At 48.1% G+C, this 69,729-nt stretch overlaps 5 protein-coding genes across 7 annotated transcripts; 3 read left to right on the top strand and 2 right to left on the bottom strand.

Moving 5' to 3' along the window:
* Positions 1 to 9,040: 9,040 nt before the first annotated feature.
* Positions 9,041 to 12,192, bottom strand: LOC103304064 (zinc finger protein 345-like). Its single transcript, XM_054710220.1, has one exon. It carries the CDS (start codon positions 11,986 to 11,988, stop codon positions 9,955 to 9,957), a length of 2,034 nt encoding a protein of 677 aa, XP_054566195.1. The 5' UTR covers positions 11,989 to 12,192; the 3' UTR covers positions 9,041 to 9,954.
* A 7,223-nt stretch (positions 12,193 to 19,415) lies between these two features.
* On the top strand, positions 19,416 to 31,555 carry LOC103304063 (zinc finger protein 345). 3 transcript variants are annotated; one of them, XM_054710209.1, is made up of 4 exons: positions 20,976 to 20,998; positions 21,325 to 21,388; positions 21,537 to 21,663; positions 27,283 to 31,555. In XM_054710209.1, exons 3-4 carry the CDS (start codon positions 21,630 to 21,632, stop codon positions 29,724 to 29,726), a joined length of 2,478 nt encoding a protein of 825 aa, XP_054566184.1. In that variant the 5' UTR covers positions 20,976 to 20,998; positions 21,325 to 21,388; positions 21,537 to 21,629; the 3' UTR covers positions 29,727 to 31,555. The 3 variants fall into 3 exon arrangements, with proteins under 3 accessions (XP_054566182.1, XP_054566183.1, XP_054566184.1); XM_054710207.1 differs by lacking the exons at positions 20,976 to 20,998; positions 21,325 to 21,388 and adding an exon at positions 19,416 to 19,834; XM_054710208.1 differs by lacking the exon at positions 21,325 to 21,388 and having other exon boundaries at positions 20,928 to 20,998.
* Positions 31,556 to 35,768: 4,213 nt separating this feature from the next.
* Positions 35,769 to 36,434, bottom strand: LOC103304051 (60S ribosomal protein L14-like). Its single transcript, XM_054710281.1, has one exon. It carries the CDS (start codon positions 36,409 to 36,411, stop codon positions 35,818 to 35,820), a length of 594 nt encoding a protein of 197 aa, XP_054566256.1. The 5' UTR covers positions 36,412 to 36,434; the 3' UTR covers positions 35,769 to 35,817.
* Positions 36,435 to 38,729: 2,295 nt separating this feature from the next.
* On the top strand, positions 38,730 to 55,695 carry LOC103304061 (zinc finger protein 586-like). The gene is made up of 5 exons (XM_054710121.1): positions 38,730 to 38,876; positions 41,659 to 41,785; positions 45,967 to 46,069; positions 47,089 to 48,157; positions 55,654 to 55,695. Exons 1-5 carry the CDS (start codon positions 38,730 to 38,732, stop codon positions 55,693 to 55,695), a joined length of 1,488 nt encoding a protein of 495 aa, XP_054566096.1.
* On the top strand, positions 55,528 to 69,445 carry LOC103304060 (zinc finger protein 211-like). The gene is made up of 4 exons (XM_054710120.1): positions 55,528 to 55,988; positions 57,056 to 57,182; positions 66,736 to 67,176; positions 67,609 to 69,445. The coding sequence occupies exons 1-4, from the start codon at positions 55,713 to 55,715 to the stop codon at positions 68,889 to 68,891; spliced, it is 2,127 nt and encodes a 708-aa protein (XP_054566095.1). The 5' UTR covers positions 55,528 to 55,712; the 3' UTR covers positions 68,892 to 69,445.
* The last annotated feature ends 284 nt before the right edge of the window (positions 69,446 to 69,729 follow it).

Genomic DNA, 69,729 nt, shown 5'->3' with positions numbered 1-69,729 from the left:
TGGCCGAAACCGGTTTGGCCCAGTGGATAGAGCATCGGCCTGCGGACTGAGGGGTCCCGGGTTCGATTCTGGTCAAGGGCATGTACCTTGGTTGTGGGCACATCCCCGGTAGTGGGTGTGCAGGAGGCAGCTGATTGATGTTTCTCTCTCATTGATGTTTCTAGCTCTCTATCTCTCTCCCTTCCTCTCTGTAAAAAGTCAATAAAATATATATATTTTTTAAAAAAGCCTAAAATTCCCATGGAACCTCAAATGACCACAATGTCAAAGCAATCTTGAGTATGATAAAGGCTATGAAGCTACACTGATAAAAAAAAAAAAGTGTGATACTGACATAAAAGCAGACATACAAAGAAATGGAATAAAGAGCTCAGCCACTGCCCTAGCCGGTTTGGCTCAGTGACTAAAGCATTGGCCTGTGGAATGAAGAGTCCCATGTTCCATTCCTGACAAGGGCACATACCTGGGCTGTGGGTTCAATCCCCAGTAGGGGGCGTACAGGAGGCAGCCGATCAATGATTCTCTCTCATCATTGATGTTTCTATCTTTCTCTCATTTCTTCTCTGAAATCCATAAAATAATTTTTTTAAAAAAAAAAAAGCTCAGTAACTAATTCCATACATATATGGTCAACAAATCTTTAACAAAGGCACTAAGAACACACAATGGGGAGAAAATAGTATTTTTTTGTTTTTGTTGTTAATCCTCATCTGAAGATATTTTTCCATTGGTTTTTATTTTATTTATTTATTTATTAAATATATTTCTTTATTTCAGAGAGGAAGGGAGAAGGAGAGAGAGAAACATCAATGATGAGAATCATTGATCGGCTGCCTCCTGCACGCCCCCTACTGGGGATCGAGTCTACAACCCGGGCATGTGCCCTTGACTGGAATCGAACCTGGGACCCTTCAGGGACAGGCTGACGCTCTATCCGTTGAGCTAAGCCGGCTAGGGCTTCTATTGGTTTTTAGAGAGAGCAGAAGGAAGGGAAGTATGGGGAGAGAGAAAGGGAGAGAAACATCACTGTGGAAAAGACAGATCAACTGGATGCCTCCTGCACATATCCCAACCGGGGGCAGGAGATCAAACCCCAACCCAGGTAACTGCCCTCGAACAGGAAGTGAACCCTCCAGCACTTAGGCTGACACTCTAACCCATGAGCAACACCAGTCAGGGAAAAATAGCATCTACACTAATAAAAAAGATGCATATTGACCGTACATTTGGGATGCCCACCAGCCAATCAGGAGTGAGTATGCAAATTAATCCAACAAAGATGGTGGGTTAATTTGCATATGCAGGCGATGAGAAGCCCCAGCCGCTCAGGGCCTCTGGGCAGCATGGGAAGGCAGGGCCTGAGCAGAAAGAGGCGGCTCCGGGGCTGGAGCGGGAAGGCGGTGCCAGTAGCCAGGGTAAGGAAGGCCCATTCTTTTTTTTTTTTTTTTTTTTTTTTAATATATTTTATTGATTTTTACAGGGAGGAAGGGAGAGGGATAGAGAGCTAGAAACGTCGATGAGAGAGAAACATCAACCAGCTGCCTCCTGCACATCCCCTACTGGGGATGTGCCCGCAACCAAGGTACATGCCCTTGACCGGAATCGAACCTGGGACCCTTCAGTTCACAAGCCGACACTCTATCCACTGATCCAAAACGGTTTCGGCATGGAAGGCCCATTCTTGCACGAAACTTTGTGCATTGGGCTTCTAGTTTTCAATAATATTGGGAATACTTGATACCTAATTGCAAAAATGTGAAACCACACGCCTTTCACCATTAACAATGAACTTAAAATGGATGAAAAAGTTCAATGTAACACATGAAAATGTAAAAACCCTTGGAAAAAAATAGGGATTTTTAAAAAATTGTTGTAGGCTTGGCAATGATTTTTTTGGATATGCACCAAAAGTACAGGATGAAAAGAAACCTAAAGTAACCAAGTAGAATTAGATCCAACTAAAATGCTTGTGCTCAGGCCAAAAAAAAAAAAAAACCACAAAAAAAACAACAACGGGAGAAAACATTTGCAAGCCATGTATCCGATAAGGGGATAATATTGTCAATATAAGATACTCATACATCAAAGCAAAAGAACAATCTGATTAAAGTAAGTGCAAAGGAACTCATTAAGTAGCTAACAGATCATATTTATGAAAAACTGCTCTTCCTCACTAATCATCAAGAAAGTGTAAATTCAAACAATGACATATTACCTCATACGTGTTAAGAGGGCTATCACCAAAAAGACAAGCAGTGTTAGCGAACATGCAGAGAGAAGGGTGGGAATATAGATTCTTAAAGGCATTATGAAAGAGTATAGAAACACCACAAAAAAAAATGTAAAATAGAAAGAACTACCTTATAAGCCAGCAAGTCTACTTCTTGGCATATATAGAAACAAAAGGAAATCAGAATGTGGAACGAATATCTGCATTCTCATGTTCACTGTACCATTCTTACACACAATACCCAAGATATGGAAACAACTTAAGTGTCCATCCATGAATAACTGGGTAAAAAAGAAACAAAAACGAATGGCAAACACACACACACCCCCACACACATGCACGCACACGCATACTCACCCTTAACATATTATTCACCCATGAAAAAGTAGAAGACCCCCCTAACCCCACCAAAATAAATACAATAAAACAAAGGAAGAAAAAATAAAGAAAATGAATCTGGAGGGCATTATGCTAAATAAAATAAGCCAGTCACAGAAAAATAAATAAGGTATGATTACACTTAGGTGTGGAATCTAAACTAAAAAGTAGTTAAACTCCTAGAAACAGAATAGAATGTCAGGGCCAGGCAACCAAGAAAATTGGGAGTTAGTGGTCAAAAGATACAAACCTTCAGTTATAAGATGAATAAGTTCCGAGGGTCTAATGTAAAAAGTGGTGACTACTTGCAGTTAATAATGATATACTTTACACTTAAAACTTACTGGGAGAGTATATGTTAAGCATTCTTCTTTTCTTTTCTAAATATATTTTTATTGATTTCAGAGAGGAAGGGAGAGGGAAAGAGAGGAACATCAATGATGTGAGGAAATCATCAGCTGCCACCTGCACGCCCCACACTGGGGACCAAACCCACAACCCAGGCGTGTGCCCTTGGCCGGAATCAAACCTGGGACTCTTCAGTCTACCGGCCAGGGCCATTCTTCTTTTCTTAAAAAGTTATTATATCAGGTGATAGAAGTGTTCATTCACTTGACTACGGCAATTATTTCACAATCTGTACATACTCAGAATCAGCACATGGTATACACTTTGAATATATACCATTCTGCCAGTGTCGCACGGTGGGGTGTGGTCCCATGCACTCAAAGGTTGCTGTTCCATTCCCCTGGTCAAGACACAAGCCTGGGGTTTATGGCTCCATTCCTGGTAGGGATTGTGTAGGAGGAAGCCGATCAATGTTTCTCTGTCATATTGATATTTCTCTCTCTCCCTCTCCCTTGCTCTTTCTCTAAAAATCAATTAAAAACTTTAATAAAATAGAATAAATAAATAACATTTTATAGATCAGCAATACTGGAACAAAAACAAAAGAAAAAAAAACTCTCTCTCTTTTTTCTGAATTCAAAAAAACTTTAGGACCCGTGGATAAAGGTCCTGAAAAACAGCCCAAGGTCCAGGAAAATAGTGACCTTGACCATGCCTGCAATTCCTCCAACAGGCAGGCCCTAGGAAGTGTTGGCTAAAGGAAAGGATCAAAAGGACCATGGACCACTGGGGTGTAGATGGAATGATATAGCACTCCAGGTCTTACCCCTACAGCATCCCTAGTGATTGCTCACACTCTCTGTGTCTGTGTGCACACTAACGGAAACAAAATAGTCCAAGAGGTCAGGCTCATACAAAGGCAGTGACTGAATCCGTAGTCATCACTTAAAGGACACTTACCCAGACCAGCCTCCTGGGTCTCCTCAAACTGTAACATGAGCAAGAAATAAATATGGATGCTAAGGCATTGAGAAATGAGGGCTATTTGTTGTAACAGCCAGCATTAACTATCCTGACTATTAAAGCAAAGCAGTTCACCTCTCGGAGCCACAGTTTCCACAACTATAAGTAGGGATGATGTATGAAGATTTAAGGAAATAACATATATGTAAATATTTGGCACTGACTTGGGGTTCAATAAATGCTGGTTAAAAAGCAAAACAACAACAAAAAAACATGAATCTGGGCACACTGACCTGGCCAGGGAGGGGGCAAGCATGGTGGTATGAATTAGGCTGACATCATTCCGTCCCTATGAGGAGAGTTCAGTGCAGCAGGTATTGGGGCTGCAGCAGAGACAAGAGGGCAGGGCCTGGGGTCCACAGGGGAACATGTGGGGTCCACAGAGCAGCCTCTGGGGAAAGGAGGAGGAGGCAGGGCAGAGCCTAGTCCAAGTCCCCGGTGAGAAGGTGAGTCTTACCCAGAGAGGATGCAAGGGCCAAGTTCTCCAGCATCACATCGCGGTACAGGCGTCTCTGAGCCTCATCCAGGAGCCCCCACTCCTCCCGGGAGAAGTACACAGCCACGTCGTCAAAGGTCACACGGGCCTGTCAAGATGGGGACGGAGGACACCGTACACATTGTCTCTCTGAGACCCTCCCAGCCCATCTCTCACACACCTGTCCACCGCTCCTCCTCCAGGGCCGCCTCCCTTCCAGGAGACACCAGGCCCTGGGGACCCTGATGTCTGCTCACCTATTAGGGTTCCAGAGTAACTGAGTTTATTTTTAATTTTTAAAATATATTTTATTGATTTCAGAGAGAAAGCAAGAGGGAGTCATAACCCGGGCATGTGCCCTGACCAGGAATGGAACCTTCACCTCCTGGTTCATAGGTCAAAGCCCAACCTCTGAGCCTCGCCGGCCAGGCCATAGTGACTGTGTTTAGCCCTCAGCAAGGGCAGCGGGGACACACAGATGTCACCTGAGTGTGTGTCCCCACAGCCCTTGCTGAGGGCCAGGCCTAGGGCCCCTCCCGCCTGCAAAGCAACTCCCTGCCCCACACAGCCAGAGGGGGCCCCCTTCACCTGGTCCCCACCCAGGGCCTGGGCGCCATCAGCTCACACCACCTCCTCGCGGGCAGCCCGTTCTGCACCCGCTGCCTCCCTATCACCCCAGTCCCTGTCCCACTCCCAGCCCTGCTGCCCCCCCCCCCCCCCGCCCCCCGTCACACACACCCCTCCCCCGCCCCCGGGTCCGTCACACACACCCCTCTCCCCTCCCCCGTCCGTCACAGACACCCCTCCGCCCTATCCCGGGTCCGTCACAGACACTCATCCCCCCTCCCCCGGGGAGCACACACCCCTCCCCCCCTCCCCCGGGTCCGTCACAGACACCCCTCCCCCCTCCCCCGGGTCCGTCACACACACCCCTCCCCCCTCCCCCGGGTCCGTCACACACACCCCTCCCCCCTCCCCGGGTCCGTCACACACACCCCTCCCCCCGCCCCCGGGTCCGCGCTCACAGCGCTCAGAGTGACTCACACGTTCCACACCATCAGTCACGACCCCCGACCCTGAGGAGCCCACAGCCCGGAGCTTCCCGAGGGAGCCCCGGAAGTCCTCCCTGCGCCCCCGTCTCCTTCCCCATCAGGCACCGGAGGGGCGCGGGCATTTCAGACGCCCACACCCCCTCTCCGCCGGGCGCGGACCCGCCTCCCGGCCCTCGGCCTCCCTCACGGACGCGGGGCCCGGGCTGCAGGAGGAGGGGCGCCCGCCCCGGGGACACGCTCACCTCAGCCGGGCGCCTCGGCGCGGCCGCCGCCATCGGACGCTGAGGGGGTGCCGAGGGGAGCTGCGGGGTGCGGTCAGCCCAGCGCCCGGTCCACGCCCCGTTTCCCACGCGAGCCACCCGGGCGCCTGGGGGAGCCTCACACCCCCTTCTCTGGGCGGGACGTCCTGGCCAGGCCCACGCGTCGTCTCCCGTTGGCTCCAATCGCGTGCGTGGGATCGCGAGGCCCGCAACTGGCAAGTCCGAAGGAGCCGGGAAGTCCCACCCCCCATGACGCACGCACGGACACGCCCTATCAGGATGCGAATAGACCGGTTCGCATGGCCTTCTGGGTAATGTAGTTCTTAGAACTCGAGATTTTTTTCCCCATTTTTTTATTAAGGTATTGTAAGTGTACATATCTTACCATTGCCCTCACCCCCCAGAGTTTTGCGTCCATTGGTTATGCTTATGTGCATGCTTACAAGTCCTTCGGTTGATCTCGTATCTCCCCCACCTTTCCCTAAACTTCCCGCTGTAATTTGACCTTCTGTTTGATGCTTTACTGTCTCTGTATCTATCTTTTTGTTCAACAGCTTATAATGTTCTTTATTATCCATAGATGAGATCATGTGGTATTTTTCTTTCACGGACTGGCTTATTTCACTTAGCATAATGTTCTCCAGTTCCATCCAGGTTGCTGCAAATGGTAGGATTCTCCATTGGGACCTACCGCAGCTTGGACTGCTGGGCATTGGGAGGGAAGCCCAAATGGTGCTTGGACCTCAACGGATGGAGGGGCTTTGCTGGTTGTTAAAAGTGGAGGATAGATATTATTTTATTTTTTAAATATATTTTATTGATTTTTTACAAAGAGGAAGGGAGAGGGATAGAGAGTTGGAAACATTGGTGAGAAAGAAACATCGATCAGCTGCCTCCTCCACACACCCCACTGGGGATGTGTCCACAACCAAGGTGCATGCCCTTGACCGAAATCGAACCCGGGACCTTTCAGTCTGCAGGCCGATGCTGTATCCACTGAGCCAAACTGGTTAGGTTAAGAAGAGATATTTTAGACTCAGCAAACCTCAGCAGACTCCCAGAAGATAATACTGCATGAGATACTATCCAGCCGGAATGGCTCAGTGGTTGTGTGTCTGCCTATGAACCAGCTGCTAATGGTTTGATTCCCAGTCAGGGCACCTGCCCAGTTACCTGCTTGATCCCCAATATGGGCATGCAGGAGTCAGCTGATCAATGATTCTCTCTGGTCATTGATGTTTCTCTCTCTCTCTGAAATCAATAAAAATATATTTAAAAAACAAACTATATTAAACTAGAGTCAGGATCAACAACCACAACAAAAGCCTGGCTGGCATGGCTCAGTGGTTGAGCATAAATCTATGTACCAGGTCACAGTTTGATTTCACGACCAAGGGCCTCTCTGGGTTGCAGGCTCAATTCCCAGTGTGGGGGGTTCAGGAGGCAGCCAATCAATGATTCTCTCTCATCATTGATATTTCTCTCTCTTCCTTCCTCTCTGAAATCAATATATATATATATATATATATATATATATATATATATATAATTTTATTTATTTATTTTTTAATATATATATATATTTTAAAACTGAGATACTCTCAGATCTATTTATGTAAATGGTTGTATCATTCCATAGTCATTCATACCTAAAAGGAATTCACACATAGCTGGAAAGATGATGTTGCTGATCTTTAAATGAATGTAGCCTGAAGCATTACTCTGTTGTGTCATTATGTGTCGTCAGGAAAAAAGGTTCCATGTAGGGCCATGAGAGGAAGGAAGAAGAGTGTTAGGCTGTTAGTCTGCCCTGAAGCAGGTGGATAAGCTACAACTCTGCCTCTGGTTCCAACGGAAAACTCTCTCGTCTATGTCAGTGAATGTGTACTATCCACTGATGAACGCTGTTTTATTCGTATGGTCATTTTTAGTGCATATCCTAAGACTTATGTAGTTCCTTTTAGCAATCTTATTTTTTATATATATATTTTTTATTGATTTTTTTACAGAGAGGAAGGGAGAGGGACAGGGAGTTAGAAACATCAATGAGATGATCAGCTGCCTCTTGCACACTCCCTACTGGGGATGTGCCCGCAACCAAGGCACATGCCCTTGACCGGAATCGAACCTGGGACCCTTCAGTCCGCAGGCTGACGCTCTATCCACTGAGCCAAACCGGTTTGGCACAATCTTATTTTTTTAAATATATTTTCATTAATTTCAGACAGGAAGCAAGAGAGGAAGAGAGATAGAAACATCAATGATGAGAGAGAATCATGAATAGGCTGCCACCTGCATGCTCCCTACTGGGAATCAAGCCCGTAACCTGGGCATGTGCCCTGACCAGGAATCTAACTGTCACCCCCATGGTTCATAGTTCGATGCGCAACCACTGAGCCACGCTGACTGAGCCAATATATAAATTTCAAAGTAAACCAGAAAAAAAATTAATTAAAAAATTAACGATTCCCATTGTATAAGTTATAGAAAACACAAAGGTATCTTTACTAAGTCAAAGAAGTTACTGGGAAAGTTGGGAAGGGCAGGGAGAGATTATAAAAGGACAAGGCAATGCCCTGACTGGTTTGGCTCAGTAGATGGATTGAACCCGGGACCCTTGATTCCGCAGGCCGACGCTCTATCCACTGAGCCAAACCAGTTAGGGCGCCCCCCTCTCCCCCCCCCCCCCCCCCCGCTTTTTAAATGCCCCTGACTGGAATCAAAACTGGGACATTTCAGTCCACAGTCCGAAGCTCTATCCACTGAGCCAAACCAGCTAGGGCGATCTCAGAGTGATTTCTGAATCTCCTGAAACTCATAGAATCGAGGCTTCAAATGAGGGCCAGAAAGCCCTGCCATCTTCCCTAGAAGGTTGCTGGCAGGAATGGAAACTTGGCAAAACCAGTGAGCTCTATGTTGCCATTATACTGTCCCCAAGAAGAACACCAAGTTGGATATCCCCATATAAAAGTTCACCCTTGCCCTAACCGGTTTGGCTCAGTGGATAAAGCGTCGGTCTGCAGACTGAAGGGTCCCAGGTTCAATTCCGATCAAGGGCATGTGCCTTGGTTGCGGGCACATCCCCAGTGGGAGGTGTGCAGGAGGTGGCTGATCAATGTTTCTCTCTCATTGATATTTCTGACTCTCTGTCCCTCTCTCTTCCTCTCTGTAAAAATCAATAAAATACATTAAAAAAAAGTTCACCCTTCACACTTGTGGATTCAAATTATGTTTATAAAACATACCACATAGTAAATAGAACAACCAACCAAAATAAAATAGAACTTTCAGAGTAGGGATTTATACAGTATTGTAGAAACCAAAGCAATGTGCAGGAAACAGTTCAGGCTGGTGACATGGAAGTTGAAAAAATTCATGGGAGAACATGGCCCTCTAGCCAGACTCATGTCATATTCTCTGAGCCCAGTGTGAACTGTTGAGGTTACTCCTAATTTCCTCCAATAAATGGGAGAAGAGAAGTCAGCTTCCTTGAGCAAATGAGGACGGTAACTGACACAAATGGTGGAAACCAGTTATGTGAGAGAGTGATATGGCTTTGAAAACAGAAAATGGCAGGTTAGAAACTGCAACATACATATACACACGTCTCACATAACTACAACTTACTGGTAAAGGTTGTCTCCCAACTTTGATAACTAGACATAGGAGACTGAATACGGACAGATGGCTTCTCCTGGATTCTTCCAGAGTCATTAAGGTAGAAAATCTCGCATTCCCTTGCAGGTCTGAAATATGTCTCTAGTGCAAACACTACACTGTACGATAACGAAAATTCTTTCGGAAAAGGATTTCCCACATTCCATGCAGTCCTAAGACCATTCTACGGAGTGAACTGACAGGTACTGAAACACTGGCAAACTATGGGTAAAAGACTTTTCACATTTGCTACAACATACAGCCTTCATCCTACGTGAACTCTCAGAAAAAAGCAAACACCATGGATACACCTTAAAACATTTCATACATTCACTACACTCATGAGACCTTTTACCAATATTAAGTCTCAGGTGCTAAGAAAGGGAAGATGTATGGCTAAAGGATTTAGCATATTTTTTGCAATCAAACACCTTTCTCCCGTGTGAATTATAGACTGTTAATTGGAGTAGAAAGTATCCTTAAAAGATTTGGGGGGGGGGGGAGGGAAGGGGAGAAGATCTTCCATATTCACTACAATCCTGAGGCCTTTGTGTGAATACGCTGGTGTTCAACAAGGTGATGTTTCCGGATAAAGGATTTCCCACACTCACTGCACACATAAGGCCTTTCTCCTGTGTGAGTTCTTTGATGTCGAATGAGTGCTGAGCTACAGGGAAAAGATTTCCCGCATTCACTACACTCATAAGGCTTTAATCCGGTGTGGACACTCTGATGATAACGTAGGCCTGTTCCAGTTGAAAAAGATTTATCACATTCTCTGCACTGATAAGGCTTTTCTCCAGTGTGAACCCTCCAATGTTCAATGAGGTAAGAATTTGTTCTAAAGGATTTCCCACATTCAGTACACTCATAAGGCCTTTTGTTTGTATGAACTCTCTGATGTTTACGGAGGGCGTAATTAGTGGTAAAAGATAATCCACATACACTGCACTCATAGGGCCTCTCTCCTGTGTGAATTCTCAGATGTGTAAGAAAGTAACATTTTTGGGTGAAGGATTTGCCACATTCACTGCACTCATAAGGCCTGTCTCCTGTATGAATTCTCTGATGATTTCTGAGGTTGAAACCAGAAGCAAAAAACTCCCCACATTCATTGCACTGATGTGGCCTTGCTCCTGTGTGAACTCTCTGGTGTGTAATAAGGTGATGCCTTTGGATAAAAGATTTCCCACAGTCACTGCACTTATAGGGTCTTTCTCCACTGTGCACTCTCTTGTGATTAATAAGCTTGGAACCAGCTGAAAAAGATTTCCCACATTCAGTACACTGATAAGGCCTTACTCCAGTGTGAACTATTTGGTGTATATGAAGGTGTAGTCTTAGCATAAACGATTTCCCACATTCACTGCACTGATGAGGTCTTTCCTTTCTGTGTACTCTCTGATGCTGATTGAGGATGAAAACGGATGTAAAAGAGTTCCCACATTCACTACACTCATAAGACTGTCTTCCGCTATGAACTATCTGGTGTTGAGTGAGGTAAGATTGTTGGCTGAAGGATTTCCAACATTCACTGCACTCATAAGGCCTTTTTCCTGTGTGCACTCTCTGATGTAGAATAAGTATGGAACTACTGGTAAAGGTTCTCCTACATTTTTTGCACTGAAAAGGCCTTTCTCCTGTGTGCATTCTCCGGTGCAGAGTAAGGACTGACCTCTTGGTGAAAGATTTCCCACACTCACGGCACTCATGAGGCCTATCTCCAGTGTGAACACTCCAATGCAGAATAAGGTAAAACTTCCTTCTAAAGGACTTCCCACATTGCGTGCACTCATAACGCCTTTCTCCAGAGTGAATTGTCCGTTGTTGAATGAGGATGGCTCTCCGGCTAAAAGATGGTGCACATTCACGGCACAAGTCACATGTTTTCCCAGTGTGACTCCTCCAGGGATAAATGAGGACAGATTTTGGGTAAAAAGACTTCCCACAGTTGCCGCACTTGTACTGCCTTGGCCTGCAATGAAATCTTCGATGCTGACTGAGGGCTGAGGTTCGCCTAAAAGACTGGCCACATTGGCCACACACGTGAAGGCTTTTACCTGTATGCACTCTCTGGTGAACGGCGAGTGAAGACTGATGCCTGAATGTTTTCCCACATTCACCACACACAAGAAGCTTTCCACTTTTGGGAACTTTCTGCTGAACAACTAATGAGGACTGATATCTGAATGTTTTCCCACATTCAGGGCGCACAACACACTGTCTTCCAGGCTGGATCTCTGGGACCGGAGAGTGTGTCTTTCTGGGGCGGAAGGTTTTCTTACAGTCTCCCCGGGTAAAGCGACTTTTTCTGATTTGTACAGTTGCCCAGCACTGGGTGGTTTTGTTGGGCTCCTCTCTGGTGTGAGTCGTCGGCTGCTGGAGATGTTCTGAGTTGGCCAGGAAATCCTTCCCAACTTCATCGCAGGGAAAGGGCTTCTCTGAAACATGGAATTCATAGCTCTTCACCAGCAGGGCCCTGTCCGCACTGCTTCTGAAGGGCTTCTTTGCCAGGTGCTGCTTCTGGTGATTTTGGAAGTTTGCACCCAAATAAAATTCTTTCATACACACCCCACACCTGACCACGTTCTGGCTGTGAGGGGTTCCTTGGTGCTCAGCCAACTGGAATATGTCTCTCAAGACTGGACCACAGCTCTCACAGGGCTGGGTCTTCAGGGAAGACAGAGCTGCCTTGGAGGGGCTGGACTGTGACACTCCTGCAGAAACACGCTGTTCACAGAGATCTTCTGAATGCTCTGCTCCACAGCAGGGACCTGGATGTAAATAAATGCTAATGAAGTACAGGTTGACTATAAGAAAAGGGCAATGCAGGGGTGTGGGATTGGCCTGGGAGAGATCAAGGTGGGGTTGGGGGGAAGAGACATACGTAATACTTCTAACAATAAATAATTGAAATTTAAAAAAATAAATAATAAGCCCTGACCAGTTTGGCTCAGTGGATGGAGCGTCGGCCTACGAACTGAAGGGTCCCAGGTTCCATTCCAGTCAAGGGCATGTACCTTGGTTGCGGGCACATCCCCAGTAGGGGGTGTGCAGGAGGCAGCTGATTCATGTTTCTCTCTCATCGATGTTGATGTTTCTAACTCTCAATCCCTCTCACTTCCTCTCTGTAAATAATCAATAAAATATATCTTTAAAAAATAAAAAAGAATTGAAATTAAAAAAAAGATGATGCTATCATAAATGTGTATCTGTCATATTTAGGAATAAGTCTATGGGATGCTTTTCAATGAAGGGAATCAATATATGTTTGGGAATGTGGCCACGGTATGACTACAGCTTTCAGGTAAAGAATGGTGGCGCCCTCACCAGAGGCAGATAATCATAGTTGTAACACCCAGAGGGGAGGCTTATTGTAAAACCTGTTCCTCTGCTGAAACATTCTTTTTTTTATTTTATTATTTTTTATTATTATTTTTTTTCTGAAACATTCTCTACCTCTGGTGACACGAGGCTGTGTACAAGCACACTGTTTTTTTCCTATACCCAGGAAAAAACAATTGCCACCGAGTAAGGGTGTTTCAAGGCGAACAACGTAAGGATGCGTGCTTGTCTTGTGGCACGTGTGGAGCAATACTGCAGAGCAATAGAGGAAGAAATGAGAGAAATGTGTGAGATAGGAAGTCCAGAGAGGTGGAGATTCTCCATGGACAGGGGTCTGAGTAAAAATATAGTGGTATTAACTTAGGAAGGAAAAGTAGAAATGGGGTTTGGTACCAGCAATGACAACAAAATACAGGATAAATATAAAATGTTGCCCTAGTCCAGGGGTTGGCAAACTCATTAGTCCACAGAGCCAAATATCAACAGTACAACGATTGAAATTTCTTTTGAGAGCCAAATTTTTTAAACTTAAACTTCTTCTAATGCCACTTCTTCAAAATAGACTCGCTCAGGCCATGGTATTTTGTGGAAGAGCCACACTCAAGGGGCCAAAGAGCCGCATGTGGGCCAAAGAGCCACACTCAAGGGGCCAAACATGCGAGCCACAGTTTGCCAACCACAGCCCTAGCTGGTTTGGCTCAGTGGGTAGAGCATCGGCCTGTGGACTGAAGGGTCCCAGGTTCGATTCCGGTCAAGGGCATGTACCTTGGTTGCGGGCACATCCCCAGTAGGGGGCGTGCAGGAGGCAGCTGATCCATGTTTCTAACTCTCTATCCCTCTCCCTTCCTCTCTGTAAAAAAATCAATAAAATATATATATATTTTTTTAAAAAGAGAACTAAGAAAACTATAACCCCTGCGAAAGGGTCTTCAAAAACAGCCCCTGGTGTACCTAAGTAGTGAGCAGGACAACGCCTACAATTCAGCTAAAGGAAGGGTTCAAAAGAAGGACTGTGGCCCGGCCAATGTTGCTCAGTGGTTGAGCATCCACCTATGAGCCAGGAGGTCATGGTTCCATTCCCGATCAGGGCACAGGCCAGGGTTATGGGCTCCATCCCCAGTGTGGGGCTTGCAGGAGGTAGCTGATCATTAATTCTCATCATTGCCCTAACTGGTGTGGCTCAGTGGATAGAGCGACAGCCTGCGGACTGAAGGGTCCCACGTTCGATTCCGGTCAAGGGCATGTGCCTTGGTTGCGGGCACATCCCCAGTTGGGGGCGTGCAGGAGGCAGCTGATCGATGTTTCTCTCTCATCAATGTTTCTAACTCTCTATCCCTCTCCCTTCTTCTCTGTAAAAAAAAAAATAAATAAAATATATATATATATTAAAAAATATTAAAACAACAACAACAAAAGACCTTGGATCTGGACACACGACCGGGCCAGGGAGGGTGCACACGACCGGGCCAGGGAGGGTGCAAGCACGGTGGAATGCATTAGGCTCATGGCATCCCGTCCCTATGAGAAGAGTTCAGTGCAGCAGGTATTGGGCCTGCAGCAGAGAGAAGAGGGCAGGGCCTGGGGTCCACAGCGGAGCACGTGGGGTCCACAGAGCAGCCTCTGGGGAAAGGAAGGGGAGGCAGGGCAGAGCCTAGTCCAAGTCGCCGGTGAGAGTCTTACCCAGAGAGGAGGCAAGGGTCAAGTTCTCCAGCATCACATCACGGTACAGGCATCTCTGGGCCTCATCCAGGAGCCTCCACTCCTTCCGGGAGAAGTACACGGCCACGTCGTCAAAGGTCACACGGTCCTGGCGAGATGGGGACAGAGGAAACCATACACTTTTGTGCCGTGCTCAGTATGGCCAGGGGTGAACCTGAGGGGGGCGGTGGGTGGTGAAGGATTAAAGAAGACAGACAAGAGAATAAAGCTGGGGCTAGGTGGGAGACTGCCCTCTGTTGGAGAGACAATGCCACAGCCTGCAAGTCCTTATTTTATAGCCAGATTCCAGGAGGCAAAGGAAGGGCCTGGTCAGGATGTTTACAAAGTTCTCCCAGGTTTCGAATCTACTCAGTTTCATGCACCTGAACTCCATCAAGCTGTGTTGTGGCAGCACTAGCTGCACCTCCTACCTCACTCAGCCACCTGGGGCCACAGGTTCGGACCATAAGGTCAAGCTTACAACCACAGCCTTTGGCTATACCTGTGCTGGGAGTAGCTTTGCCCTCCAAGCTGGGACTTGCACGTGGCTTTGCCACGAGAGGACCGTGCCCTCTCATTAGTCCGAGGCTTGAACCTGTCCAAACGCTGTAGCCGCTCTGCACACACGTTGTCTTTCTGAGGCCCTCCCAGCCCATCCCCTCACACACCTGCCCACCGCTCCTCCTCCTCCTCCAGGACGGCCTTCCTCCGAGGAGACACCAGGCCCTGGGGACCCCGATGTCTGCTCACTTATTAGGGTTCCATAGTGACTGTGTTTAGCTCTCAGCAAGGGCAGTGGGGACACGGGCGTCTTCACTTCACCCTCAGGCGCCAGAAGGGCGCTGGGATTTCGGGCGCGAAAAACCCCCTTTCTACCGGGCACGGTCCTGCTGGCGCCTCAGGAGCCCCAACCCTCTTCTCCGCCCTCGACCTGCCTCACGGACGCGGGGCCCGGGCTGCAGGAGGGACGGGCGCCCGCCCCCGGGATGCGGGGTCGGGTGGGGGAGGCGGGGAGGCCCCGCGGACACGCTCACCTCAGCCGGGCGCCTGGGCGCGGCCGCCGCCATCGGGCTCTGCGGGCGGAGCGGGCGGGGCGGCGGGCGAAGAGGGGGACCCCGTGGGGTCGCCGAGCCTCACACCCGCGTCTGTGCGGCGGGGACCACACCCCTTTCTTGCCTCTTCAAATCCCCGTCACCCTGAACCCGGCGGATCCTGCGGGACCTGAAAAAATGCCCGCCTAGAAGGTGGGCAGCAATCGCCCCGCCCCCTATGGAGACGTCACACGAAAGGATCACATTCTGATTTGTCATTGGCTCAACCTGGCGCATGGCCTTCTGGGTAATGTAGTTCCCAGCGCTCTGAGGCATGCCTGGACGTTCTCCAGGCTGGCCTGCTAGGTTTGCTACTGGACAAGCCTGTAAAAGTAGTGTTCCTATTATTATTATTTTTTAAAATATATTTTATTGATTTTTTACAGAGAGGAAGGGAGAGGGATAGAGAGTTGGAAACATGGATGAGAGAGAAACATTGATCAGCTGTCTCCTGCACACCCCACAATGGGGATGTGCCCGCAACCAAGGTACATGCCCTTGCCCTAACTGATTTGGCTCAGTGGATGGAGTGTCGACCTGAGGACTCAAGGGTCCCGGGTTCGATTTCGGACAAGGTTCCTTGGTTGTGAGCACATCCCCATTGTGGGGTGTGCAGGAGGCAGCTGATTGATGTTTCTCTCTCATCGATGTTTCTGACTCTCTCCCTCTTCCTTCCTCTCTGTAAAAAATCAATACAATATATTTTTTAAAAATAGGTACGTGCCCTTGACCGGAATCGAACCTGGGACCCTTCAGTCCACAGGCCGATGCTCTATCCACTGAGCCAAACCAGTTAGGGCTCTATTATTATTTTTTAAATATATTTTTATTTATTTCAGAGAGGAAGGGAGGAGAGAGAATCATTGATTGGCTGCCTCCTGCATGCCCCCCACTGGGGATTGAGTCTGCAACCCAGGCATGGGCCCATGACCAGAATCCAACTGGGGACCCTTCAGTCTGCAGGCCGAAGCTCTAGCCACTGAACCAAAGCAGCTAGGGCTGTTCAAAAAATTTTTTCCCATTTTATGCATTTTTATTTAATAAATAACTTCAGTAAACAGCATTGTAATTGTTCAAATTTTTAAAAACTTTTTCTTAATCCTCACCTGAGGATATGTTTTGATTGATTTTTATATATTTTTTTAAATTTTATTTTATTGAGAGAAGAAGGGAGAAAGGTCATTTCAGAGCCTCCCTGCCTCTCCTCTCCAACCCCGCAGCCCCAGGGGCGGACACCAGTCCCTCCTGCAGCCCAGGCCCCGCATCAGTGAGGAAGGTCGAGGGCAGAGAGGAGGGTTGGGGCTCCTCAAGCGCCAGCAGGTCCATGCCCAGTGGAAAGGGGTTGTTGGTGTCTGAAATGCAGAGGAACATCAATCAGCTGTCTCCTGCACACCCCCTACTATGGATGGAGCAGCAACTGAGGCTTGTGCCCTGATGGGGAAATGAACTGCGACCTTTGGGGACAAATGCTCCAACCAAGTGAGGCACACAGGCCAGGGCTATGCTTCTTTATTCTTTTTTTAAAATATATTTTTAAATTAATTTTGGAGAGGAAGGGAGAGGGAGTAGGAGATAGAAACATCAATGATGAGAGAATCATTGATCAGCTTCCTCCTGCACGCCCCCCACACTGGGGATGGACCTGCAATGAGTGTTACAGAAAACCGGAGAAGAACCAAGCAATACTTACAGAGATGGAGTTACATTTATTATGCGCGGGTCCAGAGGAAAATGTCTCTCAAATTCTGGGCCCCAACATGGAGGAATTTTCCCTATTTATATGTTTTTACCTGCTTTGTCTCCCAAATATGGAGTGTCTCCGGCCCCCTTTGCAAGTTCTTAAAGAGCCCCTACGTGCTGGGGCCTTGAGACCTCAACCAAAGGCCTGGCCTGGTGCCAGCACTGATAACTTCATCCAGGGAAGGTTTAATGGCCTCTCTGAAGTGGGAGTCGTCTCATTTTCCTTATTATTTAAGCAAGCAAGCATTTACAAAAGCCAAATAGCAGGGTTAAAATTTCAAACAGCAGTTTTTATATAAGACTAGATGCCCAGTGCACGAATTTGTGCACAGGTGGGATCACTCACCTGGCTGGCAATTGAGGTCTATGGGGGGCCAGCCAGCCAGGGGAGGAGCCACAGGAGGTTGATAATCTTTGGGGGGGGAAGGGTCATGGGAGGTAGGCCAGCTAGTCCCCCCCCCCCCATTGGGGCTGATCGGGGGTTAGCCGCGGGGATGGGCCAAGGGAGGTTGGCTGTGGGAGTGCACTGACCACCAGGGGGCAGTTCCTGCATTGAGCGTCTGCCCCCTGGTGGTCAGTGTGTGTCATAGCTACTGGTTGACTGGTCATTTCAGTTGTTCTGTTTATTCAGTCGTAATGGTCGCTTAGGCTTGTATATATATATATGCTTCACCAGGGCCTCTGCCCTTGACTGGAATCAAACCTGGGACCCTTCCGTCTGCATACTGACGCTCCATCCACTTAGCAAAGGCTGGGCTTATCATTGATCTATCTCTCCCTCTCTCTTCCTCTCTGAAATCAACACCAAAAAATATATTTTAAAAAAAATATAAGGTAGGCCCTGACGGTTTTGCTCAGTGGATAGAGCATTGGCCTGTGAACTGAAGGGTCTCGGGTTTGATTCCAGTCAAGAACATGTACCTTGGTTGCAGGCACATCCCCCGTGGGAGGTGTGCAGGAGGGAGCTGATCGATGTTTCTCTCTCATCGATGTTTCTAACTCTCTATCCCTCTCCCTTCCTCTCTCTGTAAAAAATCAATAAAATGTATTTGAAAAAAAATAAGGTAGTACACCTGTCAGAATGGCTATCATGAACAAATCAACAAATGATAAGTGCTGGCGAGGATTCAGAGAAAAAGGAACCCTCGTGCACTGCTGGTGGGAATGCAGACTGGTGCAGCCACTGTGGAGAACAGTATGGAGTTTCCTAAAAAAACTGAAAATGGAACTCCCATTTGACCCCAGTAATCCCACTTCTAGGAATATATCCTAAGACACTGGAAACACCAATCAGAAAGGATATATGCACCCCTATGTTCATAGCAGCACAATTCGCCATAGCTAAGATTTGGAAACAGCCTAGGTGCCCGTCAGCAGATGACTGGATCAGAAAACTATGATACATCTACACAATGGAATACTATGCGGCCATAAAAAAGAAGGAATTCTCTCACCATTTGCAGCAACCTGGATGGAAATGGAGAACATTATGTTAAGTGAAATAAGCCAATCAATGAAAGAAAAATACCACATGATCTCACTCATTTGTGGATAAGAAAGAACATTATAAACTGATGAACAAAAAGACAGATACAGAGGCAGTAAAGCGTCAAACAGACTGTCAAATGACAGTGGGAAGGTTAGGGAGAGGTGGGGGAGATAAGAGATCAACCGAAGGACTTGTATGCATGGATATAAGCATAACCAATGGACGCAAGACACTGGGAGGTGAGGACATGTAGGAGAGTGGGGTGGGTGGGGGGGGGGCAATGGCAAGATATGTACACATATAATACCTTAATTTAAAAAATGGAAAAAAAACAAATAAACAAAAATAAACAGCCCTAGCTGGTTTGGCTCAGTGGATAGAGCATCAGCCTGCCGACTGAAGGGTCCTGGGTTCGATTCCAGCCAAGGGCACATGCCTGGGTTGCAGGCTCAATCCCCAGTAGGGGATGAGCAGGAGACATCCAGTCAATGATTCTCTCTCATCATTGATGTTCTGTCTCTCTCCCTCTCTCTTCCTCTCTGAAATCAGTAAAGAAATATATTTAAAAAAACAAAAAAAACCAACATGTGTACATAAAAAAAATAAGGTAGTATTGGATGTTCCTGACATTGCCATGACCATGCACAAAGCCCCTCTCAGGAGGTGGGAATTCCTCCTCCTAGGCCCGAAAGGGTAATCTCTCCACGCCGCCTCCAGAGACTGGGAACTACATTACCCAGAAGGCCCCGCGGCCACAGCAGCCAATGAGAGAGCAGGCCGTGGCCTGGCCGGGGCTGGCTGTGCTGGGTCCTCGCTCAGGCGTCTTTTTCCAGCTTCACTTGGGAGGGAGGGGACGGGAGCGAGAGGGCGCGGAGGAGGCGGTGTCCCCGCAGCGCAGACGCGGGTGGGAAGCTCACGATTGTGACGCTCGGCGACCCCGCGAGGGACCCGCTTCCGGGCGGGACGGGGTCCCCTCCTCGCCCGCCGGCCCCGACCGCTGCGCCCAGAGAGTCCGATGGCGGCGGCCGCGCCGAGGCGCCCGGCTGAGGTGAGCGTGTCCCCGGGGCGGGCGCCCCTCCTCCTGCAGCCCGGGCCCCGCGTCCGTGAGGGAGGCCGAGGGCCGGGAGGCGGGTCCGCGCCCGGCGGAGCGGGGGTGTGGGCGTCTGAAATGCCCGCGCCCCTCGGTGCCTGATGGGGAAGGAAACGGGGGGCGCAGGGAGGACTTCCGGGGCTCCCTCGGGACGGCTCCGGGCTGTGGGCTCCTCAGGGTCGGGGGTCGTGGCTGACGGGATTGAACATGTGAGTCACTGGGCGCCGTGAGCGCGGACCCGGGTGAGGGGGGGGGAGGGGTGTCTGTGATGGACCCGGGGGAGGGGGGAGGGGTGTGTGTGACGGACCCGGGGGAGGGGGGAGGGGTGTGTGTGACGGACCCGGGGGAGGGGGGAGGGGTGTGTGTGACGGACCCGGGGGAGGGGGGAGGGGTGTGTGTGACAGACCCGGGGGAGGGGGGAGGGGTGTGTGTGACGGACCCGGGGGAGGGGGGAGGGGTGTGTGTGACGGACCCGGGGAGGGGGGAGGGGTGTGTGTGACGGACCCGGGGGAGGGGGGAGGGGTGTGTGTGACGGACCCGGGGGACGGGGGAGGGGTGTGTGTGACGGACCCGGGGGAGTGGGGAGGGGTGTGTGTGACGGACCCGGGGGAGGGGGGAGGGGTGTGTGTGACGGACCCGGGGGAGGGGGAGGGGTGTGTGTGACGGACCTGGGGGAGGGGGGAGGGGTGTCTGTGACGGACCCGGGGGAGGGGGGAGGGGTGTGTGTGACGGACCCGGGGGAGGGGGGCGGGGTGTGTGTGACGGACCCGGGGGAGGGGGAGGGGTGTGTGTGACGGACCCGGGTGAGTGGGGAGGGGTGTGTGTGACGGACCCGGGGGAGGTGGGAGGGGGGTGTGTGACGGACCCGGGTGAGTGGGGAGGGGTGTGTGTGACGGACCCGGGTGAGGGGGGAGGGGTGTGTGTGACGGACCCGGGTGAGTGGGAGGGGTGTGTGTGACGGACCCAGGGGGAGGGGGAGGGGTGTCTGTGACGGGGGCGGGGAGGCAGCAGGGCTGGGAGTGGGACAGGGACTGGGGTGATGGGGAGGCAGCGGGTGCAGAACGGGCTGCCTGCGAGGAGGTGGTGTGAGCTGATGGCGCCCAGGCCCTGGGTGGGGACCAGGTGAAGGGGGCCCCTCTGGCTGTGTGGGGCAGGGAGCTGCTTTGCAGGCGGGAGGCGCCCCTAGGCCTGGCCCTTAGCCCGGGTGGCATCTGTGTGTCCCCGCTGCCCTTGCTGAGGGCTAAACACAGTCACTATGGCCTGGCCAGCGAGGCTCAGAGGTTGGGCTTTGACCTATGAACCAGGAGGTGAAGGTTCCATTCCTGGTCAGGGCACATGCCAGGGTTGCAGGCTGCAACCCCAGTAGGGCAGGGCAGGAGGCGGCCAAGCAATCGTTCTCTCTCATCATGGATGTTTCTATCTGACTCCCTCTCCCTTCTTCTCTGAAGTCAATAAAATAATATTTTAGGAATAAAAATTAAAATAAACTCAGTTACTCTGGAACCCTAATAGGTGAGCAGACATCAGGGTCCCCAGGGCCTGGTGTCTCCTGGGAGGGAGGCGGCCCTGGAGGAGGAGCGGTGGACAGGTGTGTGAGAGATGGGCTGGGAGGGTCTCAGAAAGACAAAGTGTATGGTTTCCTCCGTTCCCATCTCACCAGGCCTGTGTGACCTTTGATGACGTGGCTGTGTACTTCTCCCGGGAGGAGTGGGCCCTCCTCGATAAGGCTCAGAGACGCCTGTACCGCGATGTGATGCTGGAGAACTTGGCCCTTGCATCCTCTCTGGGTAAGACTCACCTTCTCACCGGGGACTTGGACTAGGCTCTGCCCTGCCTTCCCCTTCCCCTCCTTCCCCCAGAGGCTGCTCTGTGAACCCCACATAGTCCCCTGTGAACCCCAGACCCTTCCCTCCTCTCTGCTGCAGCCCCAATACCTGCTGCACTGAACTCTTCTCATAGGGATGGGATGCTGTGAGCTTAATGCAATCCACCATGCTTGCCCCCTCCCTGGCCCAGTCAATGTGCCCAGATTCACGCTACTTTTTTTCTTTCTATTTTTTAAAAAAATATATTTGTTGTTGAAAGTATTACATATCTCCCTTTGTTCTCCCACTGACCTCTTCCAGCCTCCCCCTGCCCCTCATTCCTTTGCCTTCACCATGGGTGATACATATATGCATACAAGTTCATTGGTTGATATCATCCCACCATTTGCAACAGCACGGATGGACCTGGAGAGCATTATGCTAATCCGTGGTCGGCAAACTGCGACTCGCGAGCCACATGCGGCTCTTTGGCCCCTTGAGTGTGGCTCTTCCACAAAATACCACGGCCTGGGCAAGTCTATTTTGAAGAAGTGGCGTTAGAAGAAGTTTAAGTTTAAAAAATTTGGCTCTCAAAAGAAATTTCAATCGTTGTACTGTTGATATTTGGCTCTGTTGGCTAATGAGTTTGCCGACCACTGTGCTAAGTGAAATAAGCCAACCAAAGAAATGTATCACATGATCTCACTTATATGTGGAATCTCAAAAACAAAATAAACCGATGAACAAAAATAGATACAGAGATACGGAAGCATCGAACAGACTGTTGAACCTCAGAGGGAAGGCAGCCGAGGGTGCACGGTACTTGTTTTGATTCTTTCCTGTAGGTGGCATTTTCTAGGGCCTCTCAGGAATTGCAGTCATTGTCATGGTCAAGGCCACTTAGGAAGAGGTATGGGGCACACGTGAGACCAGATGCTGCTTGTGTGAGAAATTGTAGAGGAGAATCTGAAGCATGAGCCAAGACAGCTTCTCTGTGTGGAAAAGCCACTGGAAACAGCTTGAGTGATTCTGAAAGTTGAGTGGGTGCTACTTCAGGGAGCCAAAAGGGCGAAGCAAACAGTGTGAGGTAGATGGATGGAGTCTCCGATAGGGGGCCCACCTGCTGGCTCTGTGGGGAAGAGCTCGGAAAAAAGACAGTGGCCTCTACCAGCACTTCCATCAGGGAGAAAGCTGCCCCCAGCTCTCATTCTGATACCGGACTCCCCATGTCTGTGGTCTTTTCCAGCTACTGCCTCAGCTATGGAGCTTAGAGGGAGTAAGTCCAAGTAGGTTCCCGTGTGGGCCTTTTTTAAAAGAAATTATTAATGGATTGATTTTAGAGAGGGAGAGAAGTAGTGAGGGAGAGAGTAGCTTGGATTTGTTGTTCCACTTATTTACACATTAATGGATTGTTTCCTGTCTGTGCCTTGACCGGGGTTAAACCTGCGAAGTTGATATATCAGGAGGATGCTCCAACCAACTGAGCTTGTAGCCAGGGCCCTTTGTGCACTTTTCTTTTTAAAAATATATTTTATTGATTTTTAACAGAGAGGAAGGGAGAGGGAGAGAGAATTAGAAACATCGATGAGAGAGAAACATCAATCAGCTGCCTCCTGCACACACCTACTGGGGATGTGCCCGCAAGCAAGGTACATGCCCTTGACCGGAATCGAACCTGGGACCCTTCAGTCCACAGGCTGACGCTCTAACCACTGAGCCAAACCAGTTAGGGCCCTGTGTGCGCCTTTTAAGAGGAACTTGCTGGGACTCCAGCAGCTCTTAGCTTCAATTGCCGCTAGTTTTTACAGCTAGAGTTTGGTTGGGGGCCTTGTATGGAGCCGAGCCCACTTGTTCCTCAGGGTATTTTTACAGTCTAGATATTCCTACCAGTTTCTATCTGCCACACGTGAAAAAAAAAAAAAAAAAAGCTTCTGGCCATTGGGGCAAAAATATAAAAATTTAAATATTTGTTCATTTAAATAATTTTTCCGGTGTGGTTCAGTTGGTTGACCAATGTCCCATGCACTGAAAGGCTGCCTGTTCGATTCTGCGTCAGGGCTCATGCTGGATGCCTGCTTGGGGAGTGGGCCCTCCTCGATAAGGCTCAGAGACACCTGTACCGCGTGAGGGAGGCAGCCAATCAATGTTTCTCTGACACTGATGTTGCTCTCTCTCTCTCTTTCTCCCATCTTCTCTCTCTAAAATCAATAAAGCATATCCTATACAATAAAAGCCTAATATGCTAAGTGTCCGATTGTCTGGTCATCCATTCAACCAATCAAAGAGGAATATGCTAAGGATATGCTAAGGCTGCTCAATCGCTCGCTATGACATGCACTGACCACCAGGGGACACATGCTCCAACTGGTAGGTTAGCTTGCTGCTGGGGTCCCGCTGATTGGTACTGAGTGAGACGGGTCAGCCACGCCCTGGAGCCCTCCCATGGTCCCTCCCCGGCTGGCCAACTTCCTGTGTACCTCCCTGGCCTCTACCGTGCACTGGTGGGGTCCCTCGGCCTGGCCTGCACCCTCTTGCAATCTGGGACCCCTTGGGGGATGTCGGAGAGCTGGTTTTGGCCTGATCCTGCAGGCCAGGCTGAGGGAAATCACTGGTGCATCAATTCATGCACCAGGCCTCTAGTTTAAAAAATAAATGAGTAAAATAAAATATTTCTGTCTCTAAACTTGATGTGTTCATGTAGTTTTCCTGATTTCCCCGAGTTGTATCTCTGTGCTCTCTTGGAGCTTGCTGAGCATCAGTGAAGCAATTATGTAGAATTCTTTGCCCAGCACTTTGTTGGTTTCACTTTCTGGAAACTTAATGTACTTCTTTGGTGATGACATGTTTCCTTGATATTTTGGGGCTCCTTACATTTTCTTCATGTCTCCACATTTGATGGATCAGTTTACCTTTTCCTGCTTTTTTTTATTTTTAATATATATATTTTATTGATTTTTTTTACAGAGAGGAAGGGAGAGGGATAGAGAGTAGAAACATCAATGAGAGAGAAACATCAATCAGCTGCCTCCTGCACGTATCCTACTGGGGATGTGCCCACAACCAAGGTACATGCCCTTGACTGGAATTGAACCTGGGATTCTTCAGTTCGCAGGCTGAAGCTCTTATTCACTGAGCCAAACCGGTTAGGGCACCTTTTCCTGGTTTTATACACTCCTTTTATGTGCAAAAGTTTTCATCTTGAGTTGGTTGTCAGGTCATTAACCTCCCAGGGTGTGGCAGTTTGGGCTCTGGGGAGGAAGCAGACTGTAAGGGAAGGGATGGCTAATGTTGTAGGGACTCTCAATAGCCAAGGCTGCCAGGTAAACTCACAGGTATCCGGTCATGTTGAGGCTGGGTAGGGTGAGCGATCAGCCTGTGTTCCTATCATTCCAGGAACGTTTCCCATGTAACCAGTGTTTTGTTGTCATGGCCAGTGCCAACCTTACTTGTACTTTCCCTTCCTCACTGCTGCTACTTGGCTGAATAGTCCATCCTACTATTTTGTCGTTACTCGGACTTGTAGTCCATGGAGAATCTCTGGTCTTCGTAGCTCACGTATTTCTCTCACCTCTTCCTCTATTGTTTTGCAGCATTGGTCTACATGTGCCGTGAGATCAACATCCGTTTTGAAATTAGCCTTCATGGCAGCTACTCTCTTGCAATTGGTTTTTCTCCCATTTGCGCCTGTGTTTCTAACACTGCCTTATGTCACTGGAAGAAAAGATCCTGTAGAAACTCTTTGCATCTGAAGTAGTTTTTTTATTTTTTGAAGGTTATCTTACTTAAAAAAGAATTCTTTATTGTTGAAAGTATTACATATGTCCTCTTATTTCTGCCTTTGACCCCCTCCAGCTTGCTCCTGTCCCCCAGGCCTTCACCATCTCATTGTCTGTGTCCTTGGGACATGCATATATGCGTAGAAGATCCTTGGTTGAGCCGAAACCGGTTTGGCTCAGTGGATAGAGCGTCGGCCCGCGGACTGAAGGGTCCCGGGTTCGATTCCGGTCAAGGGCATGTACATTGGTTGCGGGCACGACCTCAGTGGGGGATGTGCAGGAGGCAGCTGGTCGATGTTTCTCTCTCATCGACGTTTCTAACTCTCTATCCCTCTCCCTTCCTCTCTGTAAAAAATCAATAAAATATATTTAAAAAAAAAAAAGAAGATCCTTGGTTGATTACCTCCCACCCACCCACCTAACAGAAGTTGTTTTAGGACATACCTTTTTTTTTTAATATAGAAAATAGTTTTAATTCAATCAAACACAGAAAACAGTGCAAAATAATATCCAACAACATCAAAAAAATGAAATAGAAATCATTAAAAGTCCAAATCCAGGGGGATTTAAAAATTGTTTTTTTCTGGAGAATACTGATGAATCTAAAAGGAATTTTTTTTTTTTTTAATTCGCACCTGAAGATATTTTTTCATTGATTTTTAGATAGAGTGGAAGAGAGAGAAAGACACAGAGAGAAACATCATGTGAGAGAAACACATCGATTGGTTGCTTCCTGCATGCGTCAACCAGGGCCCAGGCTGGGAGGAGCCTGCAACCAAGCTACATGCCCTTGACAGGAATCCAACCTGGGACCTTTTGGTCCACAGGCCGATGCTCTATCCACTGATCCACACCAGTTGGGTCGAGATTTTCTTTAAAGAAAAAAATATATATATATGTATATGTATGTATGTATACTTCAAAGAGGAGGGGAGAGGGAGAGAGAGAAATATCAATGATGTGAGAGAGAAATAAACATGAGCAAATCATTGATTGGCTGCCTCCTGCACACCTCCCACTGGGAATCAAGCTCATGCTCGACTCAAACCATGACCTCCTGGTTAATAGATAGACACTCAACCATTGAGGCAAATCTGGAGATCTCTGAACTTTACAAGAGACTTGCCTCCCTATACACATATCCTTCTCACCATCGCTGAGGAATGGGTGTCTGGCCTATTCTTCACAGTTTCAGTGTTTGACCTCCTTCCACTGCCTTGTATTAATCCAGCGATTTTCTTTTTATTTTTAAATATATTTTTATTGATTTCAGAGAGGAAAGGGGAGGGAGAGAGAGGTAGAAGTGTCAGTGATAAAAGAGAATTATTGATCTGCTGCCTCCTACACCCCCCTTACTGGGAATTGAGCCCACAATCCTTGACCACAATCAAACCCAGGACTCTTTAGTCTATAGGACAATGCTTTATCCACTGAACCAAACCGGCGAGGGCAATCCAGGGATTTTCAACCTTTTCCATCTCATGGCACACATAAACTAACTACAGAAATTCTGAGGCACAGCAGAAAATTTATGTTTTGTCCATCTGACCAAAAAATAGCTATAATAGATGTGAATGAATCTAAATTAGAACATTCCTATCTTTTTTCGGTTACACCCTATTCTTGTATCCTTTCTCTGGTGAGTCCTCTCCCATTATTTTGCCTTAGAAGATGCCCAGTAGCAACTTCCCCCACCGGGTTTTAAGCACTTTCGTTAAAAAGCAAGCCATAGACTAATTTCTCAATGTGACGAATGCACATTTGTGATGGTGTTGCTCCATCCTCACAGTCAACCTGTACTTCACCAGCATTTATTTGTGTTCAGGTCACTGCTGTGGAGCAGACGATGCAGAAGCTCCCTGTGAACAGCGTGTTTCTGCAGGAGTGTCACAGTCCAGCCCCTCCAAGGCAGCTCTGTCTTCCCAGAAGACCCACCCCTGCGAGAGCTGTGGTCTAGCCTTGAGAGACATACTCCATTTGGCTGAGCACCAAGGAACACCACACAGCCAGAACGTGGTTAGGTGTCGGGTGTGTATGAAAGAATTTTACTTGGGTGCAAACCTCCAAATACACGGGAAAGAGAGAAAATCTTGTTTTACCTGCGGAGAATGTAAGAAAGCCTTCAGTCTGAGACACACACATGCTCAGGACCAAGATTTTTACACTGAAAGAGATTGTTTTATGTGCAGTGAATGTGGGAAGACATTCAGCGATCAGTCTTCACTCGCCGTTCACCAGAGAGTGCATACAGGTAAAAGCCTTCACGTGTGTGGCCAATGTGGCCAGTCTTTTAGGCGAACCTCAGCCCTCAGTCAGCATCGAAGATTTCATTGCGGGCCAGGGCAGTCCAAGTGCGGCAACTGTGGGAAGCCCTTTCACCCAAAATCTGTCCTCATTTATCCCTGGAGAAGTCACACTGGGAAAACATGTGACTTGTGCCGTGAATGTGCACCATCTTTTAGCCGGAGCGCCATCCTCATTCGACAACGGACAGTTCACTGTAGAGAAAGGCGTTATGAGTGCACGCAATGTGGGAAGTCCTTTAGAAGGAAGTTTTACCTCATTCTGCATTGGAGAGTTCACACTGGAGATAGGCCTCATGAATGCCGTGAGTGTGGGAAATCTTTCACCAGGAGGTCAGTCCTTACTCTGCACCGGAGAATGCACACGGGAGAAAGGCCTTTTCAGTGCAGAAAATGTAGGAGAACCTTTACCGGTAGTTCCATACTTATTCTACATCAGAGAGTTCACACAGGCAAAAGGCCTTATGAGTGCAGTGATTGTTGGAAATCCTTCAGCCAACAATCTTACCTCACTCAACACCAGATAGTTCATAGTGGAAGACATTCTTATGAGTGTAGTGAATGTGGGAAAGCTTTTATCTCTCGCACTGGCCTTAGTTACCATCTGAGAGTTCACTCTGGAAAAAGGCCTTATCAGTGCAGTAAATGTGACAAATCTTTCACCTCTCACCCGGGCCTGCGTTACCATCTGAGAGTTCACACTGGAAAAAGACCTTATCAGTGTAGTGAATGTGGGAAATCTTTCTTATGTGGTTCCTACCTCAGTATTCATCAGAGAGTACACACAGGAGAAAGACCTTATGAGTGCAGTGAATGTGGTAAATCCTTTCTCCGAAGACATCACTTTCTTACACACCAGAGAATTCACACAGGAGAAAGGCCTTATCAGTGCAGTGAATGTGGGAAATCTTTTTCATCTGGTTACAATCTCAGTAATCATCAGAGAGTTCACACAAAAGAAAGACCCCATCAGTGCAGTGAATGTGGGAAATCTTTTATCCTAAGACAGCACCTTCTTGTACACCAGAGAGTTCATGCAGGTCAAACGCCTTACCAGTGCAGTGAATGTGGTAAATCTTATTGTTCAAAGTTCAACCTCATTCAACATCAGAGAGTCCACACAGGAGAAAGGCCTTATCAGTGTAGTGAATGTGGGAAATGTTTTACCTCAAGCTCTGTCTTTAATTATCATAAGAAAGTTCACACTGGAGAAAGGCCTTATCAGTGCAGCGATTGTGGGAAATCTTTTTTATCAAGTTCCAACCTCAGTACTCATCAGAGAGCACACACAGGAGAAAGACCCTATGAGTGTAGTGACTGTGGGAAATCCTTTTTCCGAAGGTATCACCTTCGTACACACCAGAGAGTTCACACAGGAGAGAGGCATCAGTGCAATGAATGTGGGAAATCTTTTGCATCTGGTTTTAATCTTAGAAATCATCAGAGAGTTCATACAGGAGAAAAGCCTTATGAGTGCACTGTATGTGGGATATCTTTTACCACTCAGAGGAAGCTTCGTTATCATCGGGTAGTGCACACTGGAGAAGGGCCCTATGAGTGCCGTGAATGTGGGAAATCTTTTACCTCTCATTATGCCCTCCGTGATCATAAGAGACTTCATACAAACAAAAAACCTTATGAATGCACCAAATGTGGGAAATTGTTCAGAGCAAATTCTCACCTCATTGAACACTGGAGAGTTCACACTGGAGAAAAACCTCATCAATGTGGAGAATGTGGGAAATCTTTTTCATCAGGCTCTGGCCTCCGTTATCATCAGAGTATTCACACCGGGTTAAGACCTCATGAGTGTGGTGAATGTGGGAAATCTTTTCTCAGGAAATCAACACTCATTCGCCATCAAAGAACTCACACAGGAGAAAGGCCTTATGTGTGCAGTGGATGTGGGAAGTCTTTTATGCAGAGACACCATCTTCTTGTACACCAAAGGGTTCACACAAAATAAGGGCTTTATGATTGCAGTGAATGTTGCAAAAACTTTAAGGATAGTTCCTAGTCCCATTAATTCTGGAGCATTCACACTGGAGGTAGGCATTTCAGTCCAAAAATGGGGGAAAGTTTTAGCCATAATTTTTACCTTTTTTTTTTTTTAATCCTCACCGGAGATATTTTTCCATTGGTTTTTAGAGAGAGGGAAAGACAGAAATATCAATGTGAGAGAAACACATCAGTTGGTTGCCTTCTGCGTAAGCCCTGACCAGGCCAGGCCAGGGAGGAGCCTGCAACTGAGGTACATGCCCTTGACCGGAATCGAACCCAGGACCCTTCAGTCCCCAGGCCAATGCTCTATCTGGTTAGGGCAGTGGTCGGCAAACTGCGTCTCGCAAGCCACATGCGTCTCTTTGGCCCCTTGAGTGTGGCTCTTCCACAAAATATCACGGCCTGGGCAAGTCTATTTTGAAGAAGTGGTGTTAGAAGAAGTTTAAGTTTGACAATTTGGCTCTCAAAAGAAATTTCAATCGTTGTACTGTTGCTATTTGGCTCTGTTGACTAATGAGTTTGCCGACCACTGGGTTAGGGCAATTCTTACCTTTCTTAATACCTGAGTCTTAATGTAGGAAAAAGGTCCTATGAGGTTGGTAAATGTATTTATGGAGTGTGTTATTGTCTAAGAGAACATGTAGGATGTGAGCTCTATGGTGTAGACAGGGGTCCTCAAACTTTTTTTTTTTTTAATATATTTTATTGATTTTTTACAGAGAGGAAGAGAGAGGGATAGAGAGTTAGAAACATCAATGAGAGAGAAACATCGATCAGCCGCCTCCTGCACACCCCCTACTGGGGATGTGCCCGCAACCAAGGTACATGCCCTTGACCGGAATCAAACCCGGGACCCTTGAGTCCGCAGGCCGAAGCTCCATCCACTGAGCCAAACCAGTATTGGCGGTCCTCAAACTTTTTAAACGGGGGGCCAGTTCACTGTCCCTCAGACCGTTGGAGGGCTGGACTATAGTTAAAAAAAACTATGAACAAATTCCTATGCACACTGCACATATCTTATTTGGAAGTAAAAAAACAAAACGGTAAAAACACCCGCATGTGGCCCGTGGGCCGTAGTTTGAGGACGCCTGGAATATGATTATTTTACCCATAGCTTGACACTCACCTCCAGAGAGTTCATCCAGGAAATGGCGTTATGAGTGCAGCGAATGTGGGAAATTTCCCCCCAAGTATTTACCTTATTATAAAATGTGAAATTCACGCTGGGTAAATACCTCCGATGTGTAAGGGAATGTGCAATTTTCTTGTTCATTAAATGACCCTGGAAGAAGCCATCTGTCTGAATTCAATCTCATGTTTCCAGTTGTCACAGGAAATTCACTTTAAGTTTCAGTCATGTAGGAAACATGTATATCTGTGTGTGCTTTGTAACCTGCCTAGGACTGCTTGCCATTTTCTTTTGTTAAAGCCATTTTTTTACTCTACCGCATGGTAGGTTCCCACCTGTCCATTACCATCCTCATGTGCTCAGGGCAGCTGGCCTCTGTTCTCTTACATATTGGTGAAAATTAGGAGTCACCTGAGCTCTGTGGAGTTCACCTTGGGCAGGAACCCGACCCATTGTTGGATCGGAGAATATCACCTGAGTCTGGCTGGCGGGCTGTGTGCTCCCATGAATTTTTTTTCAGCTTACAAGTCACCAACCTGAACTGTTGACTACACATTGCTTTGGTTTGTACAATATTGTTTATGTCTGTATGGTATATCAGTTCTCTTTCATTTTGGGTGACTTATATGCTTGTTATGCTGTGTGGGGTGTTTTATAAACAGATTTCACCTTCCGCAAGTGTAAATGGTGAACTTTTTTTTTTTTTTTTAATCCTCACCCATGGATATTTTTCCATTGACTTTTAGAGAGAATGGAAGAGAGAGGAAAAGACAGAAATACTGATGTGAGAGAGACACATTGGTTGGTTGCCTCCTGCATGTGCCCCCGACTAGGGCCTGGGCTGGGGAGGAATCTGCAGCTGAGATACATGAACCCTTTGGTCCACAGGCCAACACTTTACCCACCGAGCCAAACTGGCTAGGGTGAAAATAAGAGTTTTGTGTATGCCTGTGGCAATGATCGCCTCAAGGCCATTGTAAGTTAAAAGAAAGTGGTCCAGGGATATGGCTCTTGTAATCCAGCCAGCACTCCTATTGAGTGAAGTAGAAATGTCCTTTATAACTAGCCAATATATTTTGCCACTGAGGCCACACTGACTCTCAGATGGCAACAGGAGAAATATGGTGGGGTCCATATAAGATTGCCAAACCTATTTCTTTAAAAAAAAAATAAAATATATATATATATATATATATATATATATATATATATATATATATATATATATATATATATATATATAATTTATTGATTTCAGAGAGGAAGGGAGAGGAAGATAGAAACATCAATGATGAGAGAGAATCATTAATTAGCTGCCTCCTACATGCCCCACACTGGGGATGAGCCCACAACTCGGTCATGTGTCCTGACCAGGAATCAAACCATTATCTCCTGATTCATAGGTCTATACTCAACCACTGAGCCATACCAGCAGGGCATTAAATCTATTAATACAAAAAATTTTAAATACTTCAATAAGGTATAATTTACATGTAAAAAACTACATATGTAAATTTGATAAATCTTGACATTCATGTGAAACTGAAAAAATCACTGCTATTATGGTAATGATTTAATTTGTCAGTGTATTTTTGGCTTATGTGCTTTTATTTTTTATTTAAAAATATTTTTTTTTTATTGATTTCAGAGAGGAAGGGAGAGGGAAAGAGAGACAGAAACATCAGTGATGAGAGAGAATCATTGACTGGCTGCCTCCCGCACGCCCCCCACTGGGGATCCAGCCCGCAACCCAGGCACATGCCCTTGACCAGAATTGAACCTGGGACCCTTCAGTCCACAGGCCGATGCTCTATCCATTGAGCCAAACCAGCTAGGGCACTTATGTCCTTTTATAATATCTCCCTGCTCTTCACAGCCCTCCAAATAATTTGGTTTACTTTCCTTTAGTATAGATACCTTTGTATTTTCTATAATTTATATGATGGCAATCATTGAATGTTTACTTATGTTTTTCTCGTTTCCTTTATGTTGTATTACTTAGAGATTCATCTATGATATAATTACCTCAACTTCCCCCCCTACACACACACACACTTATGGATGTACCACAATGGATTTATCCATTCATCTCTTTATGGACATTTGAATCATTTCCATTTTTAAAAAAAATATATATGTTATTGATTTTAGAGAGGGGGGAAAAATATCACTGTGAGAGGGATACATCAGTTGGCTGCCTCCTCTAAGTCCCCTACTTGGAATCTAATGCGCAATATTTTGTTTCACAGGAGGTCGCCAAACCAACTGAGCCATGCCGTCCATGGCATCTTCCATGTCTTTATGCATTTATCGGTTTATCCTTGTATGTGCCCTTACTGGGGATTGAACCCTCAACATTGGTGTGTTGGGGTAACGCTCCAACCAACTGAGCTCCCCAGCCTGGCCTCTTAATTATTTTCAAAAATTGCGTGCTGTGCACAATGTAATGGAAACATACACCATACACTTTGTTTTTTTGTTAATCACCTGAGGATATTTTTTCCATTGGTTTTTAGAGAGTGGGGAAGGAATTGGGGGTGGGGGCAAGGGGGTGTGAGAAAGAAACATCAGTGTGATAGAGACACATCAGTTGGTTGCCTCCCGAAAGTACCCCAAGCCGGGGCTGGGGATCGAACCTGCAACCTAGGTACATGCCCTTGACCAGGAATTGAACCCTTGATATTTCTGTAGGAGAGCAGGGGATGAGAGATTTTCTGGGAGCCATGCACACTGCTCAGCAATGGTGCCCTCAGCACAAATGTGAGAAAGTGCACTTTACTCCAGCTGTGGATTGACAGAAATGACTTTGGGGAGGGAGGGAGGACAGAGACAAGCTCAGGATACGAGGAGGGAGGTGAGGGTCTTACGCATGGATGCAGTAAATGCAAAGTTCTCCCACATCCCATCACAGTCCATGAACCTCAGCCTCACCCAGGAGGCCCCACTCCAGGGAGAAGTTAATGGCCGTGGCCTCCAATGTCATACTCCCATCATTATAGAGATGGTTTATTCTACTATAGTAACTTCTCTCCTAAAACCACAATGATGTCCCTTCCTCCCCCAAACATACCCACATCCATTCTCTGGTAACCCTACTCCCAATCACCCCACCTCAAGAAAGACCGCAGGCCCTAACCGGTTTGACTCTGGATAGAGTGTCGACCTGCAGACTGAAGAGTCCCGGGTTCGATTCCGGTCAAGGGCATGTACCCTGGTTTCGGGCACATCCCAGTGGGAGGTGTGCAGGAGGCGGCTGATCCAATGTTTCTAACTCTCTCTCTCCCTTCCTCTCTGTAAAAAATCAATAAAAATATATTTAAAAAAAGAAAGACCACAGGTCCTGGTGCTCGCGCCCAACCCACAAGCACAGTGATCACTGACTGCACCAAGTAGACCTCTGGACCTGATGCGAGGCCCAGTATTCTTTAAAAAATTTTTAAAATTTATTTTAGAGAGGAAGGGAGAGAAAGACAAACATCCATGATGAGAGAATCATTGGCTGCCTCCTGCCTGCATGCCCCTTACTGGGGATGGAGCCCACAGCCCGGGCATGTGCCCTTGGCCGGAATCGAATCTGGGACCCTTCAGTCCGCAGGCCGACGCTCTGTCCACTGAGCCAAACTGACTGGGGTGGGGCTTGATATTCTGTTACTAGGAAGACCAATATATATAAACAACAGGCTTCGCTGTCACTTTGCTTTAATAACACCTGTGCCTCCATGACCATCTCACGTCCCCGCCTTCCTCAGAAGCCGTGGCCGTCTGCCAGGTTATCCTCGATGCCCAGCCCCACCCAGGTACCCAAGCTAGATCTGCACGTGGGCACCCAGCCTCCGCTTCCTGATTCACCGTTAGCATCACCGTCACGTTTAGGATTCATCTTACTGTTCCTAAGAGTTCCCCCTCTGCACACACTGCCCACCACCTTTTGTAAACTGTGTCTGACAGAGTTCCAGAACCGTGTTTCCAGCTGCCCAGTGAGGAATGGCACTCCTTTGTTCTCTGGAATATCTCACACACTGTATGTCTAGAAGAAACACTGCTGCCCTAACAGGCTTGGCTCAGTGGATAGAGCATCGGCCTGCGGACTGAAGGGTCCCGGGTTCGATTCCAGTCAAGGACATGTACCTTGGTTTCAGGCACATCCCCAGTGGGGGTTGTGCAGGGGGCAGCTGATTGATGTTTCTCATCGATGTTTTTAACTCTATCCCTCTCCCTTCCTCTGTAAAAAATCAATAAAATATATTTAAAACAAACAAAAAACCTGATCACCACAGTGAAAAGGACTCCCACTCTCGACCACACGTCTCAGTAGCAGAGCTTCCCTCCTTCCAGTTGCCAACCCCAAAAATTTGGAGTCACCCCGGATTACTATCTTCCTCTCATCATCACAGTCAGAAAATCATAGCTGCTGTATTTTTTCAAGGTTTCTCCAATTAAAAGTATGATTTAGCCGAAACCGGTTTGGCTCAGTGGATAGAGCGTCGGCCTGCAGACTCAAGGGTCCCAGGTTCGATTCCGGTCAAGGGCATGTACCTTGGTTGCGGGCACATCCCCAGTAGGGGGTGTGCAAGAGGCAGCTGATTGATGTTTCTCTCTCATTGATGTTTCTAACTCTCTATCCCTCTCTCTTCCTCTCTGTAAAAAATCAATAAAATATATTTTTAAAAAAGTATGATTTACTTCACGCAGAAAGATAGAGGTAAAGATCAAATTTACTGTTCCACCTATCCATTCATTGGTTGCCTTTTGCATGTACCCAGACTGGAGCTTGAACCCACAAACCTGGCTTATAGGGTTTACCCTCCAATAAACTGAGTTACCCCATCAGAGCTAAGCTGCCCTATTTTAAAAACGATTTGTGTGAGTGTGTGTGTGTGTGTTAAAAAGAACCTTCATTATACGTTTATAGTCGCCCCTCGTGTTCTCACGCTTTCTTGCCAGATGCCTTGGGAGCAGCAGGAGCTTTCTGGGCTGGGGCTTTCGGACCCTTTTGAGCTTTTGGAGGCGCTGCCTTGTGGCCTGCAGGTTTCTGGGCGGGAACCTTCCGGGCTGGAGCCTTTTTGCCTGCAGCGGCACCGTTAGCAGCAGGTGCTTTTTTGGGAGAAGCTTTCAGGAGAGCTGCCTTTTGAAGCTTCTTAACTTCAAGCTTGATTATTCGGTTCCTCATTTTCTTTGCCTTCATTACTTTGTAACGATCAAAATCTGTCATCTTGGCTTTCTTTTCTCTGGCGTCAATCTTCTTGGCCCATCTTGTGGCTGCCCATTTTGTATTGATATCTGCCTTCTCCCAGGCTTGTCGAACATACTTCTGGCGGGCACTGTGTGGGAACTTAAGGATGAAGTCAGTGAGCTGCATGCATTTGAAAGGCATAGCCTGTCTCCTTACTTGAGTGCAAGGTCCATCAACCAAAGCCCTGTTCTGATCGATAACATCTACGATCGCGACCAGCTTCCTGGCATGAGGCCCAAAGGAGACGTAGGCCACCCAGCCACCCTCCACGAAGCGCCTGAACACCATGTTGGTGGCGCTCGGCGAGAAGGAAAGAGCTATTTTAAAAACTATAATAAAATACATTTACTGTACGGTGTGGGGAGTGCAGAAGGCAACCAATCAATGATTCTCATCATTGATGTTTCTCTCTATTCCTCTTCCTCTCTGAAATCAATAAAAAAATAACATTGAGCTAATCTTCCATTTCACTAGCAACAAAAGAAAACACACACACACACACACACACACACATCCACAGCACAATTTCCTTTAGGTGTTAATGCGAGGTTTAGCTGTAAACTGACTGACATTCTCTCCTTTGTTAGGGGCCTGAGAGACACTTTGTCATGCTGATGTATCAGCGTGAAAGGGTTGTCTAAGTCAAGAACTGAAGTTTTGTACAAAAACAGACTATTTTTTGCAAGAACAACTTGGTTGAGAAATGAATTGTTTGAGATGGGAAATGTTCTAGAACCAAAGTTTTTTTTTTTTTTCTTTTCTAAGTTTTTTTTTTTTATTGCTTTCAGAGAGGGAGGGAGAGAGAGAGAAATATCAATGATGAGAGAGAATCATGGATTGGCTGCCTCCTGCACACCCCACACTGGGGATCAAGCCTGCAACCAGAGCATGCGTCCTGACCAGGAATTGAACCGTGACCTCCTGGTTCATAGGTCGATGCTCAACCACTAAGCCACACTGGCCGGGCTAGAACCAAGGTTTTGAAGCCTGACAATGAATGGGTCCAGGCTGCCTGTCACTACTTGAGCCAATTAAGCAGAGACAGGGTGGAGTCCTATATGAGGGTTTCTTCCAATACCGCCAGCAGTATGGGAGAGCAGCACCTCATCCACAAAAATCTGCTCTACCCCCCACAACAAGCCACCTGCTTATATTCGGTAGGTGGACAGATCACATGGGAAAGTAGGAATTACAGGCCTGGGGCAGTGGGCACCCTACAATGGATATAGGTTACAGGCAACCAGGGCTGGGTTGTCAAGGGCAGGCACCTCCGGGATCCCATTGTTTCTGCAATAAGGTTGTTAAACTTGCCGTGATGATAGACCATTCTCAGAAAAGGAGAATGGACTGCATTTTGAGATTAACTCCCATATCCCCAGGCATACCACTCGGCCACATTAGAATGTGCTTTCTCTAATCAGAACAATAATGGTTCACAGACATGAAAAATATTTCTTATGACTATAGCTCGTCAACACTATTCCATTTCTGCCCCTACCAGTTCGACTGTATTCTGTAATAACGAATTTTTGCTTCTTAATCCCTTCACCTTTATGAACTATTTTCCCAACCATCCTGACCCTCTGGCAACCCTCAGAATGACCTCTGTATCTAAAGTATGTTTCTGATGGGCACAGTCAAATATTTTGATTTTTATATTTAATTGTTGCAGGGCCTTCTTTTTTTGTTAATACGTTTTTATTGATTTCAAAGAGGAAGGAAGAGGGAGAGAGAGAAACATCAATAATGAGAGAGAATCGTTGATCAGCTGCCCTTTGCAAACTCCCAAGCCACATTGCCTGTACTCTTTCTCACATGTTTCTCTCTCTCTCCCTCTCCCTATCTCTCTCTAAAATAAATAAAAACATATCCTCAGGTACGTATTAATAAGAACTATCCTATCTAATAAAAGCTTAATATGCTAATTGGCCGACTGTTTTGACCATTCGACTAGTCGCTATGATGCACACTGACCACCAGGGGGCAGACGCTCTGATTGGTAATTTATCTTGCTCATGGGGTCCGGCTGATTGGGACTGGGCAAGATGGAGATGGACCAGAAACGGCCCTGGAGGCCTCCCTTGGCCCTCTCTGGCAGGCCAACCTCCCATTGTCCCTCTCCAGTCAGCAGGCCCCAATCAGCCCAAAGTTGAACTGGGCGAGAAGGGCAGGACATGCCCTGGAGCCAACCTCCCATGGTCCCTCCCTGGCCTCTAAAATATTTCTTCTATTTAATTTCCTCTCAATGTGCATGAATCCATGCACCGGGCCTCTGGTGAACAATAAAACAATAGGCCTACTACTTTTCCAGGATTCCTCCAATAGCAAACCTTCTAGTAGGCTACTAAGGAGAAATCCTTCAGTGCAGCCTCTGGAACCCTGCAAACTACATTACCCAGAAGGCTGTGGCCCGAGCAGAGCCAATAACAGATCAGATGTAGGCAGATGTTTGAGATTTCATGCCGTGGGGCGGGACATCCGGTGTCCTCTTCTCGGGGCACTGCCACTTCCCCCCTCCCTCTGCCTTCCCGGTATCCTTTCGGCCAGAGGAGAGGGAAAGCCAGACTTCTCGGCAAAGGGGGTCCGACCCCCACCCCGGCGCGAAGATGGGAACGCGGCTCAGCGCCGTCGCCCCGCTCCAGCCCGAAGGACCTGGGACGGAGGGAGCCGCCTCCTCGCCCGCCGCCCGCCGCCCGCGCCCGCCCCGCCCTCAGAGTCCGCGGGCGGCGGCCGCGCCGGGGCGCCCGGCTGAGGTGAGCGCGCCTCCCCGCGGCCTCCCCTCGTCGCGTCCCCCACCGACCCGCAGCCCGGGCCCCGCGGCCCCGAGGGAGGTGGAGGGCAGGGGGGAGGGCTGTGGCCTCCGAGGGGCCCGCAGGTCCGTGCCCGGTGGAAAGGGGTTATGGGTATCGTCGGGGGCAGAAGTCGGTGTTTTGGGTTCGAGCTGTTCGTTATGAGAAATAAATGTGAGAAATGTCTTCAAGAAAATATATTTTATTGATTTTTTTTTACAGAGAGGGAGAGGAACAGAGAGAAACATCAGATGAGAGAGAAGCATCGGTCAGCTGCCTCCTGCACGCCCCCCACTGGGGATGTGCCCGCAACCAAGGTCCATGCCCTTGACCCGAATGGAACCTGGGACCCTTCAGTCCGCAGGCCGGCGCTCTATCCACTGAGCCACACCGGTCAGGGCTAAATGTGAGAAATATTAATCATGCTCTGCCCGCCGAGATGGGTTTGTTTTGATGTAAGAAAGCACCGTCTGCCCGGCCGGTGTGGCTCAGTGGATAGAGCGTCAGCCTGCGGACTGAAGGGTCCCGGGTTCGATTCCGGTCAAGGGCATGTACCTTGGTTGCGGGCACATACCCAGTAGGGGGTGTGCAGGAGGCAGCTGATGGATGTTTCTCTCTCATCTGATGTTTCTAACTCTCTTTCCCGCTCCCTTCCTCTCTGTAAAAAATCAATAAAATATATTTAAAAAAGAAAGAAAGACAGCACTGTCTGTCCCTAGCCGGTTTGGCTCAGTGGATAGAGCATCGGCCTGCAGACTGAAGGGTCCCGGGTTTGATTCCCGGTCAGGGCACATGCCCAGGTTGCTGGCTTCATCCCTAGTACGGGGCGTGCAGGAGGCAGCTGATCCCTGAGCCAATTTGTAGGAACCAGGAGGTCAGAGTTCGAGTTCCGGTTCCAGGCTTGATCCCTGGTGGGGGGCGAGCAGGGGGCAGCCCACCCATGATTCTCTCTCCTCATGGGTGTCTCTATCTCTCTCTCCCTCTCCCTTCCTCTCTGAAAAATACATTGAAAAAAGAAAGCACAGGCCTGGCTGGTGTGGCTCAGTGGACAGAGCATTGGCCTGAGGACTGAAGGGTCCTGGGTTCCGGTCAGGGGCGCATGCCAGGGTTGCCAACTCGATCCCCAGTGGGGGGCGTGAGAGAAATAGAGAAACATTCATGATGAGAGAGAATCATGGATAGGCTGCCTCCTGCACGCCCCCTCCTGGGGAATCGAGCCTGCAACCCGGGCATGTGCCCTTGACCAAAATCGAACCCGGGACCCTTCAGTCTGCAGGCTGATGCTCTAGCCACTGAGCCAAACCAGCCAGGGCAGTTTTACCCATTCTTATCCCTTTTTCCCACTTCCCTACGTGATCATTAACCTTGTACTGCATCCAAGCAGCTGGCTTACGGGGGGAGGGGGGTGCAGAGTAGATTTTTGTGGGTGACCTGCTGCTGTCCTCTGCTGTGGGCACTGTTGGAATAACCGCTCAGAGAGGATTCAACCCTGTCTGTGCCGAATCGGCCCAAGTAGCGACAGACAGCCGGACCCATTGGTTGTCCCCTTGCACTTCTGGGTGCCTCATGAGGAAGGAAAGGGGGGGCTGTAGGGAGGACTTCCGATGTGGCTGTGGGCCCATCAGGGACGGGGCTGTGGCTGATGGCGTTGAACATGTGAGTCACTCTGGGCGCCGTGAGCATGGACATGGGTGAGTGGGGAGGGGTGTGTGTGATGGACACGGATGAGTGGGGAGAGGTGTGTGTGACGGACACGGGTGAGGGGGGAGTGGTATGTGTGATGGACACGGGGGAGGGGAGAGGGGTGTCTGTGGCGCGGGGCAGGGAGGCAGCAGGGCTGGGAGTGGGACAGGGACTGCGGTGATAGGGAGGCAGCGGGTGCAGAACGGGCTGCCCACGAGGAGGTGGTGTGAGCTGATGGCGCCCAGGCCCTGGGTGGGGACCAGGTGAAGGGGGCCCCTCTGGCTGTGTGGGGCAGGGAGTTGCTTTGCAGGCGGGAGGCGCCCCTAGGCCTGGCCTTCAGCTTGAGTGGCATCTGCGTGTCCCCACTGCCCTTGCTGAGGGCTAAACACAGTCACTATGGAACCCTAATAAGTGAACAGACATCAGGGTCCCCAGGGCCTGGTATCTCCTCGGAGGGAGGTTGCCCTGGAGAAGGAGGAGCAGTGGGCACATGTGTGAGGGGATGTGCTGTGAGGGTATCAGAAAGACAACGGGTGTGCAGAGCGGCTACTGCGTTTGGACAGGTCAAGCCTCGGACTAATGAGAGGGCACGGTCCTCTCGTGGCAAAGCCACGTGCAAGTCCCAGCTTGGAGGGCAAAGCTACTCCCAGCACAATTATAGCCAAAGGTTATGGTTGTAAGCTTGACCTTATGGTCCGAACCTGTGGTCCTAGGTGGCTGAGTGATGTGGGCTGTGGGAGGTGCAGCAAGTGCTGCCATAACAAAGCTTGATAGAATTCAGGTGCATGGAATTGAGTAGATTAGAAACTCAAGAGAATGTTGTAAACATCTTGACCAGGCCCTTCCTTTGCCTCCTGGAATCTGGCTATAAAATAAAGATAGCTTGCAGGCTGTGGCACTGTCTCTCCATCAGAGGGCAGCCTCCCACCTAGCCCCAGCTTTATTTTCTTGTCTGTCTTCTTTAATCCTTCACGCCCCCCACCCCCACCCCCTTAAGGTTCACCCCTGGCCGTACTGAGCGCTGCACAAAAGTGTATGGTTTCCTCTGTCCCCATCTCGACAGGACCATGTGACCTTTGACGATGTGGCCGTGTACTTCTCTCAGGAGGAGTGGGGGCTCCTGGATGAGGCTCAGAGATGCCTGTACCACAATGTGATGCTGGAGAACTTGGCCCTTGCATCCTCTCTGGGTAAGACTCTCACCGTCTCACCAGGGACTTGGACTAGGCTCTGCCCAGCCTCCCCCTCCTTTTCCCAGAGGCTGCTCTGTGGACCCCACGTGCTCCGCTGTGGACCCCAGTCCCTGCCCTCTTCTCTCTGCTGCAGGCCCAATACCTGCTGCACTGAACTCTCCTCATAGGGATGGGATGCCGTGAGCCTAATGCTGTCCACCATGCTTGCCCCCTCCCTGGCCTGGGCAGTGTGCCCTGATCGGAATGATGGTTCTGGAGTTTAGTTGTAATTTTGACTTGTGGGTGGAGGGTTGCACCACATTCACCTATGCAGCTCTCAGCCAGAATCTCCATTGGTTGGATTTTGTGTGTGCCCTGACCAAGGAAGGAACTCATAACCTGGGCGTATCAGGGTGATGCTCTCACTAACTGAGCCTCCTGGCCAGGATCTGAGTCGATTTCTTTATCTATATATATAAAAGCCCAACGTGCAAAGTGTCCCCTCGGCAGTTCGACTGCTCGCTATGACGTGTGCTCACCACCAGGGGGTGGCACAGAAGGAAGGAAGGCCCCGGCCAGCAGCTGCTATGGAATTAACTGTGTGTGAATTTCGTGCACTGGGCCTCTAGTCGTTATATAGTGAGTTTTTGTGACGGGTTTTGAGTTAAAGTCTATTTTGTCTACTAGAAGTATAGCTACTTATAAGCATATGACTGATTGGCTACTCTCTTTTGACTTACATTTGTATAGATTATTTTTTCAATTTCTAAACTTTCAGCTTATATATTTTGTTAAAGCTTGAGTCTCTTACAGACAACATATGGTTTGAACTTTTTAGTTTTGTTTAATCCTCATCTGAGGATAAGTTCTTTTATTGATTCTGGAGAGAGGAAGGCAGAAGGAGGGGGAAAGAGAGAAACATCGATTGGTTGCCTCACGATGGAATCGCCCAGTCCTGGGATCGCTCTCAAAAACTGGGTATGGCCCTAGCCGGTTTGGCTCAGTGGATAGAGCGCCAGCCTGTGGACTGAAGGGTCCCGGGTTTGATTCTGGTCAGGGCACATGCCTGGGTTGCAGGCTCGGTTCCCAGTGGGCGGTGTGTGGGAGGCAGCTGATCGGTGATTCTCTCTCATCATTGATGTTTCTGTCTCTCTCTCCCTCTCCCTTTCTCTCTGGAATCAATAACAATATATTTTAAAACAAAACAAAAAAACTCAGTATGTGCCCTGACCAGGAATAGAACCCTTGACCCTTTGGTGGGTGGGGCTACACTGAGCCACTCTGGTCAGGGCTTAACTCCTTTTTCTAATGCAGTGGTCAGCAAACCGCAGCTCGAGAGCCACATGCGGCTCTTTGGCCCCTTGAGTGTGGCTCTTCCACAAAATACCACGGCCTGGGCTAGTCTACTTTGAAAAAGTGGCATTAGAAGAAGTTTAAGTTTAAAAATTTGGCTCTCAAAAGAAATTTCAATCGTTGTACTGTTGATATTTGGCTCTGTTGACTAATGAGTTTGCCGACCACTGTTCTAATCCATTCAGCCACTGTGTATGATTTGATTGAAGAATGTTTAAGTACTTGAGGATTGCTATCTTGTCAATTTTTGTCTGGTTGTTTTATAGTTCCTCTGTTCCTTTTTTTACTCTCTTGCTATCTTCCTTTATGAATTCATGATTTTACACAGATGTATGCTTTAATTCCTTTACCTATGTTTTTGGTTTATCTACTGTAGGCTTTTGCTTTGTGATGACTCTGAGGTTAACTAAAACATCTTAGAACAGTGTGTTTTAATCTGATAAGAATCAGTCATATGCAGAAACTACCATTTTGCCCTGGCCGGTGTGTCTCAGTTCACTGGGTGTCGTTCCTTGTTTGATTCCCTGTCAGGACACATGTCCTGGTTGCTGGCTAGATCCCTGGTAGGGGGCGTGTTGGAGGCAGCAGATCCATGTTTCGCCCTCACATCAATGCTTCACTCTTTTCCTCTTCCTTCTTCTCCCTCTAAAAATAATTTAAAAATCTTTCTTTTTTTAAAGCTACCCTTTTAATATCCCATCCCTCTGCATTATATGTTTCTGAATTTAAATTAAAAAAAATTTTTTTTTCTTTATTTACTAATTTGAGACAGAGAAAGTAAGCAGGGGAGGGGGCGGGTGGAGAGAGAGAAAAGAAAAGAAACATTAATTTGTTTGTTCAAATGTCCATGCATTCATTGGTTGACTCCATGGAATCAAATTCACAACCTTGGCATATGGGGACATTCCAACCAACTGAGCTATCTGGTCATGGCAATGTTGTGCTTTTGATGTGAAAGTTTACATCTTTTTATTGTTTAGTTATTGTTAAATTATTTTATCTAGGGCTTTTTAAAAAACATGTTTGTATTTTATTTATTTATTTATTTTTAAATATATTTTTATTGATTTCAGACAAGAAGAGAGAGGTAGAGAGTGAAAGAAACATCAATGATGAGAGAGAATCATTGATTGGTTGCCTCCTGCATGCCACCCACCGGGGACTGAGCTGGCAACCCAGGCATGTGCCCTTGACCAGAATTGAACCAGGGTCCCTTCAGTTCACAGACCAACACTCCATCCACCGAGCCAAATCAGCCAGGGCTGTATTTTATTTTTAATATATTTTTATGGATTTCAGAGAGGAAGGGAGAGGGGGAGAGAGATAAAAACATCAACGAGGAGAAAGAATCATTGATCAGCTGCCTCCTACATGCCCCCCTAGTGGATGGAGCCAACAACCCAGGCATGTGCCCTGACTGGAAATTGAGCCGTGACCTCCTGGTTTATAGGTTGATGCTCAACCACTGAGCGACACTAGCTGGTCCTTTTTATTTTTCTTTAATATGTTGTGTGTTTTTTAAAAATTATGTTCAATTTCTCTTGAACTCTTAAGTATTTTTTAAAATATATATATTTTTATTTTTTACAGAGAGGAAGGAGAAGGATAGAGAGTTAGAAACATCGATGAGAGAGAAACATCGATCAGCTGCCTCCTGCACACCCCCTACTGGGGATGTGCCCGCAACCAAGGTATGTGCCCTTGACCAGAATCGAAGCTGGGACCCTTGGGTCCACAGGCCGATGCTCTATCCACTGAGCCAAACCGGTCAGGGCTGTAATATATTTTTATTGATTTTAGAGAGAGAGGAAGGGAGAGTGAGAGAGAAAAACATCTTTCAGCTGCCTACTACGCACCTCCTATTGGGAATGGCTTTAAAACCGGACGTGTGGGCTGACCGGGAATGGAACCAGCGACTTCTAGTTGCATGGGAAGATCCTCAACCAATAGAGTCATACCAGCCGGGGCTAGAATTTCTTTGCAGCTCATTGAAAAAAAAAGAAGTTTCTGCCCGCCCAGTTCCTGTATTTACAGGCCCGTTTGGTGTGAAAGGTCGTCACCTTCAGTTGATGGAGAGGTCATTGGCCCGCCTGGGTGTGGCCGGTCTGGCCCTGGGGAGGAACCAGCTGTGCAAGCACAGTGCAGCTGTGGGAGCCGAGGTCAGGATGGCTAACGTTGTAGGGGTTCTCAATGGCCAAGGCTGCCCCGTCAACTCACAGGTGTCCGGTCCTGTGGAAGCTGGGTGGGGTCTGACATCACCAGTGTGTTCCAATCATACGTGGACTCTTTTCCATGGAACCAGTGTTTTGTTGTCATTGCCAGTGCCAAACCTTCCTTCTACCTCCCTTCCTCACTGTTTCTTCTTGGCGGAGTAGTCCATTCTACTACTTTGTCGTTGTTACTCGGACTTGTAGCCCATGGAGGATCTACACTCCTCTGGCCGTCATAGCTCACATATTCCTCTCACCCCTTCCTCTCTTGTTTTGCAACATTGGTCCATGTGAGCCGTGAAATCAGCATCCTTTTTGAAATTGGCCTTATTGGCAGCTACTCTGTTGTGATGTGTTTTATTTTCCTCAGTTTGGACTTGTGCTGCTGATTCTTCTATTTTTTTTTTATTAATATATTTTTATTGGTTTCAGAGAGGAAGGGAGAGAGAGATAGAAACATCAGTGATAAGAGAGAATCATTGATCAGCTGCCTCCTGCATGCCCCCCATTGGGGATTGAGCCCACACCTGGGCATGTGCCCTTGACTGGAATCAAACCCAGGACCCTTCAGTCCGCAGGCCTAGGCTATATCCATTGAGCCAGACCCGTACAGTGGGACCTGTGCTTCTATCACAGCCTTATGGCTCCAGCACGAAAGGTCCTACAGCAATCCTTTCACAAGAGAAGAAGATTTCCAACACACCTTTGTGGTACCCCCTGTTCTTGTCTCCTTTCTTCGGTGAGTCCTCTACCATTCTTTGGCCTTAGAGGTGTACTGATGCCCAGTAACAACTTCCTAAACTGGGTTTTAACACCTCCCATAAAAAGCAAGCCATAGACTCATTTCTTTCTTTCTTTCTTTCTTTCTTTCTTTCTTTCTTTCTTTCTTTCTTTCTTTCTTTCTTTCTTTCTTTCTTCCTTCCTTCCTTCCTTCCTTCCTTCCGTCCGTCCTTCCTTTCTTCCTTTCTTCCTTTCTTTCTTTCTTTTTTTTTTAAATATTTTATTGATTTTTTTACAGAGAGGAAGGGAGAGGGATAGAGTTAGAAACGTAGATGAGAGAGAAACATCGATCAGCTGCCTCCTGCACACTCCCTACTGGGGATGTGCCTGCAACCAAGGTACATATCCTGGACTAGAATCGAACCTGGGACCTTCCAGTCTGCAGGCCGATGCTCTGTCCACTGAGCCAAACTGGCCATAGACTCATTTCTCAATGTGACGAACGCACATTTGTGATGGTGTCATTCTCAGAGTCAACCTGTACTTCACCAGATTTTATTTGCATTCAGGTTACTGCTGTGGAGCAGAGGATACGCAAGCAAACGGTGAACAGAGTGTTTCTGTAGGAGTGTCGCGGGCCAGCCCCTCCAAGGCAGCTCTGTGTTTCCAGAAGACCCACTTCTGTGAGAGCTGTGGTCCAGTCTTGAGAGAAGTACTCCATTTGCCTGAGGACAAAGGAACTCCCCACAGCCAGAACGTGGTCAGGTGTGGGGTGTGTAGGAAACAATTTCACTTTAGAGCAAACCTCCAAAAACACCGGAAAAAGAGAAAAAATTATTTCGCCCGGCGAGAATATAAGAACCCACTCAGGCCCAGATGGACACATGCTCAGGACCAAGATGTTCGCACTGCAAGACAGTGTGTGATGTGCAGTGAATGTGGGAAGACATTCAGGGATCAGTCTTCACTCGCCGTTCACCAGAGAGTGCATACAGGTAAAGGCCTTCACGTGTGTGGCCAATGTGGCCAGTCTTTTAGGCGAACCTCAGCCCTCAGTCAGCATCGAAGATTTCATTGCGGGCCAAGGCAGTACAGGTGCGGCAACTGTGGGAAGTCCTTTCACCCAAAATCTGTCCTCATTTATCCCTGGAGAAGTCACACTGGGAAAACATGTGACTTGTGCCGTGAATGTGCGCCATCTTTTAGCCGGAGCTCCATCCTCATTCGACAACGGACAGTTCACTCTGGAGAAAGGCGTTATGAGTGCACGCAATGTCGGAAGTCCTTTAGAAGGAAGTTTTACCTCATTCTGCATTGGAGAGTTCACACTGGAGAAAGGTCCCATGAGTGCCGTGAGTGTGGGAAATCTTTCACCAGGAGGTCAGTCCTTACTCTGCACCGGAGAGTGCACACAGGAGAAAGGCCTTTTCAGTGCAGTAAATGTAGGAGGTCCTTTACCAGTAGTTCCATACTCATTCTACACCAGAGAGTTCACACAGGAAAAAGGCCTTATGAGTGCAGTGAATGTTGGAAATCCTTCAGCCATCAATCTTACCTCACTCAACACCAGATAGTTCATAGTGGAAGACGGTCTTATGAGTGTAGTGAATGTGGGAAAGCTTTTTCATCTGCTTCCATCCTTAGTAATCATCAGCGAGTACACAGAAAGGAAAGACCTCATCAGTGCAGTGACTGTGGGAAGTCTTTTATCCTAAGACAACAACTTCGTATACACCAGAGGGTTCACACGGGAGAAAGGCCTTATCGGTGTAGTGAATGTGGGAAGTGTTTTATTGCCAACCATATCTTTAACTATCATAAGAAAATTCACACAGGAGAAAGGCCTTATCAGTGCAGTGAATGTGGGAAATCTTTTATTTCAAAGTCCAACCTCATGCAACATCAGAGGATACACACAGGAGAAAGACCTTTTGCGTGCAGTGACTGTGGGAAATGCTTTTTCCGAGGCCACCAACTTCGTACCCACAAGAGAGTTCACACAGGAGAGAGGCATCAGTGCAATGAATGTGGGAAATCTTTTTCGTCTGGTTTTAATCTCAGAAATCATCAGAGAGATCATACAGGAGAAAAGCCTTATGAGTGCACTGTATGTGGGATCTCTTTTACCACTCAGAGGAAGCTTCGTTATCATCGGGTAGAGCACACTGGAGAAGGGCCCTATGAGTGCCGTGAATGTGGGAAATCTTTCACCTCTTGCTACTCCTTCCGGAATCATCAGAGAATTCATACAAGCAATAAGTCTTATGAATGTAGAGAATGTGGCAAATCTTTTTCATCTGGCTCCGGCCTCCGTTACCATCAGAGTGTTCACACTGGGTTAAAGCCTCATGAATGCAGTGATTGTGAGAAATCTTATCTCAAGCGCTCCGAACTCATTCAGCATCAAAGAAGTCACACAGGAGAAAGGCCTTATGAGTGCAGTGAGTGTGGGAAATCCTTTATGCGGAAACCTCACCTTCGTGTACACCAACGGGTTCACGCAAGATAAAGGCCTGAAGATTGCAGTGAATGTGGGAAAAGCTCTAAGGATAGTTCCCAGTCCAGTTAACATTGGAGAGTTCACACTAGAGGTAGGCGTTTGAGTCCAAAAATGGGGGAAATGGAAATTTTTTTAAGCCGTAGTTCTTACCTTTCGTAACACTTGAGTCTTCATATTAGAAAAAGGTCTTATGAGGGTAGTGAATTGTATTAATTGTTTTACCTGTATTTATGGAGTTTTTGATTATCTGAGAGTTCATACAGGATGTGGACTATATGGTATAGCAAATGTGAAAAATATTTTACCCATAGCTTGACACTCTTTCACCTCCAGAGAGTTCACCCAGGAGATGGCTTTATGAGTACAGCGAAGGTGTGAAATTCCCCCCCCAAGCATTTACCTTATTACACAGTGTGAAATCCACGCTGGATAATACCCGCCCTGTGTAAGGGAATGTGCAGTTTTCTTGTTCCGTATGATGACCCTGGCAGAAGCCATCTGTCTGAATTCAGTCTCATACTTTTCTGTTGTCACAGATGGGAGATTCCCCTTAAGTTTCAGTCATGTGGGAAGCATGTGTGTCCGTGTGTGTTTCCAGGGCTCTTTGCCATTTTCTTTTGTTGCGTGGAGAAACATCGATGTGAGACAGATCAGTTGGTTACCTCATACACCCCCACCCCCACCCCTGCGATTGGAGCTGGGGCTGGAGCACATGAGTGAAGATTCCCCACATGGCAGGTTCCCACCGTTGGTGTCCATTACCATCCTCATGTGCTCAGGGCAGCTGGCCTCTATTCTCTCATGCATCGCAGAAAATAATGAGTCACCCGAGCTCTTTGGAGTTCACGTTGGACAGGAACCCAACCCATTGTTGACGGAAAATTTCACGAGTCTGGCTGGAGGGCCGTGTAATCCCATGAGTGTTTTCCAGCTTCCAGGTCACCAGCCTGAACTGGCTGCACATGGCTTTGGTTTGTACAATACTGGACCAGTCCGTACTGTATAAGTTCTCTTACATTTCGGGCGTTCTATTTACTGTGTGGGGTATTTTTTAAAATGTATTTTTATTGATTTCAGAGAGGAAGACATGGGGGGTGGGAGTGAGAGAGAGAAACAACTATGATGAGAGAGAATCATTGATCAGCTGCCTCCTGCACCCCCCACACTGGGGATCGAGCCCGCAACCCGGGTTTGTGTTCTGACCGGGAATTGAACCATGACCTCTTGATTCATAGGTCGATGCTTAACCACTGAGCCATGCCGGCCGAGCATGTGGGGTATTTTATAAACATTTTGGCTCCACCAGTGTGAAGGGTGAGCATTTTTATGGGCCTACCCGACTTGTGTTCTGCATAGGGACACTGTAACGGTAAAATACATCTCACTGGTTTTTGCCATATTTGCATTCCTGCCGCCAACCTTCTAGGAGAGATTGCAGGGCTTTCTGGTCCTCATTTGAAGCCTGGGTGCTGTGGGTTTTAGGAGATTCCGAAATCACCCTGTGCCCTGGCCTGCGTGGTTCATTTGTTTGAACATCATCCAGTGCACCGAAAGGCCATCAATTCCATTCCTCGTCAGGGCCCATTGGGTTGCTGGCTTGATCTCCAGTAGGGGGCGTGCAGGAGGCAGCAGGTCAGTGTTTCCCTCTCCCTCTCCTTTCTGTCTCCTCCTTTCCTCTCTCTCTAAAAATCAGTTAGTACATATTTATAAAAAGAAGAGAAAACCATGCTGAGGAAGGGTCACATGTGACATTCTCAAGCACTCCTTGGCAAAGCATGAATTTTTCCTTTGTTCGCAGAGGATAATTTCAGGTCCTGTTGAAGGTGATCTGTTTCCTAGGTCCTGCAAAGACCCTAGGCCTAAAACCTTTTCAGTGAAACGTTTTGAGGAAGCCCTATCCATGCATCTAGGTTAACACCTTTTTTTAAAAAAAAAATTGATTTTTGAGAGAGATGAAGGGAGGGAAAGAGAGAAAAACATTGTTGCGAGAGCCAAACATTGATTGGTTGCCTGCCGCAAGGTCTCTACCAGGGGTGGAGCCCTGAACCCAGGCATGTGCATTGGGAATTGAATCAGCAACCTTTCGATGCACGGGATGCTGCCCACCCAACTGAGCCACACCGGCCAAGGCTGGTTTACCTGTTCTTTTAACAAACAGAACAGTGAAACATCAAAGATATATTGTAATGTGATCCATTTTCACTTCTTAGATAATAGTTGTAACTCTTGGTTTATGAAATAATTAGTTTTGCGTGTTTTTTTTTTTTTCCTTGAACAAGATTTTACTTATTTATTCAGTGTGGCTCAGTTAGTTGAGCATCCCTGCACACACCCAGAGGTTGCTGGTTCAATTCCTGGTCAGGGCAAGTGGCTGGGTTGCAGGCTCAATCCCAGAAGGGGGCATGCAAGAGGCAGTCAGTAGATATTTCTCTCTCTCTGTTCCTCTTTCTTTCTAAAAATCAATAAAGAAATATTTTTCAAAAATTAAAAAATCAACAGTAATCAGGTAACAACCTTTCTCCTTTTTAAAAAGTAAAGCAAATATATTGAAACATAATCCAAAATTTCAAAAATGGTAAAGCTAAGACAAGTAACAGAAGAGTTGGGGAAAAAAAGTATAACAACAGAAATTATAAAAAGAACTTATAAAAATCACTTCTAGCCCTGACAGGTTTGGCTCAGTGGATAGAGCGTCGGCCTGTGGATTCAAGGGTCCCAGGTTCCATTCCGGTCAAGGGCATGTACCTTGGTTGTGGCCACATCCGTAGGAAGTGTGCAGGAGGCAGCTGATCGATGTTTCTGTCTCATCGATGTTTCTAACTATCCTTCTTCCTTTCTCTCTGTAAAAAAAAAAAAAAAATCAATAAAATATATATATTTTAAAAAACTACTTCTAAACCACAATAGGAAATCTCTCAGCACGCTGGCTCTGGCACAATGGTCACAGAGGTGGTCGGACACTCCAGGGCCGCTCCTGGCACAGGACCGTTGTGCCGTGCGTTTGTGTCCCTTCATCCCCTTCACAGTGTATTCACGTCGCCTCTCCTGCCGCATTTATGTGTTAAGCCTCACTCCAGGATATTTTTTCCATTGATTTTTTTTTTTTTAGAGCGAATGGAAGAGAGAGTGAGACACATCAACTGGTTACCTCTTACACCCGCCTCCCACAACTGGAGCTGGGGATGGAATCTGCAACCCAGGTATGTACCCTTGACAAGGAATCAAACCTGTGACCCTTGGGTGCTTGGGTGACGTTCTGACCACTGAGCAACACTGGCCAGGTCTCTCCTCTACTTTAAATGTACCCTTTAACATCCTCAATCTCCACATTTCTCATTGCTAGGAGCCATTATTTTTATATTTCCACAGAACTATCACCTTATTATCCTATATAATAAAATCCTAATATGCAAATTGACTGAACTGCGGAACGACCGGTTGCTGTGATGTGCACTGACCACCAGGGGGCAGACGCTCAATGCAGGAGCTGCCCCCTGGTGGTCAGTGCGCTCCCACGGGGGAGCATCACTCAGCCAGAAGCCAGGCTTACAGCTGGCGAGCGCAGCAGTGGTGATGGGAGCCTCTCCTGCCTCCACAGCAGTGCTAAGGACCCCTTGGGCGATGTCCACCTGCCGGCTTAGGCCCGCTCCCGAAGGGTCCCAGACTTCAAGAGGGCTCAGGATGGGCTGAGGGACCCCTACCCGCCCCTCTCCCTCCCTCCCCCCCCCCAGTGCATGGAAGTCGTGCACTGGGCCTCTAGTGTATTATAACAAAGGAAAAAAAAATATATATATATATTAACTGATTTCTTACTCCTTCAATAAAAGATTTGAAGAAGCCTAGTTGCAAACACATTTCTTTATTGATATATAACGCAAACCTAGGTGAACCTCTGAAGCTGATGAGGTAATTAGTAAATGGCTGGTGAAGCAATGAAACATGATGCCATGGCTTTCCTTCCACTCTTACACATTTTTGTTTTGCTCACACCTTACTCTATTTTTCTCAGCTCACTATTTTCCCCCCAAGTTCACATGAATGAAGAGGATTTCCCACTTTGTTGAAAAAAGAATTTCACTGTTGCCCGGATTCCAGCATAGCTAAAGGCCCAATTTTCTCCATCTTAGAATAAAGTGTCCTTTTTGTTGTTGTTAATCCTCAACCAAGGATATTTTTCCATTAATTTTTTGAGAGAGTGGAAGGGAAGGGGAGAGACAGAGAAACTTTGGCGTGAGAGAAACGTAACGATTGGTTGCCTCCTGCATGCCGGGACCAAGCCTGCAACGGAGGTCTGTGCCCTTGACCGGGATGGGACTCGTTTTCCTTCAGTTCATGGGCCAGAGCTCTATCCATTGAGCCAAACCGGCTAGGACTGGAATAATTGCTTTCAATAGTGGAATAGTATTTCCTGTGTTTTTAATTGTTTTTGTTATGCACAACATTACAGACACATCATACACTTTAAAGAATGATATGCAATGTTAATACGCTTCATCACTTTTGTAAGTTCAGGTATTTAGGAGTATAATAAAGCCTTGCTTTTTAGTGTTCACCCATTTTCCTGGTCTATCTGGGGTTTGCTTGGCTGCCGTAGGACACAGAACCGCACCCGGAGATGTGAGGATGAATGGGTATTTTTTGAGCCTCAGTCTTCCTGGACGCCAGAGAGAAGAGATGGGTGATCAGTCTCCCCACACCTCGGTCCACGCAAACTGTGTTGAAATCCCAGATCTTTGACAGTTACCAGGAAAACGGGTGAATGATCCATTCTCTAGGCCTCAGTTTTCTCATTTGTAAAATGGGGGTTAAGAGCTCCCCTGCCCATCCAGTGTGGCTCAGTGGTTGAGCATCGGCCCTCGAACCAGTAGTTCACGGTTCCATTCCCCGTCGAAGTGCAAGCCCCGGTTGTGGGCTCCATCCCTGGTGTGGGAATGTGCAGGAGGCAGCCGATCAGTGGTTGTCATTCATCATTGATGATTCTATCTCTTTCTCCCTCTCCCTTGCTCTCTGAAATCAATAAAAATATATTTAAAATAAATAAAACATATATATATATATATTTAAAAACTGCAAGTCTCCTTGTATCTCAAAAACAAGGAAAATCCTTGTTGTTTTAGCAAAGTGGAAAAGAACCAAATTCTAATTCTGTATTAGCTTATTTTTTTATTTTTAAATTAATTAAATTTGTTATTCAGGAGAGTGCATGCTGAACCTTCATTTTGAGGGTTTTAAAGACTTGGTTTTATTATTTCTGGAAAAGTGTTATGGAGTGAGCAAACTACAGAATGGTATCACTGTTAAAAAAGATTGTTTCTGGGTAAATAGAAAAAAGACCAAAAAAAATAGTAGCCCTGGCTGGTGGGCTCAGTGGTTAGAGCGTTGTCCTGAGCACTGCAGGATCTTGGGTTGGATTCCTGCTCAAGGGCACATCCCTTAGTTACAGATTCAATCTCCAGTCCAGGTGCAGGCAGGAGGCAACTGATTTGTCTCTCACTTTGATGTTCTCTCTCTCTCTCTCTCTCTCTCTCTCTCTCTCTCTCTTACTCCCTCCTACTCTATAAAAACTCAATGGAGAAAATATTCTCCTGTGAAGATTAACAACAACAAAATAAGTTGAAAAGAATGCTTCTGGGAGAGGTTGGACTGCAGTTTTATCAGGTATTTACGTTTGGTATCCTGGGCTTTCAGCATGAGTGATACCATGTAAGCCTGTGGTGTTTCTTCTTTAATTTTTTTATTGGTTATTTTTTATTAAAAATATTTTTATTAATTTCAGAGAGGAAGAGAGATATAGAAACACCAATGATGAGAGAGAATCATTGATCAGCTGCCTCCTTCATGCCCCCTACTGGGGATCGAGCCTGCAACCCCAGGCACGTGCCCTTGACCAGAATTGATCCTGGGACCCTTCATTCCGCAGGCCAACACTCAACATACCAGCTAGGGCTATTTTATTTTTTATTAATCCTCACCCGAGGATATTTTCCCTTTTATCTTTAGGAAGAGAGTGGAAGGGAGGGAAGAGGAGTGGAGAGAGAGAGAAACATGAATGTGAGAGAGACACATGGACTGATTGCCCTACTGCATGCACTCCAGCTGGGGATGGGGATTGAACCTACAGCCCAGGTACATGCATTTGACCGGGAATTAAACCTGGACTGACCTGCTAACCATTGAGCAAAGTCAGTCAGGGCAATTTTCTCTTAACTTTAGACAGAGATAAAACACACACACACACACACACCGATTTGTTGTTTCACTTATTATCTATTCATTGGTTGATTCTTGTATGTGCCCTGACCTGGAGTCAAACCTGCAACCTTGGTGAATCAGCAGGACCCACTGAGCAACTGAGCTACAGAGTCAGGACCAGCCTGTCATTTTCTTTTCTTTTTTTTTAAAAAATATATATTGTTATTGATTTCAGAGAGGAAGGGAGAGGGAGAGAGAGAAAAAGAAACTTTAAAAAAATATATATATTTTATTGATTTTTTACAGAGAGGAAGGGAGAGGGAGAGAGAGTTAGAAATATCGATTAGAGAGAAACATCGATCAGCTGCCTCCTGCACACTCCCTACTAAGGATGTGCCCGCAACCAAGGTACTGGAATCGAACCTGGGACCCCTCAGTCCACTCTATCCACTGAGCCAAACCGGTTAGGGCGAGAAAAAGAAACTTTAATGATGAGAGAGAATCATAGATGGGTTGCCTCCTGCACCCCCCACACGGGGGACCAAGCGCGCATGTGCCCTGACCGGGAACCGTGCCCTCATCGGGAATTGAACCCGGAGCTCCTGGTTCATAAGTGGACGCTCAACCACTGAGCCACACTGACCCACACCAGCCAGGCCGGCTGTGGTTCTGTTTCAAATAGCCTGTTGTTGTGAAGCTCAGATAAACCACTGGATGTGCAATAGGTACCTTGAGTGGGAGGAGCAGAGAGCCCTTAACCTTATCCTATGGTCCATATGGTCAGATTCGAGTTTTTGCTGCAATTTACAAGGAGCAGGCCCTTCACGCAGTCGCAGCGTAACTACAGGATCCCTCCAGGGGTTTACCTTCCAGTGGCTCAGGAGGCTCAACTCCCTTCTGTGTCCTTTTAGCTCTGGAAACTACATTACCCAGAAGACGTTGCGCTGAGTTGAGGCAATGACACATCAGGATGAAAGAGTTGCCTAGAGAGCTCCTGGACTGGAGGCGGGACTTCCGGCCTCTTTCTGCAGCCGTCCATATTTGCAGGTTGGCCTCTGGATTCTGGCGCCAGAGCCCCTTTTCAGGTAACAAAGCGGGAAGCCGCCAGAGGCGTCGTCCTCCGCGCACGGGTCCGAGGCTGGGTCGCGCCCCAGTGACCAGCGCCGGGGGCCGGGAAAGGGACCGTCAAGTTCACGCCGGCTCCCCGCAGAGTCTGATGGCGGCGGCCGCGAGGCGTCCAGCTGAGGTGAGTGTCTCCGGGGCCGCCCGGCCTCCCCCCCCCCCCCCCCCCCCACCCCTGCAGCCCGGGGCGGGCCCGTCCCCTCCTGCAGCCCCGGCCCCGCTGGGTCACAATCGGGCGGGAAGGCAGGTCATCGTGGCGGTGCCACTAGTTGCTCAGAAAGGTCCGAGTTCATTAGGAGCTTTTCCCTCTTGCTCTGCATCTGGGTCAGGGTGCGGGCGGGAGGTGGGCGGGTGACTCCATGGGAGAGAGGACCCTCCGCCGGCGGAGGAGGCGTGGAGATGAGATGGCATTGAGGGCAAAGCTCCTGCCTTTTCCTTCCCGCTCGGAGCCCCCAGAATGTGGGGGTGCGCCGGGAGGGGGGTGGGAGTTTCCGGGTGGCTGGGGGGTGAGACCTGGCGCTCCTGCGGTCCCTGCGGGGTGTCCCTGTGCCCGGCGTGGAGCCCTCAGGCCTGGGGTGCGCGGGAAGGGTGCGTGGAGGGAGGACGGGGTGGCTGCTGGGGGGACCGCACGGCAGGGGGAGGGGCCGCGGGCCTCTGAGCCGCAGGGGAGCTCTGGGGGGCGGATGGGGAAGCGGGGCCAGAGGTGCAGAGGGGGCCTTCCCAGCGGCGTCTCCCCGAGTGCGTGGCTTTGGGGGTGCCATGGGGACGGGAGGGGAGAGGGGTGCAGTCTACAGAAGGCTGTGCGTAGTGGGGGGAAGTGGGAGTTAGGGGCGGGGGGGGGGGGGCGAGCACTGGGGACTGACAGGTGGAGCCTGCGCCCAGGCTTGGCGGTGCCCTGTCCCACTCTGGAGACCCCAAGGGGAACGCATGCCATGATGGGGGCCCTGCAAGCCGGGACCAGAGCTGGGTTCCATCTCTCTGCCCTCCTGCCTGCTGTTGCTGAGGGCAGGCCCTCGGGCATGAAGGGACCCTGAGGACAGGGCGGGCACCCCTGGCACCCGTGCCCACCTGTGCAGTTCCTCTGAGGGGGGAGCTTTGGAGGACGGGAGTGAGGGGCAGGTGCGTGGGGACAGGGGCTGTGGGTTCTCAGGCACAGAATGTTCACGGTTTCCTCCGTCCCCATTCCTACAGGCCAGGGTGACCTTGGAGGATGTGGCCGTGCATTTCTCGCGGGAAGAATGGAGGCTGGTGGACGAGGCTCAGAGACGCCTGTACCTGCGTGTGATGCTGGAGAACTTTGCCCTTGTGTCCTCTCTGGGTAAGACTCAGCCTCACCAGGGCCTCGGACTGGACTCCCCTCCCTCCCCCCTCCCCTCTCTCAGTCCGTGGCCTGGACCTCAGCACGGCTGCCTCCCCAGGTGTCGGGTGGCTGCTGTATGGCAGGTCCGGTGGGTTTGCACTGCCCTCTTCTCTCCCCTGTGGTCCCAATACTGAGCCCTTTGGGAAGGAATCCAGGTCAGTCAGTGGCATTCATCGAGCTTCACGGATTCGCCGTGTGGCCTCAGGGTCTGGGCTGATGTCCAGATCCGCACCCCTTCCGTCTCCCGGGGTTTGGTCCCTTCCTGTCGGGTCTTTCCTCCTTCCTGCCTGTGCCCGGACCTGCAGATGTGGTCTGGGTCGTACTTACCTGAAGCCGGGGCTCCTCTTTACGGCGCTCCTGCACCGCGTGTCGGGTTCAGACCTGTTTTCCTCCCCGCACCCTCCATAACCTTGTCGAGATACAAACTTGTGTACATTAAAGTGTACAATGTGCTGTTTTTATATATTCAGAGTGCCCCCCAAATGTATATAAACTTTAACAACTGATAGCTAAATTTTGAAAATGCAATGTATTTTAAAAAACACTGCCTTTGCCCTAGCTGGTTTGGCTTGGTGGATAGAGCTTCAGCCTGGGGACTGAAAAGTCTTTGGTTTGATTCTGGTCAGGGCACATGCCCGGGGTTGTGGGCTCGATCCCCAGTAGGGAGCATGCAGGAGGTAGCCGATCAATGATTCTCTCTCATCATTGATGTTTCTCTCTCTCTCTTTCCCTCTTCCTTCCTCCCTGAAATCAATAAAAATGTATATTTTTAAAAACCGAAAACACTGCCTTTATAATTATTCAAAGTATGTATACATTTTTGGTGGACACCCTATATCTATATATATATAAATAAAAGAGTAATACAAATTGACCATCACTCCAACACACAAGATGGCTAACCCCCATGTGGACACAAGATGGCTGCCACAAGATAGCCAGCAGGGGAGGGCAGTTGGAAGGGACCAGGCCTGCAAGGGAGGGCAGTTGTGGGCGATCAGGCCAGCAGGGGAGGGCAGTTAGGGGTGACCAGGCCGGCAGAGGAGGGAAGTTGCGGGCGACCAGGCCTGCAGGGAAGGGCAGTTGGGGGGGACCCGGACCTGCAGGGGAGAGCAGTTGGGGGGACCAGGCCTTCAGGGAGGGCAGCTAAGGGTGACCAGGCCTGCAGGGGAGGGAAGTTAGGGGCAAATAGGCTGGCAGGGGAGGAGTTAGGCATCAATCAGGCTGGCAGGGGAGTGATCAAGCTGGCAGGCAGAAGCGGTTAGGGGCAATCAGGAAGGCAGGCAGGTGAGCAGTTGGGAGCCAGCAGTCCTGGATTGTGAGAGAGATGTCCGACTGCCTGTTTAGGCCCGATCCTACTTGTATCGGGCCTAAACGGGCAGTCGGACATCCCTCGAGGGGTCCCAGATTGGAGAGGGTGCAGGCTGGGCTGAGGGACACAACCCCCCCATGCACGAATTTTGTGCACTGGGCCTCTAGTATATATATATAAAAGGCTAATATGCAAAGCGTCCCCTCGGGAATTTGATCACTTGCTATGACGTGCGCTGACCACCAGGGGGTGGCATGGAACAAAGGGAGGCCCTGGCCAGCAGTCAGAAGGCCCCAATCAGCCCTGATCCCAGGCCAGGCCAAGGGACCCTACCCATGCACGAATTTCGTGCACTGGGCCTCTAGTAGTAAAATAATTCCCACGCTGAAGTTAATTAAACATATAAAGCTAATTTATTATTTTTTATGCTAGGAATGCAAAAGATCTGTTGATAAACTTCAAGTAAAACATTATTAACTATAGTGAGCATGATCCTTATTACATGCTCAGAACTCACCCAGCTTATAATGGAATGTTTGCTGCATGTTTTGACCACCCCATTTCCATTTTCCCCTACGCCCCAAATCCTGGCATTCTACCCTTTTTCTATAATTTTGACTTTTTTTTTTAACACTTCAACCATAGTGCACAATGCTTCCATTATATCTCTACCTGCACCAACACTTACCCCTGCCTTTTGGATGCTGGCCATCTTAGCTTATTTATTTGTTTTTGTGCCAAAACCGGTAAGAAGAACATCTTTAATATCTTTGGACATTGTTAGATCTTCGATCAAATGTTTATTCAGGTTTTTTGCCCATTTTTTCATCAGATTGTTCCTTGGCTGATGAGTTGTTGAACACCTTCTATATTTAAATACTTACCCATTATGTGACAGCCCTCACCAGTACTTTCACACCTTCCATTGGGTTGGTTGCCTTTTTTGCTGTGCAGAAGCTCTGTGGTGTCCTGGTGCCTGGCTCATTTTTACCTTTGCCCTTGTTGTCTGCTCTTAGTGTCATCCAAAATATCCATGCCAAAACCCATGTCAGAGACCTTTGTTGTTGTTTTTTTCCCCCGAGGAGTTTCACGTTATTATTACATTGAAGTTTTAATACTTCCCAAGTGAATATTTGTGGGTGTTTTTTTTCCTCAACACTATTTACTTACGTATTTTTTAAAACGTGTTTTTATGGCTTTCAGAGAGAGGAAGGGAGAGGGAGAAAGAAACATCTATGAGAAACATGGATGGGCTGCCTCCTGCACGCCCCCTACTGGGGATTGAGCTGGCAAACCAGGCATGTGCCTTGACCAGGAATCGAACCGGCAGCTTCCTGGTGCGTGGGAGGACAGTGAACTAACTGAGCCACTCCAGCTGGGCTATCTATACTAATAAAAGGGTAATATGGTCATTAGACCGGGTTGACCGGCCCTCTTCCAACTTCCTTCCACACAAAGCCAGGGTGGTGGGGGGAGAGGCAGAGGCAGTTAGGGGCAATCAGGCCGGCAGGGGAGAGCAGTTATGGGCGAGATCAGGCTGGCAGGGGGTTAGGGGCAATCAGGCCACCAGGGGAGGGCAGTTGGGGGCAAATTGGCCTACAGGGGAGAGCAGTTGGGGGTGACCAAGCCCACAGGGATCGGGCCTAAACCAGCAGTCAGACATCCCTCTTGCAGTCCAGGACCACTGGCTCCTAACCACTCACCTGCCTGTCTGCCTAATGCCCCCAACTGACCTCCCCTGTAGGCAGGCCAGTTCGCCCCCAACTGCCCTCCCCTGTTGGCCTGATCTCATCCCCAACTGCCCTCCCCTGCCGGCCAGTTCGCAGTCGGACATCCCCTGAGGGGTCCCGGGTTGGAGAGTGTGCAGGCCAGGCTGAGGGACATCCCCCGCCTCGTGCACGAATTTCGTGCACCAGGCCTCTAGTGTATTGATATTTAGAGATAGGAAGGAGAGAGAGAGTGAGAGAGAGAGACAGAGACATTGATTTGTTGTCCCAGTTATTTATAGATTCACCAGTGCACGAAATTCATTCACTCGGGGGGGGGGGTCCCCTCAGCCCCGCCTGCGCCCTCTTGCCGTCCAGGAGCCCCCGGGGGATGTCCCACTGCTGAGGAGCACCGCTGCTGCATGCGCCAGCCGTGAGCCTGGCTGCTGGCTGAGCGGCGTGCCCCCTGTGGGCGTGCACTGACCACCAGGGAGCAGCTCCTGCATGGAGTGTCTGCCTCCTGCTGGCCAGTGCATGTCATAGCAATTGGTCGTTCAGCCATTCGGTCGATTTGCATATTAGCTTTTTATTATATAGGATTGTTTGATTCTTATATGTGCCTTGACGGAGGATCGAACGAGCAAGGCTTTTCAGGAAGATGCTCTAAGCATTTGAGCTACCCAACCCAGCCAGGGTCCCACGCCATTTATTTATTTATTTTTAAAATATATTTTATTGATTTTTTACAGAGAGGAAGAGAGAGGGATAGAGAGTTAGAAACATCCATGCTTGCCGAAACCGGTTTGGCTCAGTGGATAGAGCGTCGGTCTGCGGACTGAAAGGTCCTGGGTTCGATTCCGGTCAAGGGCATGTACATTGGTTGCGGGCACATCCCCAGTGGGGGGTGTGCAGGAGGCAGCTGATGGATGTTTCTAACTCTCTATCCCTCTCTCTTTCTCTCTGTAAAAAATCAATAAAATATATTTAAAAAAAAAAAAAAAAGAAAGAAACATCCATGCTAGAGAAACATCGGATCAGCTGCCTCTTGCACAACCCCTACTGGGGATGTGCCCGCAACCAAGGTACATGCCCTTGACCGGAATCGAACCTGGGACCTTTCAGTCCGCAGGCCGACGCTCTATCCACTGAGCCAAACCGGTTTCGGCCCACACCATTTACTGAAGAGACTTTTTTTGCCCGTTGTCCAAGAGTTGTTGACCACATATGTGGGTTTATTTCTGAGCCGTCTAATTCTGTTTCTTCAATCTGTATGTATGTGTGTCCATTGGTGTTTGTTCTGATGACTGTTTTTCAATATATGTTTATTGATTTCAGAGAGGAATGGAGAGAGAGAGAGAGAATCATCACTGATGAGAGAGAATCATTGATCGGCTGCCTCCTGTACGCCCCCCAATAGGGATTGAGCCCACACCCCAGGCGTGTGCCCTGACCGGAGTCGTACCATGACCTCCTGGTCCATAGGTCGATGCTCAACCACTGAGCCTCGCTGGCCGGGTGACAACCTCATTCTTGTCATGCCCCATCTCAATTTTTGTCACTTTTTTTTTATCCATTTGAACACTCTGGGATAGTATATGTCTAATTTCTTAAATTAGGCCAAGACTTTCTGTTTCCCCAGCTCCGTCACGGCCTTTCAATCGAGAGTTGTGCCAAGGCTTCCTACTGGGTAATTTGAATTGAAGGAGAAAGAATGAGTGTTTTAAACGCCCTGCGTTCTCCTCCTGGAGGCCTAGAGGCTGCTATGGTCCTAGGAACATTGGGGGAATAAACGCCTCCCCTGAACCCTGCAGTCTGTGGGAGTGACAGAAAAAACTGTCCCCCCTTCAACGGAGAGGGAAACAGAAAACAGGTCCCACGCCTGATCTCTCCCCACCCCCACCCTTATCCCCACAAGGTCTTCTCAAGCCTCTTAAAAAGTGTCAAGGAGAAATGAAAAAATAAATGTTGCCTTCTCTACAACTGTTAATAACACTGTGTATGTAAAGAGTAAAAAATAAGAACTGTCTCAGGTGTTTTTTTTCCATCATGTTCTGGAAAAATATTTGACACTAAAGCTAGTCTGAGTTCATTTAATGTCTTTTAAAGTTATTAACAACATATGTTTGCTTTACCTGGGTTTGTAGGAATAAGTTGTTGTTTTTTAAGTATTTTTTATTGGTTTCAGAGAGGAAGGGAGAGGGAGAGAGATAGAAACATCCGTGATGAGAGAGAATCATTGATCGCAGCCTCCTGCACACACCCCTATTGGGGATGGAGCCTGCAACCCAGGCTTGTGCTCCCGACTGGAATCAAACCCGGGACCCTTCAGTCTGCAGGCCGACATTATCCATTGAGCCATACCAGCTAGGTAGGGCAGGAATAAGTTACTGTTTTTATCTCTGTTACAAAATTTGTCAAGAAAATGGCATCAGTAATAGTTAACTTTAAAATCTCATGGTTTTTAAGAAACAAGTAGAGCCCAATTCAAGGTTTTCGATAAACCTACTACTCTCTTAGTCCCTTTTAGTTTTGCCTTTTGACTTGGGGTCTACTTATCTGTAAAATGATTGTGTTAATCATTTTATCAGAAACTTGATTAAATTTCAAGGAAAATCATCTTTCGCCCATCTGTATTAATGTTTCGATAAATAATTATTTCATATTATTTCATAACAATATATAATCCTTACATCAAGCATGTTTGACAAGCTTCCCAAGATTTGAATTTTAAGAATTTTTCTTAACCTAGAAGTGGCTTATTCCAAAGAGTTATTCCAAAGAGCTCCTGGGTACCTCAAGGATTGATTCTTTCTCCTTACAAAAGAGAATTTTTGACTTATCAGGCCTATTCAATGTTTGAAAATGCATTGTCAAATAAAGAAGTGATAACTATTCCCTGGCTGGTTTGGCTCAGTGGATAGAGCATGGGCCTGTGGACTGAAGGGTCCCTGGTTTGATTCCGGTCAAGGGCATATATGCCTGGGTTGCAGGCTCGGTCCCTGGTGGGGGGCGTGCAGAAGGCATCCAATCGGTGATTCTCTCTCATTAATGTTTCTCTCTCCCTCTCCCTTCCTCTCTGAAATCAATAAAAATATATATTTTAAAAAAATGATAACTTTGTTTTATTTCTTTTTATCTTTTTGTTACTCCTCACCCGAGGATATTTTTCCATTGATATTTAGGGAGTGGGAGGGTGGGGGAGAGACAGAGAGAAACATCGATGGGAGAGCGATACATCAATTGGTTGCCTCCTAAATAGACTGGGGCTGACCAGGGATCAAGCCTGCAACTGAGGTATATGCCCCCTAGTGTGGGGTGTGCAGGAGGCAGCCAATGATTCTCTCTCATCATTGATGTTTCTACCTCTCTCCCTCCCCCTTTCTCTCTGAAATAAAAAACGTATTTAAAATATAACCTCGCCCAGCTTGCGTGGCTCAATGGTTGAGCCTCCGTCAACCTGTGAACCAGGAGATCACCTGTTCGATTCACAGTCAGGGCACATGCCTGGGTTGCGGGCTGGATCCCCAGCGTGGGATGTGCAGGAGGCAGCCAATCAATGATTCAATGATTCTCTCTCATCGTTGATGTTTCTTTTTCTTTTTAAAAAAGATATTTTTATTGATTTCAGAGAGAGGAAGGGAGAAGATATAGATAGAAACATCAATGATGAGAGAGAATCATTGATCGGCTGCCCTCTGCACGCCCCCTACTGGGGATCGAGCCCACACCTGAGCATGTGCCCTTGACCTGGAATTGAACCTGAGACCCTTCAGTCTGCAGGCCGACGCTCTATCCACTGAGCCAAACCAGCTAGGGTTCATCGTTGACGTTTCTATCTCTCTCTCCCTCTCCCTTACTCTCTGAAATCAATAAAAATATATTAAAAAAAAAATTTAGAACAAATAAACTAATTCTCCTCCCCCAGAAAAGGAGTTTTTCTGTCCTTGTTGTATTGAATGAACCCTTGCCAGAGAAGGTCCGAGGGCCTCCACACAACACTTTTCAAATGTGTCGTCTTTAGGATGTACCAGTGGTCGGCAAACTCATTAGCCAACAGGCCAAATATCAACAGTACAACAATTGCAATTTCTTTTTTTTTTTTGAATATTTAGCCTTTTTATTTTTATTTTATTTTATTGATTTTTTACAGAGAGGAAGGGAGAGGGATAGAGAGTTAGAAACATCGATGAGAGAGAAACATGGATCAGCTGCCTCCTGCACACCCCCCACTGGGGATGTGCCCGCAACCAAGGTACATGCCCTTGACCGGAATCGAACCCGGGACCTTTCAGTCCGCAGGCCGACGCTCTATCCACTGAGCCAAACCGGTTTCGGCAACAATTGCAATTTCTTTTGAGAGCCAAATTTTTTTAAACTTAAACTTCTTCTAACGCCACTTCTTCAAAATAGACTCGCCCAGGCCGTGGTATTTTGTGGAAGAGCCACCCTCAAGGGGCCAAAGAGCCGCATGTGGCTCGCGAGCCGCGGTTGGCCGACCCCTGGGTTAATCCTTCGCTTTTTGCCTGTGTGTGTCTTTGAAGCTTCAGTTACCCTGTGGGAGGCAGCTGTTCAGGATCTTTCAGGTGAAGGTTCTCCGCAGAGCAGCGCGTGGGGGAGGCTATGGCGTGCTGCTCCCCCGGTAACGAGTCTGAAGAAAGCCATTGGCAGAGGAAATGAATTGTGTGCTCTGCCTCTCTTCGTTGTCATACCCTGTTCGCGTCCTTCCCCTGATGGGGTTTCCAACTATTTTGTGAACTTAGAACCGGAGCAATACACTACAGTTAGGCAATCCTACAACTGAATGTTTTTTTGTTTTGTTTGTTTGTTTTTAAATATATTTTATTGATTTTTACAGAGAGGAGGGGAGAGGGATAGAGAGCTAAAAACATTGATGAGAGAGAAACATCGATCAGCTGCCTCCTGCACACCCACTGGGGATGTGCCTGCAACCAAGGTACGTGCCCTTGACCGGAATCGAACCTGGGACCCTTCAGTCCACAGGCTGACGCTCTATCCACTGAGCCAAACCGGTTAGAGCTGTTTGTTTGTTTTGAAACGCATGTCATACAGCCCTAGCCGGTTTGGCTCAGTGGATAGAGCGTCAGCCTGTGGACTGAAAGGACAAGGGCACATGCCTGGGTTGCAGGCTCAATCCCCAGTAGGGAGCGTGCAGGAGGCAGCCAATCCATGATTCTCTCTCATCATTGATATTTCTTTCTGTCTTTCCCTCTCCCTTCCTCTCTAAAATCAATTAATATATATATATTAAAAATATATAAAGAAAAGCATGTCGCCGAAACCGGTTTGGCTCAGTGGATAGAGCGTCGGCCTGCGGACTCAAGGGTCCCGGGTTCGATTCCGGTCAAGGGCATGTACATTGGTTGCAGGCACATCCCCAGTAGGGGGTGTGCAAGAGGCAGCTGGTCGATGTTTCTCTCTCATCGATGTTTCTAGCTCTCTGTCCCTCTCCTTTCCTCTCTGTAAAAAAATCAATAAAATATATTAAAAAAAAAAAAAAGAAAAGCATGTCATACATTCAAAACTACATGTGACACGTGAATATATATATATGTATATGTATATATACATATATGTATATACACGCACACACATACACACACACACACAGATACACTGAGTGGCCAGATTATTATGATCTCTGTACACATAATAATCTGGCCACTCAGTGTATGTGTATATATATATATATATATTAGAGGCCCGGTGCATGAATTTGTGCATGGGTGGAGTCTGGCCAGCCTGGCCAGGGGGAGTGGACATGGGCGGTTGGCTGGTTGAACTCCTGTACGAGGGGACAATTTGCATATTAGCCTTTTTTTTTTTTTAAAATATATATATATTTTATTGATTTTTTACAGAGAGGAAGATAGAGGGATAGAGAGTTAGAAACATCGATGAGAGAGAAACATCGATCAGCTGCCTCTTGCACACCCCCTACTGGGGATGTGCCCGCAACCAAGGTACATGCCCTTGACCGGAATCGAACCTGGGACCCTTGAGTCCGCAGGCCGACGCTCTATCCACTGAGCCAAACCGGTTTCGGCTGCATATTAGCCTTTTATTATATAGGATATACACTGAGTGGCCAGATTATTATGCGTTCAGAGATCATAATAATCTGTCCACTACGTGTATATGTATATTTTTTATTTGTTTGTTTTGTTTTGTTTTGAATCCTCACCTGAGGATTTTTTCCATTGATTTTAGAAAGGGAAAGACAGTAATATTGATGCTAGAGAAACACATCAATTGGTTGCCTCCTGCATGCACCCCGACCAGGGCTCAGGCCTGGGAGGACCTTGCACCCCAGGAGTGTGCCCTTGACCGGAATCAAACCCAGGACCTTTCGGTCCGCAGGCGGATGATCTATCCACTGAGCCAAAACGGGGAGGGCTGCCACGTGAGTATGTGTGATGGGGTTCTCCCCTCCCTGTAGTCAGCGTGTGCTTCACCAGCATTTCTCTGCGTTCAGGTTGCTGCTGTGGAGCCGACGATGCGGCAGCACCCGGCGAACAGAGGGTTTCTGTGGGCGCGTCGCAGGGGAAGAATCCCAGGGCAGCCGCGTCTTCCCGGAAGAGACACCCCTGTGAGCGTTGCGGGCCGGTCTTGAGGGACATTTTCCACTTGGTCGAGCAGCAGGGGACGCCACACAGCCAGAAGCTGCTGAGGTGCGGGGCGTGCGCAAAACGGTTCTATTTCCGTGTAAACTGTGACCAGCCTAAGGCGCAGCCCGTGGGAGAGGAACCCCTCGGAAGTGGTGCGGACACGGCCTCATTCGGGAGGAGCTGCAGCACCCACAGGTCAGGGAAGACCTTTACCCCTGAGCAGGGTGGGACGGACGTCCTGCCCAGCGTGGGGCGTCTGCAGCAGCAGCTGACTCAGACCAGGGAGAAGCCAAACAAAGTCACCCCGTGTATAACTCCACAAAGCAGAGCAAGCCTTGACACTCCCGGAGAATGCAATAAAGCTTTTAACCCCCACCACGTGCTTCTTCAGGACCAGAATGTCCACACGGCAAGTCCGTGTTTTGTGTCCGCTGAATGCGAAAAGCCATTCCGGTACAAATCCTCATGTGTGAGGCGCCACAGAGTCCACACGGGAAAAAGTTTTCACCTGTCTGGCGAACGCGGGAAATTCTCTCACGGAAGCTCAACCCTCCGTCAGCATCGAAAAATTCACGCAGGCCCGAGGCAGTACACGTGCAGCAAATGTGGAAAATCCCTAAGCCGCAAGCCTGCCTGCCTTTATCCCCGGGGACGGCACAGTGGAGAAAACAAAAGTTACGTGTGCAGCGAATGTGCACAATCTTTCAGTCACGGCTCAGCGTTCCTTCTCTATCCGAGAGTTCACACCGGAGGAAAGCCTTATAAGTGTAACTCCTGTGCCAAGTCGTTTACCTCTGTTGCTGGCCTCAGTTATCATCAGAGCGCTCACACGGGAAAAAGGCCTCACGTGTGCCGTGAATGTGGGAAGTCTTACATCACTCCCACGGCCCTTCGCTATCATCATCGAGTCCACACTGGAGAAAGGTCCTACGACTGCAGCGAGTGCGGGAAATCCTTCAATAACCGGTGGAAACTCGTGCGACACCAGAGGATTCACACGGGAGAAAAGCCTTACGCGTGCGGCACGTGTGGCAAGTCTTTCACTAACAGCTTCACCCTTCGGTATCACGAGCAGGGCCACCTGGGAACGAGGCCTTACGAGTGCAGCGAGTGCCGGAAATCGTTCACCACGAGCTCCGGCCTCCGTTACCATCTCAGCATTCACACTGGAACCAGACCGTACACATGCAGCGAGTGTGGGAAGTCTTTTATCTGTCGATCCACCTACCAGTCCCACCAGAAAACTCACTCGGGAGAAAAGCCCTATGCGTGCAGTGACTGTGGGAAATCCTTCACCCGTAGGAGCAGCCTCCTCTATCATCAGAGGGTTCACACGGGAGAAAGGCCCTTTGAGTGCCGTGAATGTGGGAAATCTTTTACCAGGATCTACGCCCTTCATTGCCACGAGAGAGTTCACACGGGAGAAAGGCCTTACGAGTGCAGCGAGTGTGGGAAGTCCTTTCCCACAAGCAGCAGCCTTGGAAAACATCGGAAAGTTCACCCGGGAGGAAGGCCTTGTGAGCGCGGCGAGGCTGGGAAATCTTTCGCCAGCGGCGACCTCTTCCGTTACCACCCGAGAGTTCACGCAAGAGAAAAGCCTTTCAAATGCAGCCAGTGCGGGAAGTCTTTCTCCTCTGGTTCCTCCCTCCGTTACCATCAGCGAGTCCACACGGGAGAAAGGCCTTACGCGTGCAGTGAATGTGGGAAGACCTTTATCTATAGCGCCAAACTCCGTTACCATCAGCGAGTCCACACGGGCGAAAGGCCTTACAAGTGCAGCGAATGTGGGAAATCTTTTATCTACAGTTCCAAACTCCGTTACCATCAGCGAGTTCACACGAGCGAAAAACCTTACACGTGTGGCGAATGTGGGAAATCGTTTATCTATAGTTCTACGTTTCGTTACCACCAGAGAGTCCACACTGGTGAGAGGCCTTACAAGTGCAGTGAATGTGGGAAATCTTTTATCTATGGCTCCAAACTCCGTTACCATCAGCGAGTTCACACTGCGGAGAGGCCTTAAATGTCCTGGGAATGAGCAATGTCCTGCTCAGTGTCACAACACTGGAGGAAACATTTTGGGGAGTCCTTTGTCTGAATTGAAACTCCTTTATCTGAATATGCACAGTGGGGAGATTCCCCGTAAGTTTTATCGATGTAGGAAGTGTGTGTGTGTGTAAGTATTTTACTCGTTCCGACTTTCCCAGGGCTGCTTCTCGGTTTGCGGTGCTCCTAGATTCTGAGGCTCATTCCTGCCCCCTTTCCCACCTGGCAGGTCCACAGACTTGGCGATAGTCAACACCCCAATGTGCTTATGGAAGCTGACCTCCATATTGTGGCAAAATATCCAGGGGTCAGCTTTCCTGTTATGACTAATTAGGACATGGACAAGCTGCAATAATGAATTGGAGCTTGCAGAGCAATGACTGCGTGTTCCCAGGGCGTGTTCATCGAGGGTGATCATTTGTGATGAGATATCCCACCTTCCAGTTTATGATCTTGGAACTGTCTGCTGCTCATGACTTTGGCTTATACAATAATTGAGAATTTACTCTTTTTAAAAAATATATATATTTTATTGATTTTTTTTCAGAGAAGAAGGGAGGGGGATAGAGAGAAATATCGATCAGCCCTAACAGGTTTGGCTCAGTGGATAGAGCATTGGCCTGCGGACTCAAGGGTCCCAGGTTCGATTCCGGTCAAGGGCATGTACCTTGGTTGCAGGCACATCCCCAGTGGGGGGTGTGCAGGAGGCAGCTGGTCGATGTTTCACTCTCATCGATGTTTCTAACTCTCTAAAAGAGAGGCCTGTAGTCCATGATGTGGCTATTGAGCTAGGCCACATACCTGTTTACTTAGGA

Source organism: Eptesicus fuscus, chromosome 21 (genome assembly GCF_027574615.1).
Source record: "Eptesicus fuscus isolate TK198812 chromosome 21, DD_ASM_mEF_20220401, whole genome shotgun sequence".
Taxonomy (NCBI): domain Eukaryota; kingdom Metazoa; phylum Chordata; class Mammalia; order Chiroptera; family Vespertilionidae; genus Eptesicus; species Eptesicus fuscus.
Note: the sequence above shows the minus strand (reverse complement) of the source record. Positions and strands in the feature narration are given on the sequence as shown.

What these genes read in the sequence shown, in the direction of transcription:
- LOC103304064 (XM_054710220.1), bottom strand. Translation starts at nt 11,988, where the DNA reads ATGAAAGAATTTTATTTGGGTGCAAACTTCCAAAATCACCAGAAGCAG.
- LOC103304063 (XM_054710207.1), top strand. Translation starts at nt 19,802, where the DNA reads ATGGCGGCGGCCGCGCCGAGGCGCCCGGCTGAG. An exon ending in CGCCGAGGCGCCCGGCTGAG is followed by an intron (nt 19,835 to 21,536) that starts GTGAGCGTGTCC and finishes CCATCTCACCAG; the next exon opens with GCCTGTGTGACCTTTGATGA. An exon ending in GGCCCTTGCATCCTCTCTGG is followed by an intron (nt 21,664 to 27,282) that starts GTAAGACTCACC and finishes ATTTGTGTTCAG; the next exon opens with GTCACTGCTGTGGAGCAGAC.
- LOC103304051 (XM_054710281.1), bottom strand. Translation starts at nt 36,411, where the DNA reads ATGGTGTTCAGGCGCTTCGTGGAGGGTGGCTGGGTGGCCTACGTCTCC.
- LOC103304061 (XM_054710121.1), top strand. Translation starts at nt 38,730, where the DNA reads ATGGGAACGCGGCTCAGCGCCGTCGCCCCGCTCCAGCCCGAAGGACCT. An exon ending in CGCCGGGGCGCCCGGCTGAG is followed by an intron (nt 38,877 to 41,658) that starts GTGAGCGCGCCT and finishes CCATCTCGACAG; the next exon opens with GACCATGTGACCTTTGACGA. An exon ending in GTTCTTGTCTCCTTTCTTCG is followed by an intron (nt 46,070 to 47,088) that starts GTGAGTCCTCTA and finishes CCAGTCTTTTAG; the next exon opens with GCGAACCTCAGCCCTCAGTC.
- LOC103304060 (XM_054710120.1), top strand. Translation starts at nt 55,713, where the DNA reads ATGAAAGAGTTGCCTAGAGAGCTCCTGGACTGGAGGCGGGACTTCCGG. An exon ending in CCGCGAGGCGTCCAGCTGAG is followed by an intron (nt 55,989 to 57,055) that starts GTGAGTGTCTCC and finishes CCATTCCTACAG; the next exon opens with GCCAGGGTGACCTTGGAGGA. An exon ending in TGCCCTTGTGTCCTCTCTGG is followed by an intron (nt 57,183 to 66,735) that starts GTAAGACTCAGC and finishes CTCTGCGTTCAG; the next exon opens with GTTGCTGCTGTGGAGCCGAC.